The sequence below is a fragment of the Dermacentor albipictus genome, chromosome 4, assembly GCF_038994185.2.
Source record: "Dermacentor albipictus isolate Rhodes 1998 colony chromosome 4, USDA_Dalb.pri_finalv2, whole genome shotgun sequence".
Classification (NCBI taxonomy): Eukaryota; Metazoa; Arthropoda; class Arachnida; order Ixodida; family Ixodidae; genus Dermacentor; species Dermacentor albipictus.
This window is the reverse complement of record NC_091824.1, coordinates 110,757,450-110,829,538: the sequence shown is the minus strand read 5'-3', so window position 1 is coordinate 110,829,538 and position 72,089 is coordinate 110,757,450.

The following is a 72,089-nucleotide window of genomic DNA, read 5'->3' as shown; positions in this document are numbered from 1 at the left end:
CTCAGTAAAAGCAGCAGCTATGAACGGCATGGATCACTGCTCTCAGTGAGAAAAAATGTCCAAGATAACAGGAGAAGCACAGCATGCGTCCGGAGCATGCTGTGTTTTTACGTTCATGTCGGACTACACATGTGGCGGGAAGTTGTAACTGAAACATCATCCTTACCGCCAACTCTTTACGTGCGGAATGACTGAATCTCAGTGTGCTCCGAATAAGTTGTTGCATTCGTATACTATACTTGCAGTCATGGGTGCGAAATTGAAGCTCAATCAAGTCGCTTTTCCAAATGTGTCACTCTAGCGTAAAGAGCGTCGAAGAGAGGGCGCCATACCTGTTAAAAAAAAGTTCTTACGCTAGGTTTGTTCGTAAGAAAAAATACCAGCCGATCGGGACGTTTGTCATCTTTTTATCGAAGGCAACTGGCCAATACCAAACAGCACTTACGAACGAAAGGCTTGGTGAAAGCGGCCCGAGCTTTCCTGCGCACGGCGATACAAACATCCTTGAGCACGGATGGGCCGGTCGTCGTCCCCGATGACGCGTACCCAAGAACGCAGTTTGTTTTTCTACCCCTACATTCAAATATATAATTATAATTATAAGAAGAAGAAGAAGTGATTCTATTGCTGAGTGCTTGTTCTCCGTCACCAGTAATTTGTGGTAATTCTCGCTTTCTTCCGGGCATCACTGTTCCCTGCCCGACGGGAATGGAAGTGGAGCCACCCGCACTCCCACCTGATGTAGCGGCGCCCGCGTCGGCAGCCTCAAGGAAGCGGAACAGCCTCTCGAGCGACAGCGAGGCTACCCTGATAGACTCGACCGAGAGCGACGACAGCTCCGACGACGACTACGTGACTGTCCTGAGCCAGAAAGCAAAGCGGCGGATGCTTAGGGCCTCTGTGGACACATCTACTATGAGGACTCCGCAGAGTTCGCCGAAGTACACCATCCTTTTCTTACCTGTGCTACCCTCCGACAACATGAGGTTCCTCAACAGGCAAGTTGCATCGGTTGAACTCGAGAGACTGTTGCCGAATAGCATTGAGGACGTACGAGTCAACCCTCGGAAGAATATTGTCGCGGTAGACGTCGCCCAAGCGTCGGCGTTAGATTCTCTGCGAGCCGTCACTGTTCTCGGTGGCATGAACGTCCGTACCATCATCCCGATGGGAAAAGAGACTACTACAGGCGTCATATATGACATTGATGCGGCCATCTCAGGCGAGGATTTACCCCTTTTGATAAAGCCTGCCAATCATGGGATCCAGATACTACAGGTGGCCCGTCTCGGAACTTCCAGATGCGTGAAAATTGTCTTTAAAGGTGACTGCCTTCCATCGCATGTGAAGGTAGGTCATTTTCGACATGCTGTCCGGCCCTTTGTTCCGAAGCCGCTTCAGTGTAGAAACTGTCAGAAATTCGGTCATGTGAGCGCCGTATGTGGAAAGTCTGCTGTATGTTCCCGCTGTGCAGCGCAACACTCTGCAGGCAACTGCCAGGCAAAAACTTTTAAGTGTCCGAACTGTCAAGGGCCCCACGATGCCTCATCAAAGGAATGTCCTAGAGTTAAGCGAGAACTCTCCATCTTGAAGAAAATGGTGAGGGACCGGTCGACTCATCGTGAAGCAGCTGCTGACGTCAGGCGACGTCGTTCTCGTCGCAGACGCTCATCAAGGAATTCTGCTCTCCGCACACAGAATACGCGTGCCGCACAGCCTCTTGCTGTTAAATCTGCTCCAACCTCAGTGCAGAATGTTTCCAAACCATGTATAGATAACGGAGCATCTCAAAAGAATGCCGTGGATGAGGAATGGCCACCACTGCCAAGGATAAGCCCTGTGGAAAAACCCCAACAAGGAAAGGCACCACAATGCTCCACCCCTCACCCAGATGAGCTGACAGAGCATGACCGCCGAATTGTTACAATGCTCAAGTCTTTGATACATGCGATTCGCACGCTTGTGGGCAACTCGAATACGCCAACAGCTCGAAGCGCAGTGCAAGTGTTGGATGCCCTGAGCCCAGTGCTTGCAAATCTTGCATAAGCACAATGGCTCTTCCACTGCCTTCATTCCGTGATGAAGTGCGTAGCGCGACGATTTTCCAGTGGAATGCCAGAGGACTTAAATCACGGATTTCATGTTTCCGCCAATACGTTTTCACGCACCAATTTCCTGTAGTGGTAATATGTGAACCGAACGTGTCCAAAGCGCTAAGACTCTCTGGATACGAAGCCTTTATGGCGTCGACGTGCGGGCAATCCAGCAAAGTAATTGTTTACATCCGTACAGAACTGACTTACATTCCCCACTCCGTGCAGCCTCATGATGGAAACCAATACGTGTGTCTCCGCATTACAAAGAATAAAGTGGCCTTCACCCTTATCGGCGCCTACATATCCCCATATAGTCGGTTCGACGGCGACCGATTGCGAGACATCCTGACGGCGACTACTGGACCCTGCATTATCACGGGAGACTTCAATGCTCATCACTTGGCTTGGGGAAGCTCCAGAATAGATTCGAGGGGCCGGAAACTTGTGGAATTTGCTTCCGACCATGAACTTAGCATTATGAACGATGGCAGTCCGACGTACTTGCGTGGTTCGAACTACAGCGGTTGCTTAGACTTGACCTTGGTGTCACGGCAACTTGATCAAAATGTTCGATGGTTCTCTGACATCGAGACTCATGGTAGTGACCATATTCCCACCTACTTAAGTATCACTGGATTCGGAAGCTTCTCCTCTTGTACTTCCCGACAAGTATATATAAGGTGGTCAACGTATAAGACAAAGGTGGAAGAGGCATGCAAAGAAGGATTTACCGGCACCATTGAGAATCTTATTACAAGTGTACTGGAATCGTCTAAGTACACATTTACATCCGCTAAAAAACGTACGTATTTTGACATGGAGCTTGAGCGACTTCGAACCATTCGCAGAAGAGCCGAGAGGCGATACAGGCGCACGAAGTCAATTCATGACCTTAGAGTCGCTCGACGTATACAGAAGAAAATCCAACGTCGTATGGACAGGCTGGAGGAACAACGGTGGAAGACGTTCTGCGAATCACTTGACCCCCGCAAGCCACTGTCTATCATATGGAGGACGGTGCGCGGCCTTGGCTCGTCTCCACAGCAACGACACCCATTCTCATCCCTAGCCCTCTATCAAGGCCGCTCACAGGTCGATATAGCCGAAGACTTCTGTGTGAAGACTGCGGGCAGTGTGGTCACCATCAGTGACGAAATTCTGGGTGAGGTTCCTGCGACACGCTTCCCGGAATTGAATGTGTCCTTCTCACTTGAGGAATTGGACGCTGCTCTGGCCTCATGCAGGCGCTCATCGTCGCCAGGACCAGACGGCATCACCTACGCTGCTTTATGCCACCTAGGTGAAGATGGCCGAAGCAGACTTCTGGAATGTTATAACCAGTCATGGACTGATGGCGTCGTTCCTGAGCGGTGGAAGTCCAGCCGCTTGATACCACTCCTGAAGCCTGGAAAGTCGCCACTTGACCTAGCGTCCTACCGACCCATTGCGCTGTCCAGCTGTGTTGGGAAGGTCATGGAAAGAATGATTCTCACCCGCCTAGAATGGTATCTTGAGCGCCACAACGTATACCCCGATGCCATGGCTGGTTTTAGAAGAGGCCGTTCGTCTATTGACAACGTCATCGATCTAGTCACGTCTGTACAACAAGAAAAACACCACAAGCGTATACCGGTTGCACTATTCCTCGACGTGAAAAGCGCCTACGACAATGTAACGCATGAAGCCATCCTTGATGCCCTGGAAAATAATGGAATTGGTGGACGCATGTTTCGGTGGATTCGGAGCTATCTATTCAAAAGATCCTTCTTTGTGCACAGTGCAGATGGCCGAACTACTGACCATTACACTTATCGTGGCGTCCCTCAGGGTGGGGTTCTTAGCCCCACTTTGTTCAACCTTGCAATCCTTGGCCTTGCCGACGTTCTACCGCATACAGTAAACCTCTCAATGTATGCTGACGACGTATGCATATGGGCCTCGGCAGTTACACGTCTCCAGGTGCGTGCACGGCTCCAAAAAGCAGTGACTCTAACATCATCGTACCTGCGTGCGCAAGGCCTAAGCATTTCGACCGAGAAGTGCGCCTTAGTCGCCTTTACCCACAAGCCCATGACCTGGTACCCCATTTCTATTGACCACCAACCAATTTCGTACGCAAAAACTCACCGATTCCTAGGCGTTATTATAGACAGAGACCTTTCATGGAGCCCCCACATCTCATACTTGAAGAAGAGGCTTACTTCTATCTCCCATATACTAAGGTTTCTTGCCGGTAAAACGTGGGGCACATCCGTGGCATCTATGCTTCAACTATACAGGACGCTCTTCCTAGGATACTTGCGATACAGCACACCAGTGCTGTCCAATGCTAACAAAACTAGCATCCATGTCCTACAGAGCATTCAAGGCCAAGCCCTTCGAACATGTCTGGGGCTACCTCGAAATGCTTCAACCGTTGCAACAATTGCCCTCGCGAGAGACAACCTAATAAGGACCTATATAGATATCGACACACTACGGGCGCATGTTCGCCATATATCCAGAGTCCCTGACCACCATCTCGCTCACTTGCCTGAGAAAAGACCCAAGGCAGCGTTCTCCAGATCGATTGCGGCTAACCGGCACTCTTTGTCTTTGAGGCACTCACCCGCAACAAGAACGCCATCCCCTATGTGGTGCTTGAAGAAGCCTCCTGTGTACCTTGCTGTTCCAGGAATAGTGAAGAAAGCTAGCCTGCCCACCGCGGCTCTCAAGCAGACCACATTGGAACTTCTACATTTTTCATATGCTAACCGAATTCATGTTTACACGGATGGTTCCGTGTCCGAAAATTCTACGGGCGCCGTTGTTCTACCATCTCAATCGGTCGTCATCAAGTTCAAAACTTCTCACGTAACGACATCTACAGGTTCTGAACTGGCCGCTCTTCGCGCTGCTGTCGAATACATTGAAAAAGAACCGCCCAACAAATGGGCAATATTTTGTGACTCGAAAGCAGCCCTCCAGAGCTTGCGAAGCTTACGACGTGGCAATTATGAACAGCTGGTGTCACAAATCAACGAAACCTGCCATTGCGCATCTGAACGAGGACATGACATCATATTTCAGTGGCTGCCGGGACACTGTGGCATCGTTGGTAATCACCTCGCCGATGACGCTGCCCGACGTGCCCAGGCTGGCTCACCGACAGTCCTTATACCTTTATCCAGAGTCGATGCTGCAAGAGAGCTTCGCAGTCTTGCTCGTGCAGTCACGTTAGGTTGCTGGCATACACCACAGAACTCTAAGTGTCGTTTACACAGTCTCGACCCATCACTAAAACTTACATTACCAGCGAACCTTCCACGACGTGACGCAACACTGCTGTGTCGGCTGTGGGTAGGAGTAGCATTCACCAACTCCTACAGCTACCGCATTGGAATGGCGGATTCACCAATGTGCGCTAAGTGCAAGTGTGAAGAGACCATCAGCCACCTTCTGTGCCACTGTTCTCGCTTCGATAATCAACGTGAGACTCTCCAGTGTGCATTAAATAGACTGGATGACAGGCCATTCACGGAAGCGAAGATCTTGGGAGCCTGGCCTCACAGCTCATTGGCCCAAAAAGCAGTTAGAGCGCTTTTTCGCTACCTGAAGGCGACGGACTTGAGTGCGCGACTATAGACAACCTACACTTAAGTTCTCTCTCTTTCTCTTTCACTCCCCATTCCCCTCCCCACGCGTAGGGTAGAAACTGGACTCAGTCTAGTTAACCTCCCTGCCTTTCCGTCTTCCCTTCTCTCTCTCTCTCTCTATAATGAGTAGAACAAAGAACGTTAAGCAAGCACCACTATGACAGCTCCCAAGGCATTTAGTTGGTCATCGGATGTAAACGTACTCGCCGAATGCTTTCGGCAACTGGACTCGCCCGGAAGGGCGCGACGTGAAGCGCGAACCCGTCCATTCCCATTCCGCTGCGCCAGGGTTTAAAGCCCCCTCTGTTTGGCGGGCCGCGCTAATGAGGCTGCCGACACGTCTCAGAGACCTTTCCTCCCGGCGGGGAATCCCCACGCATCGACGCTAATGACTTGGCACCCACCGTTGCAAATTGCCGCCCACGCGCGACCGGGCTTGAGCGTCGGACGCCGCGCGTTTCTGCGTGACTTCCCCTGCCGTCGCCGCCGCGGCCTCCGGCGCTGATGTGAGGATTGACGCGAAAGCCGAGTTTGAGACCTGTGCTTTCAGAAGGCTTCTTGCCTGCAGGGCACTCCTCGTCTAAACCTCGCACTCGGGAGGATTCTGCTTAACGAAGAGACCGGATAAGTCGGCCCCGTTATCCGCGATCATCGAGCGACGCAGGACATAATAGAAAAAAGAGACAAAGCGGATATGTCAACCAATAAAGTTGTCAGAGAGCACTTGTAGGTATACGCGAAAAAGCATGAAGCGGGCAAGAAAACAACCTGTATGTACAATGACGTTCGCGTTCGAAGGGAACACTTTAAGGTGTGACTCAAGCTTCGCTGGCGCTCGAGCTGCAAGTCTCGACTGAAGTTATGTCATGCATTGCACAGTTTGGTAGAAAGGTGCCAGCGCCGCCTTACCAGAGCAACAAAAAAGATAGCATGTGCTGTACGCTTCCCTGCTTCCTTTAACAGTAGACCGCACTGCTTGCATGGTGCACGTACTTAGACAGTGTATGTATGTATGTATGTATGTATGTATGTATGTATGTATGTATGTATGTATGTATGTATGTATGTATGTATGTATGTATGTATGTATGTATGTATGTATGTATGTATGTATGTATGTATGTATGTATGTATGTATGTATGTATGTATGTATGTATGTATGTATGTATGTATGTATGTATGTATGTATGTATGTATGTATGTATGTATGTATGTATGTATGTATGTATGTATGTATGTATGTATGTATGTATGTATGTATGTATGTATGTATGTATGTATGTATGTATGTATGTATGTATGTATGTATGTATGTATGTATGTATGTATGTATGTATGTATGTATGTATGTATGTATGTATGTATGTATGTATGTATGTATGTGAACATAATAGCGTGCGTGCTTGTTTGCACATCTGTCTCAGCTTGCTGAATCATGATATTTTACCAAATTATAGATCCTGTTATCCACTTTCTGGCGTATTATGCAGATACCTTGTTTAAATATTTTTCGCAAGTATCAGTAATTGTCCTTAATTATTTTTGACCTCTACGAGGACCTTTGCGCTCGCAGACGAGCTAGCCCATGAAGCTGATTCATAGCACCGCGCGCTAAAGTTACACGGCAAGAGAAAATGAACGAGTGAATTTGAATGCCGTATTTGAACAGCTTGGCTTCTGGAGGATCGGAGAAAAAATGCGGCATCCGCATCTGGTCGAAATGGTCCCCGGTGTAAACGCTGCTTCGCGACCACCTTTTCTTTTCTTTGTTTTTAAGGAAGCCGCACTTGGTAACCTTGAACGAAAAGAAACCCTATAACGTAAAAGCATTACGATTTGCTTTTATTCCTATCTCCAGACGTCAAACTGTACGTAACCGCCGACGCAAGCATCGGGCGGTAACCTGCAGTGTTTTCTGAACAACCCAATCAAAAACTTTCCATGTTTATAAGAGGTTACTTTTGTTTGTTTTCGAAACAAATAATATTGCCTGCATTGAGCGTTTTCTTTTTATCTAATTGGCTCGCAAAAGGCGAGGAGCACGATCAAGGGGAGAGGGTGTCGATGGGGCCGAGCTAGCGCAATGAAAATAAATAACCGTATGAGAAGGGTGGTGCTGGCGACTGCGATTGGTCCCCTTCCCTTCCTTTAGCTTGCGGTGGCTGGTCGCAAATCATGGCGGTCAGAAACCGAAGGTTCAGAATGCCGCTAAAACGAATCCTCAGTGAACAAGTGTTGTCAGAATGATGTCGCATTCGTGCCGAAAGGGCTCGATAACGCTGTACTGCCATGAAAAAAAAAGTTATTATGTGCAAATAAATCCAAGCTGTCCGGCAGGTGCAAATAGCCTGTGCCTGAGTGATCGGCGGGCATTCAACTTTTATTCATTTCGGAATGGGACAGTAGAAAAAAAATTCGCTTTTGTTTGGCTTATTAATGCATTTTTAACGCGTACACGTCAGTTTGACGCGGTGAATTCTCGCGGTTTTCTGACGTCGCGTGACAGGCAGGCGAAGTGGGTGCAGCACGAAAACTTTTCACCAATAGCAGAGGGCTAATGGAGAAAAGGTGCCAAATCAGAAATAATGATTTTCTTTTATGCAGCCTGTTCATGCATAATCAGTGCGCACGCGTCATATCAAGTGGGGAGCTATCGCGGTTTTCGCGACTTCGCGGGACAGACAGGCGAAACGGGGGTGGCCCGAAAATTTTTTGTTCAGTCGTGGAGCGCTGATTGCTGAATTGGCATAGAAAACCTTGGAATAGATTTACGTTATAGCGCACCAGGGCATAGAGACAAATGCCAAAATAACGACAATTTCGAGCCGAGGTAGCTGACACGCAATTAGCTGTCCACACTCTTGCTGAGTGCTTCTTCATGCTAAGCGTAAGATCCGAATCAGTGTGCAACACCGAGGACGGTGGACTTAGCACATTCTCAAGAACAAGAGTGGAAAAAAAAGTGAAAGAAAATAGAATATAAAATATTAGCACTTTCTCAACAAAAAGAGTAGAAAAAGACAACCCGAAAAAGAAATAGAATATAAAATAAAGGAAAAAGAAACCTAATGCTGACCATATTTTTCTGAGCTTTCCTCTTCTTAAACAGCCCTGCTATCTAGAATTTATCCTTTGTTTCCACAGCCTTTTATCTGATGAAACTACTCGACTGTGTCTCGTAGTCGAATAACGGGATAAAGAGCCCAATGCTGGGAGCTGGAGACCGACATATATAATGTCATACTCCCCAGTGTGCCACGAACAAATACTGAATAGAAAAGACAACAAAGAAACAAAAAAGGAAGGAAAGAGAACGAGGATATCTCTCTGCAGAACGTGACCGATCTGGCTGATGACGGGTTCGCACACGCGTACGTAAGTACCCGAGGCGAAGCAGCGGGTGAGGAAGATGGTGTCCCGAGTGAACAGGGGGGAGGAGGTCAACATTACTGCGTGGCAGAGGGAGAACAGAGAAGTTTCTACGTTTTACTGAAGTCTTGCGCAGCCTATACGTGTCTTCTTATATACGCTACGTTTCTCTGCCCCTTTCCAAAGTGACGTTGAGCCGGAGGATGATTGCTGGGATGCTGGAAGCGGGAGCGGGACACGAGCTTCCAGAGATGTTCGCTCCGGCGTCGGCGGTAATCGTTTCGCGGTGCCAAGGGAATCGCTTGCCACTTAGGCGGAGAGAAATGTAAAAGAAAACTGCTGGCGGTCATGAGGAGGAAAGAGGGTGCGGACTGCGGGATTCAGTATTGGAAGTGGCAAACGCGTGCCTAAAGCTGTTACGAAAGGGAGCACAATTAGATGTCGGGCTTGTGGAAGCTCTCTCTTTTTTTAGTTATTTGTAATTCTTGTTGAGCCCCAAGATAAGTTCGATGAAGTTACCACCGAGTGTTGTATGCGTTACGCGAACAGAGGAGGCCATTTATGATGGGCGCTCAGAGAACTTGGAATAGGAGAAATGAAGGAGTGCCGAGGGGGGACGAAAACGAATTACTTCGACGTGTTATCCGCGTCTGTTCGCAATGGGCCGCGGAAACTGCTCAGCTTAAAAAAAACTCAAATTTGGCTTTCAAGGTTACTTCAGGAATCTGCTTACGCGAAACATAGAAACAACGCAATAAAGAATGAGTCCATAGGATCAAGAGAATAGCAGAGTTGCCTCAACGATGCTGATGCATGGGATAAAAAAACTATGTCGCTGTTATATTTGCTACCACGTCTTCTTGCAATCTTCGAAGAAGGTTAGGGCCATGAGTTAAATATAAGACACGCTACAATGCAGTGCTCAGGACATTTGAATACGGTGGGGGCCGAATCCACAAAGCTCTTCGTTTAGTTGTGCGTTATACAATTACCCGCCCGTCTTAGCTATTAATATGGTCAACATTAGGAATGGCTGGCATCCGTTCTTACGAACAGATTAAAGCAGATAAAAAAAATAAATGTTATGACTATGAGGTGCGCCGTAGTGGAGGACTCCGGATTAATTTTGACCCCCTGGCGTTCTATAACGTGGCACAATGCACGGTACAACAGCATTTCTGCATTCCGCCCCCACCCGACTGCCTTCATGCCGCGGCCGCAGAAGAACCCGGGAAATCGAACTCACGAGCACCACCCCACGTGCCAGAGGTATACGGTGGGCTACGAGCAGCAGAATTTTTCTGTGAATGGGGGCCCAGGTCTCGATCGCTGCTCTCAAGAAAAAAAAAAATGACGCAACTCTTCGATTTGCTGACGCTAACTGAAAACACGGGCGAAGACGGATATCCTTTTAAGATGCGATTACCTTCACTTGTGCCTTCACAAGTCGCACATCTTACTGGTGACGCTCGCACGCCCACTGCTAGGCTGTCCTCTTTCCCGGCGCTCCATAGTCGCGAGCACGGTGGGGAACCAAGTACGCAGAACCGGGCGTCAGCAAGATGACAATGTAAATAAAATACGAAGTCTCCTCGACAGCGCACGGACACAAGACCACTGCGATGCGTGCAATACCGAAACAACCGGAGAGGGACGACCGAAGCGGGAACGAATTGCGACAGAAAATTGCTCCCACCGAGGCGGCAGATTACCCGAATGGCTGAACCAGGCTCGCTTTTTTGTTTATCGAACCAACGACGCGGTAACGAAGTTAGCAGCTCCGGAGAGACCGATCCTCAGGTCCGGAGAGCGCGCAGGATGCTTCCTCCGGCAGAGCGAGCTCGAGTCAAGCATGTAAGCGGTACCGCTAGCGAGACGACAAAGGAAACGTTTTTTGCTATTTCTTTTCCCGCATCTCTTTCGTTTCTTTGTGCGTAAGTTGTAGTGCAGAAGAAAAAAAGAAAAGCAACCCGACAAGAAGTAAATCAGCAGCGTCGTTCAAAAAAACTCCAGTCTCCTCTCCTTCCCCATTTCAAGTTCGCGTCAGTCACATTCACGAGCGTCCACACGTACGGCTTCCCACAACCTGCGTTGTGCAACAGAACAAAGTGCGTTTGCATAGTGGGTAGACGACTAAGGCATGAGCAGTTGGCAAGATACCCCCGGTTCTTTTCATTAAATAACAAATGTGTTCGCCAATAACAAAGTCAAATAAAAAAAAGGCCGCTGCATGTCGTTCGCAGATGAAGTTCTGATAATGAAATGAAGAACCTCACTAAAAAACAGTGGAGTGCTGACAAAATTCGCAGACCATTATCGAATATTCGCTATCGAAACTGACAGCTTATTCCTTAAAATGCAACTCCTTCTACAGAAATGTAGAATTACAATGCTAACTTTATGCCCAGTCCCGAACTTAGACAAGCGTGCGCAAAGCTTTCTGGCCCAATCTCACAAAGGTTCCTTTCGTAATAAGTGCTTAATTCTTGCGATTGTCCAGTATCAGTAATATGTCCAGTGTCATCAGTAGGTGGAATTTCCTCTTGCGAACAATTCCATAGTAAAAACGTTTTGTGAATACGGGCGCCTGTCTTTGCACCCCTTTCGCGCTGTACTTTGCTGGTGTTTTATCATCAAACAACTACGACCCTGTGCTAGACGCAAACAATGCGACATGTGCGAATGCAGTGAAGTCTAAAATAAGAGCCTCATTAAGATGCCTAGTTTTGATCTTCAACTCAGCTAATGGCGGAGTACATAGGCACAAGAAAATGATAAAATGTAAGGAACATAGATGGCCCACACGGGTTTGAACCTGGGAGCCCGTGCTCGGTCCTCAGTCTCAGGAATCTCCACGCTCTGGCGGCACGCTCAGCGTAGGAAACAGTAGCTCTTTCTAGGCCTTGTAACAGAAACTGGAGCTTTTGACTTAAGGATTCTAACGTGGGCAAAGGTCCAGATTTAACAACAATAACAGATCGCATCTTTATGACAAGACGAGATTATTAATAATGAAGGCAGAAGTGGAGAAATATATGGTACCAAATACGTTAGACGAAGACGCTCACTCAGATGTAGCCACTGCGGTAAGCGCTCGTCCTTGTCTTGCCCTATTCTTCGTCCCTGTGTGTTTGCGCACAAAAAGTTCTAAGATGAATCTGTTCCAACTAGGCTGACTCGCAGTTATGCACTGTGGTAGATACCACTTCTGCCCTTTGGCACAATAAATGGAAACTAAAGAAGGTTGTTGGCTTACACTGTATTAGTAGATTGCTCTTCCGAAAGAGCAAAATGGACATTGTTACTGCGAGATAAGGCTTGTTAAGCCAGAAAAGGACCCCGAAACGAAATACGGTTGGCGAAACCACTTTGATGTGGCGAAACCACTCATTTGCTTGCCATGACCTCATGTTTTTCGACAGTACCTGCTCGGCTGCTGTTAACTGTCTATGAGTAAAAAATGACTACATCGCCTTCCAAAGGAAGCTGAAGCTATACCTACCAAGTTTCGAGAACTTATACTTCGACAAAACGGCAGGACTAGGAGAAAATACCTTGAAATCAGAATCGTCACATATGTGTGGCGTAAGTCTCATATGTAATCGTCCAAATGTGTGACGTAAGCCTTTGCGACATGAAAACGAAGAAGTTCAACATTCTCGTTCCAAATTAAAAATTATATTCTGGTGCTTTGCATGCCAATACTACGATCTGATTATCAGGCACGCCGTAGTGGGAGACTGTGGAATGATTTTGACCATATGGGGTTCTCTAAAGTGCACTCCACGTACGGTACACGGGCGTTTTTCCGATTCACCCATCGAAATGCGGCTGCCGCGGCAGGGATGTGATCCCGCGACCTCGTGCTTAACAGCGCAATGCCATAGCCACTAAGCAACCACTGTGGATTATCTCTAGCAAGGATCAAACATGTTTCGCCAAATAACAGAAAATAAAGTTCTGATAGGATACTTCTCCGGTTTAGACTGATTTAGAATTGTCGCACTTACATAGGGGTGCAGCAAGGAAGCCAATACTAAGCTCGATTTCTTTCTGCCTGCATGGTCACAAGCAACAGATACCCGATAATTACTACGTTGTCGCTCAGAAAAGAAAAAAAAAGCGAAACGTACTGTCATGACTCGAGCGGAGCACGCCCACTCTTATTTGGCGAGATCTCATGCAATTTCCTCGAACACTTAAGTTGTAAATCAGCGCTCGTGGCTTTCCACCTTTCCGCCATGCCGTGTCTGTTGCACTATTTAATATTTGTAGCGTATTTCATCGGCCAGCCTGCACTTCTACCCTTCTTTGCTGCGCGGTCCGCGAAAGCTTAAGATCACGTACGTTTCAAGTATATTGAAGCGGTCGTGTACAGGAAGGTGAGACGTGCGTTAAAGTCAACGCTACTGTAAACTGCAGATAAAGGGTCACCGGTATACTTCCTGAGTGCGTTATCACTTTCTAGGATCAGTGGAACTTATTCAGCTCTTAGTCGATGCAACCATCTTTTTCTTCTCCTGCGTATCATTAAGCATGGAATGATTTTAGCTCCCATTGTCGGCGACCTTCAAATGACCTTCAGCCAAAAGCCAGAGCCGCAATGCGAGCACACATCTCCGAACATTCGGGCAAGTTGCTGGAACAAAACGAGACCATCCGAGCAACCAGTCATAACATTTTAAAAAATGTGGTCTCTGGCCCCCAACAATCTGTACCGAACCACATTACATACGCCTGTTACTGCCCAAAGAAATTACAAAAAATATTGCTTCCGAGTTCTTGCAAATGCTTGTTCACACTATCCCTCAAGCTGCAGCTTATAGTACGCTGAAGTTTTATTTCTCATTCCTAATAGCGATGTTAAAAAGTCGCATACAGGGCAACCACACACTTGATTGCCATCTTATGGCGCTGAAAGAGAGAGAGTTGCCTGTGCTCTTTTGAACGCCAACGGTCCGTGAATTCTGCGGCGCGGGTTGGGCGTCGCCTCCTTCAGGCATTTTCATGCTCTAGTTTGGCAGTGTGCTATGACTTCCTGGCGTGTTTTACTACCTGTCGTGCCGCCTTCAGCCGGTTTTGTTCTTCTAGCTGGGCAGCGTCCATATGGAACATTGCACAGAATGGTGTGGTGTGGTTCGGTGTGGTATGGTGTGGTGTGATGTCCTCTGGTATGCCGTTGCGAACACGCACTATACCTATTTTAAAATTGTGGCTAGTATCATCTCCACCCAATCTGCTTTGACGGTTGCCATTTCATGCTTATCTACTGTCGATTAAGGGAGAGCCGGCCATTTTTTAAAATAATGTCATAATCCTAATTATCGTTACCATCATCAGCGCATAGTTTCTTCTGATAAGTGAAATGAAATAGTGCAATCATGCTGCTTTCAACTCCACCAGTTACGTCCCATGTAGAAAAATTACACCTTCGAAGGTAATCCACCTTCGTGTGTTGACGCACACTTTTATTTGGCTCCTTACTTGCTTTAAAAATTACGAAAACGGGTGCATTTGTCAGGATAGCATCCTCAGTGCACCCTTTCATCGATTTTAATGCGCGAAAGGGGTGTTTTCTGCGAAACATACACCATGCAGAATGCTGAGGTTGCTAGGGCACTTCAACATTTCAAGCAAGTAAAACGTCATAAATGTCAGTTTCCTAGCAATTTGCAGCAAATCATTGATCTAGTACGTCATATGCATAGAGTTTATTACAATATATCTGAGGGAACTCTGACGCTGCAATCGTTGAGCTACCATGGGAATGATGGGAAGTACATGAATTTGTCTAATCTTCGTGCTTGTGGATTCAGGCGTTCTTGTGGATTCGTTCATTACGCTTTGTACGCCTTCATTGCCGTTAAATCGCAGACCAATCTATACTTTTATAAGTGCAGAAAATGCCGCGAACAAGCACAATCGCAACTCATTGCAACGGTTCAGCTTGTCGAAGTGGCCAAATCGAAACGTGCCAAGGTTCTCAAGGAACTGGCTTGCCCACGATAAATTCATAAGGGCGGTATTTGTCGCTTGTCGATGCATGCGTCTGTGGCGTAATGGTTTCAATATTGCACGCCTGTGCGTCGGACAATCTTAATAATGTTTATTTAATTATTTATTGCCCAGTACATTGTTGAAATGACTAGTTTACAATGTCACGAAGTCGTTTGAAGCCAGAAGGACGAAGTTTAGACAAATCCATGTACTTCCTATAATTCTCATGCTAGCTCAACCCGCTTCCATTGCATTTTTTGTAGGCACTAGCGCCAGAGTTCGCTCTAGTTATTATATGAAAGTCTATGGTCACAGTCGGCTATAGGTGTCAACCTGCCACTTGAGGTACATTGCGTGCCCGGTGATGAAGTGGAAACATATAGCCTTCTCTTTTATTTCCTACCCCGCCTTTTGTCATTTACTACTGGCTTCGTTTAAGCTGTTTCAGCATAGGGTTGTTTCAAAGATAGCGCCAATCATAGTTCTTCACACGCATGTTCGTTTCTGGTGTAGCGTCGGGGCCGGCGCAATGTCATGCGCACTGAGTTTTGAGCTGTTTCATGCAATATCAATTCACACAAACATTCGCAGGTACATGCGGAGCAATCTGCTATAACGATAAAAAAGACAGCATGTATTGTGGAGATAGGGCGCTCCGGTGCTGAAGTGGAAAGACACAACTACTTCGTCCTCTTCTCTCCTCCCTACATTTTATATCTTATTGCTAGATTCACTTCAGTTGTTTAACCTTAGAAGCTCTCGGATTTTTACGTGGCAAAACCGTGATCTGCATATGCAGCACGCCATTGCAGCATATGCAGCGTGCAGCATTGTGGGGGACTACGGAATAATTTGACCAACGGGGATTCCTTAACGTACACCTAAATCTAAGAACACGTGTGCTTCCGAATTTGGCCCGCATAGAAATGCGGCCGCCGTGGCCGGGATTCGATTCCGCGATCTCGTGCTTAGCAGCCCAGCACCATGACCACTAAGCAACCACGGCGGGTTATTTCACCGCGGAGCTGATTTATGGATGAACTAAAGCGCTGAATAGCGTTGAGTCAGCCTAAAAGAGCAGCTCGAGGTGCTACAGTGCTCTCTTAAAGTGCAGTAATATTCCCTGTTGTTGCGCAGGTGTAGTGTACGCTGCTATGATTATTTCGGCCTCTATGTAAATACCCTGCACAAGTACGTATTAGGTTCGTAATAAATACGATGGAAAAAAAGTGGAAGGGTCGAGTGGTATCACTTCTGGAAATCTGTAGACTCGCTGTTCTAATGCAAGCTGCACCGCTTCTTTTTTTTTTTCTTCCGTATATTTTTTGTAAACTTCTAGGAAAACACTTTCAAATTATTTCGGCAGACGTCCGAAAGGCTAGGGTTGTGGCAGAATAGAAGCTATCACTGTAAAAATCAAACGTTGTGTGCATTTCGGCAAAACACACACTGTGGGCAAGGATTCAATTTCAAAATAATCACCCTTTAAAATGGGTGAAATAGTTGGCCTAAACACACTTTTGCATGGGTGAAAGGCACGGAGTTATAGACACTTTTAAGGGCGCAATTTTCCTTAATGTGCAACTTACACAGGAGCTTTCCTTTTTTTTTGTCGCTGCGCTTGAACTGGAAACAAGAATGCTCGATACGTAATTCATGACGCCAGTCAGTCAGTACCAGTCTCTGAGGAACACGGGAACAACTGTAACACGAAAGGACGTTAGAAAACAGGCGAGCAGGTATATCGATTTGTAGATCGATGATATAAGAAGACGGAAATAAGACAAGAAGGGTCGCTAAAAGGCGCGTTCTCGTGGAAATCATCCGATAAGTAAAGAGAGCACGTCGCACGTGCTTCTGCTTGCGCGGAAACAAAGAAAAAGATTAGGAAAATCAGCAGACGAAAAACGCGGGAGGCGATAATACCCAAATTCACGCGTACTTATTTCTTCGCGGAAGCACAGGGAGCTTAGACGACGTTCTCGAAATTGATCTAACGCGGCCGGTCGTCAAATTTATCCCATTATATAGCAACGCCAGCCCGCAGAGCGATATGCATGAATGTGCAAACGGAGGTGGCCACGGTGTTTGTTCAAGTGCGAAGTGGAATGTGAACTATCGATTTGCAGGATGAACACCGGGAGATGGGAAAATGGAATTCTATTTACCAAAGGCTCTTCCCTGCGATGGTGACCAAATTTGGATGAGACCACTATGGCTCCTATGGAATCTGAAGTATCCGTCCTCTTCTACAAAATGAACAAAATGAAAGGAGAAAAAGAAGAACATGTAATGAAAAGAAACAAAGCGATCTGGGCTTTTGTCAGCGGAGGTGGGAGTTGAAAATGAGGAGGCGGTACACCCGGAAATTTTACACTGCACAGAACTTCAGCCACAACGAGAACCTCGCAATGCTCGCATAACGAAGAGCAAATTACGACATTCCAGTATATTATGCTTATCTATGATGTTAGGAGTTTTATTTTAGAGAAACGTCAGAACAGATATTGAGGAGGCTAAAACCGAGGTGGAGAAAGAAGCAAGAAAATGCACGGAGGTTAAGCAGACGCATTCCCGGTTTGCTATCCTGTACTGGGGGAAGCCGATGAATATCCGAAAAGAAAGAAAGAAAGAAAGAAAGAAAGAAAGAAAGAAAGGAAGAAAGAAAGAAAGAAAGAAAGAAAGAAAGAAAGAAAGAAAGAAAGAAAGAAAGAAAGAAAGACAGAAAGAAAGACAGAAAGAAAGAAAGAAGCACTATCTGAGCGCACCAAGTCCATATAAACGTCTACAGAGACCTATCGACTTCAGGTACAGCAGCAACACCCTCGTTGCTTTCTGCGTCATAACGTGGACATGGCCATACTCCGAGAAGTAACCTTGTTATTTAATGAATACAACTGAGTAAAACGAATAACTCCGACAGGGCACTCCAGACAAGGAAGACAGACGTGTCCTGTTGTGGTTATGAACTGTATTAAATTGTACTCAGTCTACACAATATCAACGTACTCCAAATATAAGCCAGATTTCTCGCTTTACTCATGGTCCAAAGATGACTGAAATGACTTCGATTTAGGCCAGTTTAATGCCGTTCGGAGAGGATGGCGCTGGGCGTCATACAAGGGACAGAGGCAAAGGCGTTGTTCATTAGTTTCTTTCGCGCCGTAAGGGTCGCACATGCATACGTGTGTCGCACCTATTCCGCTGCGGAACGGGTAAGCTTTTGTAAATTCCATATCGATCCACAGGCGGCATAACAATGTTACATTGGAGGGGAAAAATATTGTGATGGTCGTTCTAGCTTTACAGAAGGATGTAGTTTGCGTAGGCGACACTTCGAAGAACTATAGGAGGTGACCAATAGGTGTGCGTGACAGTTGGATTCACGAAATAACGTTCCGATCATTGCAATGTCGGTTTTTAATAGGAGGATGGGTAGCACTCTTCTATGATGGACGAAAGAATGCGATCTAAGAATGAACATGTCCATCAACTACACATGCTCTGTTATAGCTAACATGGTCACAACAAAGCGCCCAATTGAGAGCCTTGCTGTTCACACTTGCATTGCAGTAGCCTAGGCGGGTCCAAAGATGTCTTCATGATGCTATACGCTAAATTGTAAAGTTGTTAACCTCCCTGCCTTTCCTCTTCATTCTCTCTCTTGGTTCATCTGGCCATTGTGTGCCTAATTTGTTGCACACAACACACAAAGTCTCTGGCGTTCTGAGATTATGGCGCAGTTCGATGAACATTAGATGGCGAAATTAATAAGAGAGTCTAGATGCAGGCTGTCTAAGGTGCCACGCCGTATTTCTTATCATAAGTGTAGTAAGTTATTTTAGCCATATCATTGTGCCACAGATAATTTCTTCATCAAAGTACTTTGCCTAAAGCAGCACCGCAAACTTTGAAAATTTAGCATAAAAGTTTCAGTGGAAGGAGGAGCTTCCGTATATCAACTTTAATCAAATGGTAATCTTTACAGTTAACAGCGGGGAAACAGCAAATGAATCTGCACGTTATAACGTGCAGATTAGAAGCGTTGCTGTAGTTCATCTTTTTAACTGTAACAATGATGCGTTGTCAGAGACTTCATGTAGCTTTTAATATAACGCAGCCATAAACCAAATACACATTGAATAAAAGGCGTTGTAGTCCGTCTACATATGGCTGCCCCATGCAAGAACTTTCTCTTCAAATTATGCTCGCTTCATTTCGATATCTTTTCGGGACCGCGACAGACAGCGCGGTTAAGTTCGCTTTCAGCTAGTGCGGCTGGCATTACATACCGTCATCATCTCTCTGGGAAGATGGCGTCAGGTGTTTGGTCCCCGGGCCGGCTAACAATGTGCGTTTGTTTTGGTCACGGTGATCTCAGAACCGGACGTTGAGGTTGTTGTGGAACTGCACTCATCGCATTAGCTTAGCAAAGAGGTTGAATCGTGGGTGTACTTATTAGGGACATCTCTTAAGCAGGCAGCGAGGAAGCTATAACGCGGTGAGGTAGAGGGAACCTCTTGGCGCACATCTCTGGAAACGATGCTAAGGATGACCGGCACAGCTGGCTCGGCGCCGTCCCAGAACCACAGGCTACGAAGATGACTAGCGCAGTTGGCGCGAGGATCAACCAGCTGCGTTTCGTGTAAGAGGTAAAACACGCTGGAATACACACTGACAGACGCTCTTTTCGTACTCAATAAACGGCTCCCAATTCGGGTTTTTCTGCTTAGAATCCTGACCAACAGATGCCGAGAAAAGAGGCAATCGTCGGAGGAAAGTGATGGACATCGGAAGAGTCATTAGGTTACAGGAAGTGCAGAGATTGGCATCGCGACACATGGCGCTGATAGCCGTAAGGTTGTAAGTGCGTATGGCTGACCTAAAAGCATAAGGGACGACTGTGGTATTGGAAACACTGTTACCATCGATGATAAGTACATTGCTGTCCCGCATGCCTCGTGTCTCATACGATTGCGATGCAATTTGCGCCTCAGCAATTCTAGCAATGGCCGACCGTTTGGCACACCAACCATAATAATCTAGCCTCACATCACATGTCTTTTCGCGCCAGTTCACCGAAATAAACATTATATATGGACGAATTAGGACTCAGCTTCCTTCCGAAGTGAAAAAAAAATAGGTATGACCAAAAAAAAACAATGACGTGCACTCATACCATATTTACGAGGACGAGGCGCTACTAGCTGGTCTATGAAGAAGTGCCCTCTGGTACAGATTACTCTTTGTCAAATCTAAAGATGGTCTTTTTTTATATTGGTTACAAAAGCTTGTTGTTACTATTGCCACTTCTGCGAGCACTAGACGCATACCATGTTAAGAAAGTGTAGCAAGAAATAAAACACACGCAAAAGGCCTATCGAAAGCGTAACCCAGGAGCAACAAACACCGAATATGGCATCTACCCCTGCCACATTGCTCGGCCACAAAACTCAAGCTGTGTGAGGTGTGCGCATTGCTCTCGTTGGCGCAACGCAGTCAAGCACCGCGTCAGATGTCTGCCTAGGCGCGCAGAAACAGGACCAATGTTGTGTCTGCTACGGCTAACCAGACAAGACGAAGTCCCGAAGGTCTTCTCTCTTGTATCTGTGTCTAGGCACGTGTTTCGGCGTGTGGATATGTAAACTGAACCGCTGCCGTTGCTAGCGCAAGCCCCTTCGTAAGCAGCCGACGTTGTCACAGAACGCGGGGCATATGATTAAGTTCACAGCCAACTGTTTCAGAGCAGATGCAGAACCGAATACCACATTTCAAAAGCCAAAGCAGATGGAAGCATCTGGCCCTTGGTTTCGAAAACCGCCGCTAGTTCGAAAGTAAATGTTACACCCGTTACAGTGACACTTAGGCTTCACTTAAAATGGCAACGAACAACAACACGAAATCAGTTATGACTAATAAAGTATTCTTGCAAAAATGCTTAGTCAATTTCAAGGTTATTGGCTGATTACTTGTGTGTAAAATGAAAGCCAAAGTTCTATTTAAATTTCGCGCCCGTACGTGATTGCGGCATCACAATTATCTTTTTATTTTTTCATTTTCTCTGTCTCTCTCTCTCTCTTACTATACGTGCTGCTGCGGCTCACTGAAGATTCTGGAGGCTTGCCAGTTTTAAGAGTCGTCTATATTGGGCCGCAATGTAGTCCAAACTTACCAGATTTGTAGCTAACAAACGAGGTGTAAAGAATTCATGGTAATCAATTACAGTTTTCCGCCGTCTCTCGGTTGATCTATTACTTTTTTTTACTCAGCAATGCTCACTGTTTTTCAGTTACTTTATTTAGCAACAAATTACAAGCAACCGGTTACCTTATTATGACGAGGCAAGCTGTCACAGGCGATCCAGCTTTGAGCACTTGAATTAGGTGGAAACTACAGATGAAGGAGCGCGGGCGTGTCACGCGCCAGCCTCACGGATTCGAGCGTTGAGACAGGCAAACCAGGGCGCCTAGTATTTGTTTTCTCACGTTAATCCTTCACCAGATGTCGGCCGACGAATTGAGCTGGCGCTGATATCGATGACCACTTCGCAAATTGATACTAGGAAATAACTTATGAACAATTTTTTAGGTTACTAAATTACAAATTTCTTTGAGTTCGATCATTGTAACCGGTCCCCCCCACCCCCCCTTTTCTTTTGCAGCACATACATTGCTGCAATTCTGATGCTTATGGACAGAGAAAATTAACTAGGCCCTATCAGAATTGATGACGTCATGGTAAGCTACTGCAGAAACTTCAAAGTAATTTACCACCTGTCATTAGTTTTTGCGCCTTCCTCGTTCACCCCGCCTCCTCATACGGTGACTGTGGCTTTTCTGGTAGGTGTTGTAGAAGTGTAGTTTCCCAATACAGCCCAACTCTTTTTTTTTCTCTGCGGAGTCCCTTTAAACGTAAACATAGCGAGTTAATGAAGAGTGTGACAACCAAGGCATTAGTTCACCAACATTTGACAAAGGTGAAAGCTGGAAAGTTCGACACTTCCTCTATATAGAACGCTTATCGTATAGCGAGCCGAGGGGACGTCACCGAGAGGGAGGCCAAATGCCGTCGCACTTCCACGGGTGACGCCTCGCCCGGGCCACGCTAGATGACGAGCGACGACCGCTCTTGGGCGGTCAACCGCAAAGATTGCTGGAGCATTCGGCTTGACAGATAAGGGAGTTCGCCGACTGAGTCCGAGCTCCGAAGGCTTCCGCGCCGGGAGGCTCGGCGTATATAGTTGTGTCCCGACGCGACGACACCACGTGACCTCCGCGCGCAGTTGTAGCCTGGCGCGTATCGTTTGCTCGTTTCTTCATTTCTTTCTTTTTTTTCTTTTAGTGGCAGTGCGCGTTAGCGCCGTGTACAGAAGCAGTTAACGACGTCGCTTTTCCCCGAGATGATGGTTTACCGACCCACCCGAAACGGATACGGAGACCCAAGAGGAAACATTAGCCGCCTGCTTAACTTACCTGCGTCTGTCGCGCCTTGCGACTGATGCACTGTAGCGTGTCGAGCGCGTGAGCGCTGAAATGCCTCGACTGCTGTTCTGTACTCTGTAGCTGCGTCCAGGACACAGCACAGTTTATTTTCAACAGCACCGAAAGGACGCCAAACCACGCATAACAGCGCGGCGTGATCAGCCCTATTCCATCATGCTAATGCCGGAATGCTCGCTATAACGCTATGCGGACGGCGAAAACGAATGTCTCTGATCCACTAGGTTTCTCCTTCACACGAAGCGGTTCCTGCAAAGGCATCCCGCATTCAGAAGCAAGGTGTCTTGTCTACTCCTCGAGTACCTAAGTGATGTGAACTTCGCTTGCGAGAGCAGATTAATTTTAGGCGCTGTTGGAGGCGAGTGAACCGACGCGGCATCACGTGCTAGTTGACTTGTAAGCTGCAGCTGTGTCGCATTCTGATTCGTTACGCGTGCTGCTTTCTACCCCTACGTCACGGTGGTAATATATGACGCTATAAATGCCGCGCCTGTAGATTTTATATTTCTACAACACCCATCTTGAAACGGCGCTTGGACGGAGCCATTGGGAGAGAAATCTCTATCCACCTGCAGCAAATGACATGCCCGTCATTTTCCAGCTTCTATGCGAACAGCCTTCAAGGCTTACCAGTACATCCATGGAATGTATCGCTTACAATGGATTCGCCCTTGTGCGGCTGGGTTGGCAGATGCACGGAAAACATCATCTGAAAATTCTGAAGCAGCATAAAGACGGATTTTAATTATACGCCATTAGGGATTTTTTGAAGAGTTTGCATATAGCACCTTAGGTGTTGCAACAACTTAGATCTTTGATCAGGTACATAAGCGTGCTATACATACGCATGTGTCCCACATGCACACTTCTGAGGTTGACTCAGACCTCTCTGACTTGCACTCGTTCTATACTTTCAAGTCAGGCTGCCAGAGTTTCGGTCTATCGATAGGTTTCTCAATGAAGCGACACCCACCCGTACGTAAAGTCCAGCGAAATTTCCTCAACCGCTTGTTATTAGCGTACAGTATGTGTATAACCTCTTACATGTTGTTTACTTAAGCGCAGCCCGACTTCAACTTCAGAGTGGCCGTGTAGGTGTCGTCAACATCTATGGCTCTCTGTCGAGAAGCTCATATGCAGCGGGCCGAGTTGACACTTGATCACAACCATCTATGCATGCTGAACTCAAGAGGAGGAAGGTCCTCCAACTTTGCTTTGACGGTGTACACCGCGCACTACAAGGGCGACTAGTTATAATACGTAGCAGGCACGAGATATCAGCAGAGGCTGCTGTTGATTCGAACAAGTTCTTCTGTAGGTTAGTACTATAGCTAAATCGTTCAAGTATATTTCTGAGTCATTTAGGAAGACTCAAAATTAAGTAAGATGGTGCAATTTGAGCATGATCTCACTGTATTTCGATGAACATGATCGGAGCACGATCTTAATGGTTAGTGTGTGGTTTGCTGCATGCACAGAGTCCAACTTAAAATCTGAGAACTGCTAGAAGACAAAAACTTGCCTCTGCCTTACTGCCAGCCACAACGATGGCAGAGCTGTTCGTGTCGGCTGTACAAAGAACAGCACCGTGTATGACCCGCACGATTTCATTTTGGGTTATCAGGAGGTTATTCAAGTGTGATCTCCGTTAACAGAGACCTCAGGAAATCCGGTCTACATAAGCAAGCGCCCAAGCGTGTCAGATGCGGACCTTGCGAAACCTTCGTCTTCCTTCATCGCTTCGTCGGCGTCATTCAGCGACGGCTTCACGCGATTTCGACAGAACGTCACGACAGGTAAGAGGAAATGACGGAGGAACAAGCGGGAGGGAAACACAGTTGAACGCGTCGGTGTAATGCTGCTCATTTGTATGTGGTTAAGGTTGAGACAGCTGTGCTAGCGCGAATTAGGTAACCCAAATTTCCCTTACAAATTCGACATCCGAATATGGAGTGTGGTTTGCTCGTCTTGTCAAGCGAAAGCTCGGTCATGCTGTTGACTCATGTGACGCTGAGGATGCAGTAGTCTTAACCTTTGCAATGGTCAAAATTCAGTTTCTTAATGCTGATATTCTCGGTGAACGATTATTACAACACCTATAGCACTTCCTGAAGCCTCTTAAGCCTCCAAGTAAGCCTCTTATTAAGAAACGCTTCGTGTCCATAGCCTTTGACGTGCAGGTTTCACTACACTTGATGCGATGAGCATTCTTAGCCAAGCCCGGCAGTGCTGCTACCTAACCGTTATCACATGACTCTCAGTAAAAAAAAAGAAAGAAAAAGCATTTGCGATGGCTGGTTTCGAGTCCAGTTACCTGTGTACAGCACATATCTACCCATGAGAACATGAATACTTTCCTTTCTTTATTACCGGTTTGTTAGCGCGTTACAAATATCAGTAACATGCACTTGTCCTAAAATACAAACAGAAAACAGAGTGAATGCAGCTGACAGGCTATGCAGCTCCCTGCACAGCTCGTCAGGAACAAACTCTTGGGTTCATGGTCTAATGCACTGGAGTAATCAAAACATTACACCATGGACACACACCTAGAAATTCCACATTATATCCTAATCAGCTTCAATCGTGCGAGACAGCGATTTGAAACACTTGACACGCGAATTGCGTCGCGTGGAAACATTTTAATGATAAAGTGAGAAAAGGGCACTCTTCTACCTAAAAGTGAAAATTTAAGCATTAAGCCCCAAAAAGAAGCCCTTGCAGTCGCGTTGCTGTCAATTCGAAGTAAGATATGCTGAACCCCACTTTTAAATTTAAGTTCTCCAGTGCTACGTGCCAAAACCACGATATGATTATGAGGCACACCGCTCTGTCGAACTCCGGATAAATTTTGGCCACCTGACGTTCTTAAACGTGCACTCAATGCGCGGTACATGGGCGCTTTTGCTTTTCGCCCCAATCGAGATGCGGTCGTCGAGGCCGGGATTTGATCCCGCGACCTTGTAGTTCGCAAGGCAACGCCAAAGCCACTACGCCCCACCCCGGCGGTTGTTGACTCTCACCATACACGCTCACGCTCGCGTGAGCGTGTATGTAAGAGGGTATATATATATAACCACTTACAGCGCCTCCCTTTAAGTACTGGCATGGCCGCACCCGAAAAGAAAAAAGTCTATGCAATATCGCCGCAGTTTATTCGAAGTCACTTATGCTGAATCTTCGCAAGCGGGGAACGACCAGTGCCTCCCTTTTATTACTGGCATGGGCCTCACCTAGGAAAGCCTCAACCTCCCTACAGGTAGAAGAGGGTAAGAGAGAGAGAGAGAGAATGAAGAGGAAAGCCAGGGAGGGTAACCAGATATGAGTCTCCGGTTTGCTACCCTGCACTGGGGATGGGGGATAGGGGTTAGGAAGATGGCAGAGGAAAACGCTAAAAAAAAGGGAAAAGAAAAGACACGCACACATGGAGGCGCACACACAAAAGGCGTTCCAGTTAAAGTCGTTCAATAACGCGTAGTGCTGAGGCACCTCGCCATCGATACGCTGCTCAAAAGAGTGACGCGAGGGAGAGGCGACCATACCAAATGCGGCACGCTGAGCGTCGACGCGCCACTGCAAGTCGCGACGCCGTCCTCCAACACAAGATGGAGGCAGGTAGGGCGTCAATGCGTCGAAGGCAAAGTGTGAAGTCCTACTGCTACTGAAGCGTCAAGACCAGAATGAACGATTGGCTCGCAAGCCGCGAGACCCAAACGGCTGACAGTGGTGATTGAGTACCTCAAGAAGCACTTATTCGACGACGAGTTTCGCCTGGATCGCAGTTTCCAAAAGAAGCGTTTGGCGTGGAACAAAAGGTTCACGGACTACGCACCAGTAATCGATAACAGATGGAGTACCTGACCTCATCATCGTCGCGAGGCTCAACGACTTTCAGAGCGCTCAAATACGTGTTGTACTTCCAGATCAACAGTCCCCTACTATGCGCAATAGGAGGCACCAGTGAATCAATCCAGAGGGAATCGGCAAGTCAATAAAGTTGTCAGGGTGTTTTCACAAAAGTGTGTCTTCATGATTGCCTAGTGGGTACCAACATTGCTTGATTGCTGATCGCATTAATCTCGGCAGTGACCATTAGATTGGTTCTGCGGCAATCTTTATAATTGTCCCATGACAGCTGGCTGCTAGTCTGCAGACGTCTCGTCACTATATTTTTAGTGCGAGATGAGTCTTGCGGAATCAAAATAAAATGGCATGGAAGTATATGACAAGGCAGAGACAATTTTTTAAAAGCAAGTATAGTTCTGACCTTGATGGGCAGGAGCCCATTGATATGAGTCCATTGAATAATGACCTGCCGTTACTGTGGCTTACACGAAGCAAACACGGCAGGCCAACATCATTTACGAGAACACCTAATTGTTGAAGATAGACAACAGTAGAAAAAATTTTCTGCTGAAGCTACACAATCATTCAATAATTGTTACATCCCTTTTTGATTACAGCACATTGTTTCGATATCATCAAGCACTGGTCCTATCTGCTAAAGCAATGGCAATTGAAGTATTCATGCCTTGCATGGATTCTTGCCAAAGCACAATCGGCGTATCATCAAACCTGCCTGCGATCTGCACAGCGAGAGTACAGTTTCAGTCGGAACATTTCAGAGGAGAAATATAACGTAATCAGAAAACTAGTGCATAGTTCAGACTCAAATATGGTTGCGTGGTACCTCGGCTCTCAAGGGCTGGCGAATGGCGTGCATCTTTCTCCGCAAGTTCCGCATTTACTTTATCATTGTGCTTACTCGGCGTAATCTATAGCTGTTTTGTGCGCAACTATACTCGTGTTAATTTTATAGCATGCTCGTTTTAGATGGTCCAGCAGGACTGAACTGCCGAGCAATAATATAATTCATCATTATTTATCTTCCCATTACGGCCATTATTATAGTCACGTACGCCGTGGTTGTTCCTGTTAAATTACTAAGACACTGGTCGGGAGCTAGAGTGTTTGTGCTATATATATATATATATATATATATATATATATATATATATATATATATATATATATATATATATAAAAATGCGAATGACGGTGGTCTGCTGCTGACCCCCGTTAGCGTCAGTTGCCCTTTACTCCTCGCAGAGGCGGGGCGTGTGTCGAGTGAGCTCCTGCATCTGAACAATGCTCCACAATGTGGTGGACACGGTTCGATCCGAGACCTCGAAGAGATGATAAATACCGCTAATTTCTCTCGCATTTACCGCTACATGGCCATTAAATATCTATAGAAATACTTATATTTCTTTATTTTATTTTTTCCCTTTTAGATGTCGTGTTGCTACACGATCAGTGAGCATGGAGCAGCCGGTCTTAACTGGCATAATTACCAACTTTTTTTCCCAGTTAAGAAATGGTCGCGTTATCAAAACCTTAGCTGAGATATAGTTATGGCATAGAAGCAACACTTAGCGGCCGCTAACGGTACAGCTTTCTGTGGAGGACATTAGGGCACTATTATTGCTATCGCCTGAGGGCGGCGGGTGATTCTAACCCAAACCCGTTGTCGCGTTTAACCCAACCTGCAGCCTTATGAAGGCACACAATCTCCTAATGAAGCTTGCCAGCGAGCGTATATACCAGAAACTCCGAAAGCGAGAATAACGCTTCCTGTAGGTCAAAGGCAGAGCCGCAATCACAAAATTAGTCGCGAGCTCGCGAATTGCGTTCGCCGTCGCCATTCGACTCACGCCCTGTAATTGCAGTAGAGCGGCCCACGCATCGGCACCAGGCGGCAGCTGGCACACTATGGCCGGCGTCATTCACTGGCTTGCTCGAGATGCGGTAACGGCATATCTACCGGCGGCCGCAAGAAACCCGTTGCCGAAAGCATTGTAGAGGAGCAACGGAAAGGCGCGTTAGGTCAGGGCGGTTTGTTCGTGAACGATCGCATACGTGCAGACATGCAATCACTTCGCACGTTCGTGCGTGCGACAAGGTTAGCAGCGCGGCAAGGCCACTTGGGTCACTTGTCACAGCTATTGAGCACAGGGCTCGAAGAACTGAGGTAATTGGAGAAGGCGAACAAATCTTGCATCCCTTGCCCCGTCACCCCGCACCCCTTTTCTTCAACGCATCTTTCCGTGGTGCAGTGGCATAGCAACACTACAACACACTGGGATTGTGAATCACGCCCGTCTGATAAAACACGCCACACAATAAAGCAATGGGAGCCGCAGCTAATCAACTCAGGCCTGGCGGCACAACAGTCCTTCACTAAACAGGTGAAGCGGGTGGCCGAGGTCAGTGGGGCCCTGGAATAAAGGGGCTCGGACCGTTGCACGAAAATCCTTTTAAACAAACAAAAAAAAGCTTCCCTCTCTCTCAACCTAGTTAGGTCAGGTATATCGAGCATTTATATATAGAAGGTTTGTCAGGTTGTAGGTAAATGAGGTGTTTGGCACAGTTGGTGTGTGGCATGAACTGTGCGGAGTGAACGGCGCGGCAGTCTGGGGGGGGGACACACAATGAAAAGAACGAAAGCTAGTGCAGTGCCCCGTCTGCTGCACAGTTCGCATTGAATTCGTACTAACTCCATCATTTGTAAACGCTGGAATCTGAATCGCTATTGTAGAAAAGGTCATCCGGGTCCCGCACGCTGTAGGAATCGGTTTGGTGAAGTTGTGTTTGGTATTTGTGAGGAACTCTGAGCTTCTTTAGCTTCCGCGGTTGCAAGTATATGTCATGTGCACGACTAAGTTGGGCGCGTTTTAACCAAAAATTGCCTCACTCAACGTAAACTTGAAGAGTTCCAACACCGGAGACCCATCATGCAACAAAGATTCCAACAATCGCAAAGTTCGGGGAATAGATAAGAAAAGGTTCTATCTGAAGGAAAGGCAGCGACTTCAGAAAGCGCTCATTAGCGTAAACAATTTCTATGATAAACACTGATGGATGCTCGCATTATACGTTCATTTGTGTGTCGAGCTAGGCTCGAAACGCGCAGTACAACGTGAGGTCTCCTCCATTTACTCTCATTGCCAACGCACGGCAATTCAGCCCTTTAGTCAAGCTTTATCCAGCACAACTATAGCGCGCGCGCTGAGTGAATCGGTGAGAGAATGATATTTCTAGTGGGGTATGTTTGAAAAGATGATGGTATCATTGCTGGACCGGCTGTTTCCTTCGTGGAGCCCGTGCGACTGACCGTCCAGTAAAAAAGAAGGAGAATCTATATGTAAAGCTGCAACAACACTCATCACGTGGTCCTCGCCGTTAGTCTTCCCTACATGTGTTGTAACAGACTCCTTTGTGTGTGCATTTTTCTTTATCTTTCTGCCTCACCTTACCCCTTCCCTAGTGCAGCGTAACAAACAGGATATCTATCTTCCGGTTAACCTACCTACCTTTCGCATCCCCTTTATCTCTCTCTCTCTCTCCTTCTCTCTCTCTCCAGGCTCTTCAATTGATAAGTGGCAGTCGGGCAGACCAGAAAGAGAGAGAGAGAGAAGGGAAGAAGGAAAGGCAGGGAGGTTAACCAGACTGGGTCTAGTTTGCTACCCTACACGTGTGGAGGGGTATGTGGAGTGAAAAGATAGAGAGAACTTAGGTGTAGGATGTCTATAGTCGGGCACTCAAGCCTGTGGCCCTCAGGTAGTGATTTTTAAAAGCGCTCGAACTGCTTTCTGGGCTAATGAACTGTGAGGCCAGGCTCCCAAGATTTTCGCTTCCGTAAATGGCCTGTCATTCAGTCTATTTAAGGCACACTGGAGAGTCTCACGTTGATTATTGAAGCGAGAACAGTGGCACAGAAGGTGACTGATGGTGTCTTTACACTTGCATTTAGCGCACATTGGTGAATCCGCAATTCCAATACGATAGCTGTAGGAGTTGGTGAGGGCTACTGCTACCCAGAGCCGACACAGCAGTGTTGCGTCACGTCGTGGAAGGTTCGCTGGTAATTTAGGTTTCAGTGATGGGTCGAGGCTGTATACACGACACTTAAATGCAAGATGTACAAACTAGTGGAATATTCTGGGCTGACATTGCTGTGTTTGTGATTGTCGCACGGTACTTAGCAATGACATTCGACGTTTCATAGCTAAAGTATACGGTGATGGCAACCTTAAGCACGGAGGAAACCTGCCTGAATTAGTTATGTGGTGTATGCCAGTAACCTAACGTGAGGGTACGAGCGAAACTGCGAAGCTCTCTTGCAGCGTCAACTCTCGATAAAGGTATAAGGAGTGTCGGTGAGCCAGCCTGGGCACGTCGGGCAGCGTCATTGGCGAGGTGATTACCTACGATGCCACAATGTCTCGGCAGCCACTGAAATATGATATCATGTCCTCGTTCAGAAGCGCAATGGCAGACCAATTGCCGGCAAGTCTTGCAGGGCTAGATCTGCCTGCAGCAAGCAACAGTCCTCTTCCTTCTCTTCCTCCTGTGGTTCTTTCTCCCCGCGGCTAGGAACCAGACAACATCATAATGACATTGTAACAAACGCATTTACGCAGGATAACGTGTCCCATATGCGCATAGTTGGCGCAGTTATTCGCAGCTCGTTCACTACGCTTCTCTTCTGCTCATTGGCAAACAAACGCTGCAGCCAGCGTGTACAACACTGCCAGCAATGAAGTAGCGCTACGGAGCGCTGGCTGCGCGCAACAATTAGTCGTAATTGGCGTCGCGCTGCAGCGGCCTTATGAGCTGCAGCTTCTCCGCATATAACCACTTCGCACATGCTTTCTCCCTTTTCTCACTCGTGCCCTCCGCTCGAGCAAGAGCCCAAATGGTTGTCAGAATAAGAGAGAGAGAGAGAAAAAAAAACAAGAAAAGCAAAGTGGGTGAGGCGAGATGTGGAGAGCGGGTCGGCGTTAATTACCAGTCTGCCGTCCTCTGCCCTCTTACGCATTCACGCCACGGACAACGACCGAGGCGGAGGCGACGACGTGCTGCGAACTGCCGCTTCACGACGAGGCCGCGTGCGCTGCGGGATGTGCATGTTTTTTCTTGAAGTGTAGGACTCCGTGTCGTCCGTGTGCTCCTTGACATAACGGCGAGGATGCTCCGCCCAGAACAAGTGGAGCGAGAGCAGGGTGCAGGCGCGCTGGACGGCGACGCAGCTTCGCCCCTCCAGCCGCCGACGGGGACGACGAGCCGGCGAAGGTCGCCGTGACAAATGGTTTTCCGAGGCCGCGCACTGCAGTGAAGGAACGTTGGTTCGTTGGCAGCAAAGCGCGCGCCAGGGACAAATATGGGAACCCGGTGTCACGTGGTTGCAGTGCGGGGCACTGCAGGCCCCGTCAAGCGTGTTGCGAAACGGTCGAGCCTGCCAATGGTACGACCCGAAAGCCCGCTGGTAACAGTGCTTAGTAGTACAAGAAACCAGTATCGGACAACGTGTTCCTTCCATTTTGCTTGCCTTGCTAATGACTTATGCATTCCACGAGTTCACTCTTGCGCGGAGATGCAGAAAAAGAGAAGAATAAAACAGGCATCGTTTAACAGAAACACGCTTATCCTGCATGCCCACACTTCTTTGTAGGATAGCGTCAATAGTATCAAGGAAGGCTGAAGTGAGTTCATCAGAGTGTCGTAAAACCTGTTGAATTCCTCTGTAAATGCAAGATGTACAAACTAGTGGAATATTCTGGGCTGACATTGCTGTGTTTGTGATTGTCGCACGGTACTTAGCAATGACATTCGACGTTTCATAGCTAAAGTATACGGTGATGGCAACCTTAAGCACGGAGGAAACCTGCCTGAATTAGGTGCGGCAATAAAAGCCTTTATTTCTGCTTAGAAAACAGCCGCTCTTGCCTATACACATTTTCTTTTGTCATGAGGCTTTAAACCGTTTGTAGCAGCGTTGTCCGAGCGCTTCGTAAGTCTACCCATTTGCGCAGCTGTGATATCACACTGTCACTGATGTACGCAGTGACAGCTCTAGTTACCGAGCACTCGCAACGCTCTCTTTAATGAATTATTCGAGGGCGAGTTTCAATTTTCCAGACAACTGGCGATGCCTGTGCTACGCGGAACTATATTTCATAATTTTCCTGGCACCAAAGGAACGATAAGACATTCTGATTCGCAAACAAACAATTTCCGCGGGACTTAAAGGTTGAGTCGCTTTATAAACAGCTGAAAAATGGGCAGCGACGATTCAGATATGGTGCACGCAATATCTCTCCTTAATATTCGCCCTATTGTTAGCGTTCCCAAGACGATGTTCTCAGGCAGCGTGCGTGTAGTTTAATATTGAAAAATCTCCCGCGCGTTGCCCTTCGTTGCGTCGGCGTCAGCGCGTCGCGCATATATCCCGCTCGGCGACAGCGCCTTGTCCGCTCGCCGTGCGGTTCCGGCTCGCTGGAGCAGCACCGACGCGAATGAAACAGGCTCGCTCCGTCTCAGTGCCCGGAAGTTGCGCTAGAGAGGTCGCGGCCTTTGAGCCGCGCTTCCAAGCTCGATGGGAAGCACGCTTCGGAGCAGCTGTCACTGAATTTCTTTCCATAACAGCCGGAAAATCAGTTGAAACGGACCGTATTGCACAGGGCATGACAGCTAAGTTCTTCATCAAAACAGCGAGCAAGAAGCTACAGATGAGCAAAGATCTTAAAAAGAAGAAAGCAAGGAAACAAACCAACAAACCAACAAGCCAAATAGCTAGCTATTTGATGAACTAACTATACTGACCCCGGTGGCGCACTGGCTATGGCGTTCCGCTGTTGAACGCGAGGCAATGGGTTCGATTCCCGAACGCATCAGTCGCACTACGACCGGTGTGAAACGTGAAAACGCTCGCACATTTATATTCTTAAAGGACCCCAAGTGGTGAGAATTATTCCGAAGCTCTCCACTACACCGAGTCTTTCATAGCGACTCATCGTGGGCACAGTGGGCACGTTGGCTGGACACCTGGCAGCGTCATGTCAAAGCTGCTCCTTCTTTTTTTTTTATGCCGGTTAATTACCAAACTTGCAGTACTAAATCTAGCAACCTCTGTTTTATCCAGCTAGCACGCCCACCAAACACTGTTATAATTTGTTGTGTTGTGCGCAATTTCCTATTTCTTTACTGAAGCTTTGTGGGGCTATAGAATCCAACCCAGGACCCACCACTGACGAAGTTCTGTGTCAAATACTGGAGGGTCAGAAGAACATACAGAAAAGGCTGGACGATATTGAGACAGAACTTAAAAATGGTTGAAGCTATACCTCAACAGCTATAACGGAAGTTAGTACCAGGCTGTGCGACATTGAAAGTGGTGTCCGAAATTTCGAACGCAAGCTCACTGACTTGGAAGACCGTTCGTTCTTGTTTATGGCATTTTCAAAGAAGCCGATGAAACACCCGACCAGCTTACCTAAAAAGTAATGTCTGGGGTGTTTAAAAACAAACTGGGAATAACTGTGTTCTCAACCGAAAGAATACACCGTATAGGCCGCGAACATTCACAGCGACCACGGCCTGTAATTTTAAAACTGTTCGACCATCGCGAAAAGATAAGCATACTGTAGAATTGTTCTAAACTGAAAGCTACGGTTACTTGGACTTCAGAAGACCTTTCAGTACCAACTAGGCCGAAGAGAAATAAACTGTGGGATAGCACGTCCGAAATTATGTAATCAGGAGGGAAAGGTAAATTAGCCTACGATAAAATTAAAGTCAATAATGATCTTTTTGAAACATAGTTCCAGCGCACATTTGAACAAGGACGAGGCGAGAAAGACAACACGAACGCCGGACTTCAACTGAGTTTTATTAATTGGAAACAGGGCTTTACGTACACAGGGGGAGGGGGTGGGGGACTGCTACTGCGCAGGACCACTCAAAAATATTTCCTTGGTCTAGGCAAAGGTCATCACAGGTGTCAAAACAAAAATAAAAAGAGAAACGAACACGCGTGTTGCGCAAATATAGCGACCAGAAACACCGGGAAATATATGAAGCGTGTTGTATCTTCATGCAAACGAGAACTGTGTCAGTGCTCCTTCTGTTGCACTCGGGACAAAAGAAATTGATTATCTCAGGGCAAACGGGTATGTCGAATCAGCTAGGCAGGGCGGGAGATGAACAAGATTGTACTGAGTGACGTAAATAGAAGAGAAGGGAAAAAAAGAGGGAAAAGTTTCTCTTTTTATTTTTGTTTTGACACCTGTGGTGACCTTTGCCTAGACCAAGGAAATATTTTTGAGTGGTCCTGCGCAGTAGCAGTCCCCCACCCCCTCCCCCTGTGTACATAAAGCCCTGTTTCCAATGAATAAAACTCAGTTGAAGTCCGGCGTTCGTGTTGTCTTTCTCGCCTCGTCCTTGTTCAAATGTGCGCTGGAACTATGTTTCACAATGCTAATCATAACCAACTAGCCCAGCTGTCCATACTTAGCGATATACTTTCTAGTACATTGGGCCCTTTCCCCCCTCCTCCTTTATGTGCAAACCCTTCCTCGACCCTTGTCAACCTATTAGCAGTGACCACATGCCGTGCAAGAGAGCTCACGTTTGCTCTGGACCACTGTCTTGTCCTACCTGGTGTTCATGCCCTGTTTGCGCCGTGCTTCCCGTCTGCCCGACATTCAAGAAGGATAATGAAGATTATGCGCTCCGAGCTGTGGCGACAGATCAGACACCTGCAGAACTGCCTGCGCACCTACTCCGCTTCGTTAGTGCCTGGACAGAATAGTGACCCACTTTTCCGAACGCTGAACAGTGAGGCTACAAGGACTTCCGAGTTTTTGTGGACAATGTGTCTTAGAAATCTGTGTGCGTTGAAGAAAGTGCAAGTGCGACAGCATGTTGCTCCAAAGCAAGTTACCTGCATCGGTGAGTGTGACTTGCCTGAAAGGGTTGCAGGAGTGCTAAGCCATGATCCCAAGTTTTGTATCGAGCCTAAAGAAGAACCTGTACGAATGCTGTCTATAGTCAGAAATGTGGCCGCGGCAGCCAGTTCAGATGAACAGGAGCGATGTATAGCTGAAGGCGTAGAGTCACTGCAACATAGAGGTGCGCCTTTTGCTCCAAAATTGCCTGTCACATTCACTGTTAACTACCTGAAGAGCAAAGATCTTAACCTATTAGTTGGAGACAAAGAGGGCGGCTTTGTTGTGATGCCAAAAGGCCTGTTTCTACAGAAGGCAAATGAGGCTATTGCAAAAAACTTTGTCCCAGTGAATGTGTCGTTAGCAAAAGTGAAGAAAAAGGCTATTGCTTTATGTGAAGAGCTCAACCTAGAAAAATTAAGAAAGAGCATCAACGCTGCTGACATTTTGTCTTTGAGTGTTTTCTTCACTGTGAAGACCCGCAAGGAATCTGTTCCATTCAGGGCTATTGTCACTGAGAAGGGCTCTTGGCAGGGCATCTTGTCAAGGTACCTGCAGAAGCACCTTAGTACCATTCCGTTAGAAGACCCTTTCCTGGTAAAAAATTCTACAGAGGTTATCGAATATTTTTCTGGCTGTGAAACCTCGTGTCAAAAGAGGTTTGCATTTTCTATCGATGTAGAAGATTTGTTTTACTCATTGCCTCATCCTGAGCTTTTCAGCGCGGTTAGAAGCCACGTTGAAGACATGGCACCAGTGGCCTTCCAAAACATGACTGGGTTATCAACCGACAATTTTTTAGAACTAATTTCCTTTTATCTCTCATCCACCATTATCACTTTTAATGACAGCTGTTTTATCCAAAAAGAAGGAGTGTGCATTGGCTCTTGCCTAGCCCCACTTTTAAGCGATATTTTTTTTAGCAAGTATTGACAAGCGCATTCAAGCGTCCCTTTACAACGCAGGCGTGCAGAAAGTTTTTAGATATGTCGACGATTACCTCGTGGTAATGAATACAACTGATGCTCAGGATAAAGGCAATAGTATAAACAACATTCTCGATATTTTTGCTAGTAACGCCTTTGGAATGAAGTTCACGCACGAACTGCCGCAAGATGGTCGCATCCAGTACCTCGACTTGTGTCTGATTTTTCATGGAGCGCGCGTGTGCTGGCAGTACAAGCCACGGTCGAAAAAACAAATTCTGAATTATCAATCGGCCCACTCTAAGCTCGTAAAAAGAGCTATAGCAAAAAACTGCATCCGCTCTGCTCTAGACAAGTCATGCGAACATCAAGTTCGTGACAGCGTCGACGCCCAGCTAAGGCGTCTGGAGAAGGCTGGGTTCCACGGAGAAATCGTGGCCTCGGTGGTAGAGAGCCAGATTCGCGAGGCAAAGGCTGGTGGGAGGCGCAGGCAGAAAAAAGACGCACGCCCGCAAAAGCGCCCTGTCGTAGTGCCCTATTGGCACCAGGTGTCTCACCGCCTCAAGAAGGTTGGCGACAGGTGCGGGGTGCGTGTTGTGTTTTCAGCACCGGAAAAGCTGGGACGAATGTGTCGCCTTGTAAACCAATCCCAGAAGAAACCAGCCTGCAAAATTAAGCACACCAAAGCCCTCGTTGAATGTGACGTCGGCGTTGTGTACAGTATTCCCCTCGCCTGTGGGAAATGCTATATTGGCCAAACCGGGCGCTGTCTGAATGAACGCTTGCTAGAGCATCGCAGGAATGCTACATCACTAAGTGGCGCTGGTCATTTAGCCGACCACATACGCCGTTGCTCGCACAAGGCAGCATGCGAGGCTTTTTTCGAACGAACACGCGTGTTGCGCAAATATAGCGACCAGAAACACCGGGAAATATATGAAGCGTGTTGTATCTCCATTGCAAGCGAGAACTGTGTCAGTGCTCCTTCTGTTGCACTCGGGACAAAAGAAATTGATTATCTCAGGGCAAACGGGTGTGTCGAATCAGCTAGGCAGGGCGGGAGATGAACAAGATTGTACTGAGTGACGTAAATAGAAGAGAAAGGAAAAAAAGAGGGAAAAGTTTCTCTTTTTATTTTTGTTTTGACACCTGTGATGACCTTTGCCTAGACCAAGGAAATATTTTTCAGTGGTCCTGCGCAGTAGCAGTCCCCCACCCCCTCCCCCTGTGTACATAAAGCCCTGTTTCCAATGAATAAAACTCAGTTGAAGTCCAGCGTTCGTGTTGTCTTTCTCGCCTCGTCCTTGTTCAAATGTGCGCTGGAACTATGTTTCACAATGCTAATCATAATCAACTAGCCCAGCTGTCCATACTTAATGATCTTTTTGAGTGACACGACGCTGGAAATAAGAGGATTCCCGCAGGTAGATGCCCTCAGCGCAGCAAACAAGCACCGAAACAATCAACTCATACTGGTGCTCAAGAACCTTTTTCAATGCTTAAACCTGAACGCACGGAACACAGTAAATAAATTGGAGGATATAGAAAGTATAACAAAGCACAAACCTCATGCATTAATTATAAGCGAAGCTTGATAATATCCGAAATCGGCAATCTTGAAGTAACACCACCAGGCTACCGAATCCGCCGAAAGGATAGAAGATCTTGAGGTGGCGGAGTTGCCATACCATTAAGAGAAACATTTCAAGCCATTAGGTTGCCTGACATATCTGGTATTGAGTCTATCGTTATTAAAATCTGCTTGGATGAGCTAAATCTAACTGTAGGAGCATTTTAGATGCCTCCTAATGCAGGCAATACATTTTTTCATAAACTGCACTACTATCTATGTGAGTGTAATATATATTCATGCAACCTACTATTAGGGGGTGATTTTAATATTTCATCGATCGAGTGGACTAAAGATTTCCCTGAAGCATTGTCAAATTTTGAAGAGCCTTTTGTTGACATCATTCTTTTCCATGACTTAACTCAACTAGTCGGGCAACCTACACACTTTCAAGATGGCACCGCCTCTATCAAACTTACTTTTCGTATCTGGGGAACGGCTACGTTGTGAGAGAGAGGTACAGGTCATAGAAATCACAAGATGGTATGCTTAAACTTAAGTATCAACGCCGTTTCCAAGTGTAAGAAAAAGCGCGTACTTCCGAACTTCACACGTGCCGATGACATCGGGATTTTGGATGAGCTGGATGGCTCCCATTCCAATTTTACTTCCCGTTATGAGTGCCACGCATGCTCTGTCGACCATCTGCGGTTATTCTTCAAGAATCTTGTTCTAAAATGTGTAAACGAATATGTGCCAAGTAATTGCTAAGTTGTGCACAACACGAATCTCTGAATCACCAAAGAAATTGAGCGCCTAAAACGGAACACGAAAAAATGAAAAGAAAACAGGTGCAGCAACGCCCCTCTGTGGCTAATGTTCTGAAGCTTACTAGCATGTATCAACAGCTTAAGGCATGTGTACAAAGCACAAAACATAATTACCGCAATATAACGATGAAAGACTCATTCTTTCATCACCTGCTAACTTCTGGCGACGTTTTTCATCTAGAAAGGACCCCTTCGCCACTATGTGCATTAGGGATGTGAGTGTGACTGACAAATCTCAAATAAATTCTTTCAATCAGTTTTTCTGCTCCGTATGTATAGATGACAATGGTAAACCACACTTTACAGTCGATAACACCAACCCACCTATTAATAACATCTCTATATCAGAAGAAGGTGTTCTATCGCTAATGCTTGACAATGACACTAAAAAAACGCAAGGAATTGATTATATACCAAGTACCTTCCTGTTCAGGTAGGCAGAATGGTGCTCTAAGTATCCCACCAGTACTTTTAGAAAATTTTCTTCAGAAGCAGCACTTACAAAAGACTGGAAACACGTGACAATCACACCAATACCAGAAGCAGAAAACAAAACACTTCTTATGTTTACCGACCACTTTCTCTCTTGTGCACCAGTGGGAAAATTATGGAACATATCGTCTTTAAACACATGTCTACTTTCCTCGAAAAGCACAATTTAATAGATTATCGGCAACACTGTTTCCACAAGGGTTTATCTACGGTCACGCATCTACTTGAGGTAGTACATAACTTTGCCGCAGCTATAGACAAAGAGAGTAAAATAGATGTTATAATTTTAGGTTTCGAAAAAGCATTCGACTGTGCTTCCCACAAGAAATTATTATTAAAATTGCAACCAATACTTAGAGAGAGAGACAGAAGGGGAAAAAAGATAGGCAGGTTAGTCAGTGTAAGTACCGGCTGGCTACCCTGTAATGGCGAAAGGGATAAAGGGAATAAAAGGAGAAAGAAGGCGTCATTGGGTGGCAATTGAAGGTGCATATTCAGCTCCCGGTTGGCATCGTAGGGCGTTACGCAGGGTTCTGATATTAGTACGCTTTTCTCTTTAATATTCATCAATGGTATTGTGACCGAAGTGCCCATGAAAATAAATATCTTTGCAGATGACTGCATAATTTATCAAGAAATTTGACATCCAAACGATAACTTTCTACTAAATTCATCGCTAGCTAAACTAGAAAATTGGGGAACTACTAGACATTGTTTGGGATATGTCAGATTAGAAGAACTGGTGAGGCTTACAGACTGCTGAATAACGGACATGTCCTCTGCTAAAGAAGTCTCCTGGATAAGAAACAGTATGGGGTAGGATTCTTAATCCATAAGGACAAAGCGGGCAACATTGACGAATTCTACACCATTAATGAGAGGGTAGCTGTAGTCGTAATAAAACTTGATAAGAGGTACAGATTAAAGCTAGTACAAGCCTACGCTCCAACATCCAGTCACGATGATGAGGAAGTAGATCAGTTTTATGAAGAAGTTGAATCAGCGATGAGAAAAGTGCAAACTCCGTATACTGTATTAATTGGCGACTTCAGTGTAAAAGTGGGGGAAACGCAGTCTGGTGAACGAGCAATTGGCAACTATGGCATCGATTCTATGAACGCTAGAGGAGAGATGGGGGTAGAATTCGCAGAAAGGAATAAGCTTCGAACAATGAACACCTTTTTCAGGAAGCGTAGCAAGAGAAAGCGGCCCTGGAAAAGCCCTAATGGTGAAACAAGAAATGAAATAACATGGCGCCGAAGGTGCGCAACGCTTTCAGAGCTGCTGGCTGCAAACCGCCAACACAACCCGCCGGCTTATACAGACGCGTTTCAAATGGATCACGTTGACCCAAACCGACACGTTGTTCGCTCTATCTGACCGACAGAGTTTACATGAGCACAGAAGGTTAAATCTCAGTATGACAAGCTGACTGGACGCATTTCATCGGCAAGCTGCGTGATTAGAGCCCACTCCGCCCAGACGGGCGAATCGTGACACTATACGTGTAATCTGTCCCGACTAAAAGGGAAAAAAAAAATTCAAACTAACTCGAAAGTTCGAGCTGTTCGCTTAGTTTGTACTGTAGCCACTGAAGCTGGCAGTTCCATAGGTACATGTGTACACTCCTGCTTAGCGAGAAAGAGGGTGGCAGGACACTGGTCTCACTCAACTGTGCAGTCGATTGAGTAGAGCGATACGATATACCCTCCTGATTACTTTGTTGGGTTGCAGAAAAGCCAAATATGCACCACTCGTGTCTGTGGGAGACACGCTCCGATGGCTTTATCGTAGATGTGAAATCAGCACACTACATATACGATAAGAAAATAGCAGTATTTTCGGGCTCGTGGACACGTCCTGAATGTCCGATGGCTGTCTTATAAAATCTCCATAGTCGATCTGTTTTACCGTGTGCCTTCACTTCAAACATTGGTACGACTAGCTACTGAACAATTACAGGTCATACACAGAGTACACATCACAGAAAACTCCTAATCTTCCCTCTTTAGAAACAAGCTGCAAATTAAAAACCAGTAATCAGAGTTTTCCACTTAGTTTATTGTGTGCAGCCGCAGAAAACTCCAGTTCCTTCAGTGTATGTGTCCACATAATTCCACACAAAGCTTTGACACTGTTCATCTTGTTCTAGTTTCAAGTGGTGATATAATATAACCACTGCAGTGGATAAAACGGCTTAACGATCTCAACCTGATTTCTTCGATTCCCAAGCGTCAACTCCTGACAAATTTATACGTGAGTGCAGCAGAGCCAATTTTACAGTAATAAACGCTGAACTTGAGATTCCCTATCCCCACTTTTCCCGATCTGCGTATTCCAGGTCTGTAGATAAAAACTAGTTACTGTACAAGCAGAACTTTGTTGCTCTCATGTACCACTAATTCGCATAAACGGTGATGTCCGCAAGCCCTGGTTCTCTAACGACATCAGAAGATTATCGAAAAAAAAAGAAGCACTATTTTGAGTCGCTAAACGAGTAAAATTCAGTGATAAATGAGAGAAAAAGTTTGAATGCTTGTACTAGTATAAAATTGGAATAAAGTGCCTACTGAGTCTACTGAACGTACTTCGCAGTAACCCGAAAAAATTCTGTGACATACTTCCGCAGAAAAACGATGCAATCAACTCACTAACATTCCTCTAACTAATCCTTATGGATCCCCTGTTCCTCCTAAACACCAGTTCGATGCTATTACACTGCTACTTTAGTTCAGTTTTCACTCGGGAATCTCACTGCCTCCCTACGTATTACAGTTTAGTCCAAACGAATCCTGTATTTATTACTCCTGAATAAATTATGAAACTTATCAATGAGCTCAAAGTATCCAGCACCCGCAGTCCCGACTACATTCCATCAAGGGTACTAAAGAGCACTAAACTGGTTTCTAGCAAAACACTAGAATTTGTTTTTCACAATAAATTTCTGATTGTTCAAGTCCTAAGGACTGGAAAATCAGCAAAGTTGTTTCTCGTTCCAAATCTGTCAACCGGTTTGACCTGCAAAATTATCGCTCAATAACACCTACATTCATCGCTTTCAAACTCTTAGGCCATGTTATATATTCGAATGTTGCACCCCACCTCAACAAAATCTCATTTTTCTCTTGCAAACAACGTGGTTTCCGGCAAGGTCTGTACTGTGAAATACAGTTGTCTGAATTTACATCAAGCCTATACTTCAACCTGAGTTCTTCATTTCAGGCAGACGGGATACAGTTTTATTTTGCTAAAGCTTTCGACCGCGTCCCCTATATTCGTTTAATGACAAAACTTTCCTGACGTCCCCTTGGCCCTCTGTTATCATGGATAGAGTGCCTCTTGACTAATCACTCACTGTTCACTGCTATTCATAATTTCAAGTCCGAAAATAGCATCATAATTTCATGCGCTCCTCTAAGTTCGATTCTTAGTCCCTTCCTGCTTTAATATTTCTAAATGACCTCCCAACTGGTATCTCCTCTTCTGCGCGTCTTTCTGACGGCGACTACCTCTTTTAAAGAAGAATTGCTTCCGGCAGTGATCAGCCTAAATCTCAAGATTCGTATAAAACTGCCAATTGGTGCACTTTATAGCAGATGTCTTTAAACGTCTCTAAATGTTAAATGATGAAGGTTTCCCGTAAAAAACATAACTTTCCCTGATCATTCTCTAAACTCAGTATCGCGCCAGTTGCTTCATATCAGGATCTTGGAGTAACAGTTACCAGCAACTTATTCTAGTCAGATCGTGTAGTCGAACTCGCTGCCAATACTTCCAAGTGCATGGGCCTCATCAGAAGATCGCTTGCTGTCTCTTCCCTTTCCATTCGCCTACAAGCCCACGAAACCTTTATTCGCACAAGACTGGAGTATGCATCCCCTATCTCGACCACGCATCAAGGCTATTTGACCAATGTGTTAGAAGCAATTCAGAATCGCGGTTCACGGTTTTCACTTCCAAATATGATAAAATTATTATTATTATTACCAACATGAAATCATCTTTTGTTCTTGCACCTCTGTCAGTGCCCCGCAGGATCAAACGTTTTTCATTTTCCTACAACCTAGACTAGAATTTCCCGTATATCCATGGTGCTCTCTTGCTTCCTCATAATTCAATATTTCCAGCCATCTTTTCGATTCCTGCAGTTTACAGTGACTTCCATGGGTCTACTAAATCCTTTAACCAGCCGTTTCTATCAAACAATATTGAAGAACGGAACCAGCTTCCTGAGTTTGTTGTTAGTAAGCGAAACCCCGCAACAAGCAAAGATAGTATTACAACGTATTGCATTATCTGACTGTTGTGTATAAGCCATCTCTTTGTTGTGCGTCTTGTTTTTTTTTCTCCACTGATACGTTTTCTCTGTGTGTGTTCTGTGATATGATACAAAAAGTCTTTCATTTCGGGCTTGCTTTTGTATATAATTTTTGCTGCTGTGGACCCCTGACTATGTTCTATCTTTGCAGTGCTTCTTATTGTCCTTACACGCTTGTCATTCTGGTTATGGCACCAATAGAATGTTTCATTCTCTCCCTTACGTTATGCCTCATTGGGCTTTTAAGAGAATGTAAGTGATCTTGATAAATAATAATTTGCTAGCTGCAGTCGCCTTTCACGACTGGATCGATTCCGGTGTGCAGTCTTCCCAAGATTACAGCATGGCAGTTGCCGTGTTTCTCGATCAAGATGTGAAGAAACGCTATAATTTTGATCACCACTTGTTCGTGTGGGTCCAAGCCACAGAGCTGATGAAAAAGGCTGCAGCGCTGCCTTCGAGCCGCAGCACATGAACAATTTCTTAGGTTGTTCTTGTCTGGTGGGAGAAAGTGTAGTGGGTGCGCTGCAAGTTCCGCCGACAAAGATGTCGTTGGGTGGCACGTCTTGAAACTGACGGTTGGCTCGCACTTTTAAGACGATGACTTCCATCGAGCCTTTGATAGTGTCTAAGAAATTAGTGCAAACATCCACGTGGTCAATGTAACTCCGGTACAATCGGCTAAAATTTCGGCGGTATGACAGCTGATAGCAGAAAGACGCCTAATGGCAGCGACATTGCGCGGAAACTAGAAATATACGTCCGTGTACACTCTCATCAAATTAAAGGGGCAGATAATGGAAGCAGCACCGCTGGATTCAACTTTTTCGGGTCGGCACGAACAAAGGGAAGAAATATCCAGGCGACCCACTGCATAAACACGGGAAAACCTCGCGCGGCGTTAGTCAATTTTTCGCGAAGCGCTCAGCACTATTTGGCATGCGCGCGCCAGCACCGAGGCATCGAGGTAAACACGGGCCGCTGACCTTTCTTTCCACCAGCGCGCCGCGGTCGCGACAAGAGAGAGAGAGAGAGAGAGAGAGAGAGAGAGAGACGCCTCTATAAGCGTCGAGATCATGCAGCACAAAGCAAAGAACAGCCCCAGTGCGGCAGAGGCCACGTCTGGTATAGCTCATTGCTATGGCCGGCGCATTTTCGCGCGCAAGGAGCAGACGCGGGGCGCCGAAAGGCACACAGGCAGACAGGCCCACGTGCTCTCGCCCACAAACGCTTGTAGACGGAGGCAGCGGCGGTTCGCTTTGCATGCGGCAGCGTCGCGTGCCGCTGGTGTTTATGCTTTCGTCTCACGCTCACTATCCGTCCGTGCCACTGATCATGGAGCTCCTCCCCCCTCCTCAGGCGAACGTGCCTTCCCTGCCCAAACAGCCATTTGCCCTTCGTTCATTTGCCTATGTGCCAGCGTCTGGCTGCTCCGACTCTAACCTCTTCGTCAACAGCGGCGCTCTTGCACCGTTATCTGCGTCCTCCTCACTGGGCGTCCAGAAGGGGCAAGCAAATGCCCCTATCGTCGCCGAAATAGGACGTCGGCGACATGTCGACGGCCCTAAGCCCTCCCATTAGGGAAACCTTTTCATTCCTGCTGCTGGCCTAGAGAGATCTGTGCGTAGCATTCCTCTCTCGCTCTCTCGCTCCCCCCCTCTCGATGAACGGCCTCTCTTGTTGGGCGGGCTGTCAGAAGCTTTGCCAACAGCAAACACCGCTGTAGTAAGTAAGCACGTAACTGCAAAGCAAAGGCCCGGTAACCCTCGAGCTCCGTTGAGACGCGCCATGGATAATGTATGTGCGAGTGTGCCTGTGTGGATAGCGGGAGGCGCTCGTCATGGGGAAAAGAGATGCCGCTTTCGCAGCAATTTCCATGCCCCGCCTTGAGCGATGCGGATTATAGTGACCTACTTGAAAGGAAGAGCTTAACGAGATCACGGGCTCGCTCCGTGCAACTAGGCGGCGAGGGCACACAGTACGCCGAGCAGTGCTCCATTACAGTGCAAAAGGGAAGAAATCCCCCGGTCGTGTTATAGTCTTGTAAGGTAAGCCACAAAAAACGTTCACCAGTGAAGTGTTAGAGTGGCTGTTACAGTGTCTTGTCAACTGCTTTTAGGGGCTAGCGAGTCGGTATGTCGATAAACATAGCGTGCGATTTTTCATGATCGGATTTCTTAAGTAACAAATAATCGTGTCATCACTTAGCCTCGTCAATATAACCTTCTTCTACCTTCTGAAAAGACGCAATTACGCTCGTTAAGTAATAAATTAGTCCATAATAAGAATTTACGAAAGATTGCCCGGGATCTCTTATTTTAGTGAATGCGATCAAGTAAACAGGGTTAAATCAGGGACGATGGTATTTGTAATTCGCTAGGAATATACGAACATGAAAAAAAGGCTGTTTTCACTACAGTATTGAACATCTAATATTTTATCGCTGAATTTCAAAAAAGACCATTCATTTAAGAAACAAATACAAACAAAACTGCTCCTAACAGTCGGTAGAACAAAATTTTCTACTTTAAGTGCAACCAAATAAATTTAGAGTGGCTCAACAAAGTCCGCATTGGAGCTTCTGTATTCTTTTCAAATGTATTTATATATATTTTTTATTTTTTGCATAATTTCTTTCTCTTCGACCGACTGCAGTTCTTCCAGCTACAGAAGTATTCCTTTCATTTTCGAAATCTTCAGATGCATTTTTGGTTGAGCTACTAAAAATAAATAAATAAATAAATAAATAAATAAATAAATAAATAAATAAATAATGAATGAATGAATGAAGGAAGGAAGAAAGGAAGGAAGGAAGGAAGGAAGGAAGGGAGGAAGGGAGGGAGGGAGGGAGGAAACAAGAATAAACAAACAAATGAAACAAACATGACATAGATCTATTATACAACTGAACCACGTCGTAGTTTGAGTTACCGTGTAGCAACTTTTGCCACGTTCTGTTACATGCCGCTGTATATCCTGCCGTTAGACGTAAGCTGCCCTATCGGTTTTCGATAGCGATGGGGAACTGAATTGAAGCGTGGTCTTAGGACATGAGTCACCGTGAACGGACTTGGAACCCACCACGTCGAGTCTGCGTGGCGAAAGAGGAAAGTGTGGATGACCAACCTGTGACTATATTTTTGCGTACGAAGGAGGGAGCACAGAAGGGGCGTGTACATAACTGCCGAGGTGCTCACCAGTATGAACCAGTGCCTTCATTAGGGAGGGAGAGATGTTATATGTGAGGGGACAAAGAGATTTATTTGTCTAGGACCTAATAAACCTATAATAGTTGAGGTTAGCTCGACATTACTGCTGTCGTTCATATGCAGCTGCGCATTGAGGCATCCTCGTGCAGGGTTCGTCCCCGGTACCCGAGCGCAGGATTTATGCAATTGTACCGGGCACCATGGAACATAATTTGTACGTTACATGACTTTATAGGCTCGACTTCCGCGTCGGACAGCCTGTTCCGAATCGGAATGACATGCACAACTGCGACGGTGGGCACTAACTGAAGTTCGAACGCAGTTTGCCTTTCATCACGTGTGCGCACAAAGTTCGTGCAGCGCAAGCACGACGCGATACGAGGCAAAATAAAGACTGCAGAAAATGAGAGCGTTATGCGTTATATAAGCGCACATGGGCCGAAATATACAAAGCGAGACAAAACCTACTTATGGCGATAGATATACCCTGCTTGAAAACTCAGGCTTGTACATTAGTAGTTGCCAACTTTATTGGCACTTGTGTAGCTGATGTTGTCGTTCTGCGAACTATATTATATGAAAACAGCTCCTACGATTATTTGCTTTTCACCCCCACCACATGAAGCTGCAGATAGCGCCAGAAGCACTGTTTCACAGAAACGAACAAGTTGCGGAGAAAGCGGTATGTCACTCACTCGCAGCATCGAGATATCAATCAATACACGGGAACGCGTTAAGGCTTCTGGCCGCAACAAAGGAACATTGAAGGGGAACGCCGGACAGGATGAGTATTGATAACAGAAGCTACTGAAGAAAAGCGAAAAATCGGAGTAGGAGGCTGGAGAAGAACCAACGTTGTGGAACTAGAGCCTTCAGCTAACGCTCCTGCGAGGCGTCTGTACGCGGGAACGGACAAGCGAGGGTGGCCTTCGCCGCCAAGCAAGTAGGACGGCTTTCCCTCGAGGCACCCGAGCCCGGAACGAAATGCGGGCCGCCTTTCGAGACCGAGCACCGCTGGGCGCGAAGCACAGCGTAACACTGCAGCTGCTGCAGGAACTTCCGCAGGCGTTCCGGACGGCGAAGATGCGTGGCTTAGTAAAAGGCGCCCGGATCCACGGCGAACGGGAGAGAGAGATAGAGAGAGAGAGTGAAAGACGACGAACACGGTCAACGTGACGTGCCTTCCGATTCGGGGCTCTCCACGAAGCTCTCCGTTCGCGAAACGCGTGGCCGTGCTCCTCGCGGAACCGCGCTTGTCCGGTCGACGGTGGCTCTCTTCGGTGCCTCGGGGAAATACGACCAGGAAACGAGAACTTTCTTCGCGCTGTCGACTCTAGGAGCAGGGAGATATGATATAACGCACAAGAGGAACGCGTGAAACAGGCACGTACCCAGGGGGGGGGGCCCGGGGGGGCCCGGACCCCCCCCCCCCCGAAATCAAGTGGCATACCCCCCTCCCCGCCCACGCCACCACTCCTCACACATTCCTAAAGCGCCGCCAGATCAATGTTGAGACTTGGCAGCTGTTCATCGGTCAGCATTATGCTGCCTTTTTCACTCCTTTTAGATGGCGGTAGTTATCGGCAGCTCTTGTAATGTGAAGGACAGTTTTCTCATAGATTCCGCACCCGCGCGATTAACTCGAGATGCGTTCAGTTCTCACCATCTATTCAACCATCACGCGCATAGCTGTTGCTTTTGTTAGTTCAACCTTCTTTGTTTAGGCTGATCCTGGGACCAGGAGAGGGATGCGGCTGTTACTCAGCTGGTCTGTACTCTCATGGAACGAGTTGCGGCCGGAGAAAACGCCAATTGCGTTTAACTTTTCCCTTTGCTTCATTATTTCCTTGAGTTACGGCTCGCCGCGACTGGCCGATGCCCGGAACCATATACACGTGATATGGGTTAGATAAGGTGGGAAATAAAATGATGTGAAAGAGCGTCCATCATGAAACCCTGCAATAACCCTTAAACCCATAAGCAAGATGACTGTCGCCAGTTACCTCGTCTGTTTTTCCTTAATTGTATCGCACTTTTCGTGCAAAATTGGAAACCGGAAACAAAAATCGCAAGGAGTTGAGATATTAAGCGATCTACTAAGGGAGAGAGCCAACGCGCAACAACCAAACTGCAAGCAAAAGTGAATAATAAAAATGTTAACCGTTGTTTATAAGAATATTTATGGATCAACATCTTTTTATTTAAAAAGGAAGTACAGAAAACGCCGCCGGAAGTGGAGAATAATTACTTGCTTTGAATGACGCTTCTACAGTTATCGGTCGAACCGCCTCACGTAGCCACTTCTCTGCTGTGCTTATGTGGGTGTTTTTCTAACCTTTCTCGGTGAGCGCAGTACGTCTAGAATCGCAGAGTCCTGCGCTCTACGCGTTTGTATGGGACTGGCGGCCGCAGAGCGTTACGCAATTCGCGGAACTGTCAAACTGATCCACAAGGCGAAAATAACTGATATTCGAAACTATAACATGTGAAAGACTGAAGAAGCCGTAAAAAAATGAACGCGGCCTGACATCAGTAAAAAAGAAACCTGGCATAGGACAAAGCATGATGTATGCACTAAAAGATAATAGGGATAATATCATAAGGAATCTCGAAGATACAGTAAAAGCAGCGGAAAAATTCTAAGCTGACCTGTATACAGTACCCAGAGGAGTCCCGATACCTCACTTAGAAACAGTAATGAACAGGATACGGAAACTCTCCTATAACTAGCGATGAAGTCAGAAGGGCCCTGCAAGACATGGAACGATGAAGAGCGGGAGGAGAAGGTGGAATAACAGTCCATTTAATCAAACATGGAGGAGACATATTGCTTAGAAAACTGGCGGCTCTTTATACGAAGTGTATATCGGATGCAGGGGTCCCAGAAAACTGGAAGAATGCAGACATTATACTAATCCACAAAAAAGGAGACGTTAAAGAATTGAAAAATTATAGGACCATTAGCTTGCTCCCAGTATTATATAAGATATTTACCAAAATAATGTCCAATAGAATAAGGGCAACACTGGATTTTGTCAACCAAGGGAACAGGCTGGCTTCAGGAAGAGATACCTTACAATGAATCACATCCGTGTCATCAATTAGGTTATCGCGAAATCTGCAGAGTACAATAAGCCTCTCTATGTGGCTTATATAGATTACGAAAATGCATATGATTCAGTAGAGATACCAGCAGTCTAGAGGCACTACGTAATCAAGGATTACAGAACGCTTACGTAAAAAGCTTGAAAAATATTGCTACATGCGTTTGGTATTTGTTTGTTTGAACGAGGTGCGTGGGCGCCATCACTCCAGAAAATAGGAGGAAGAACGAACTGGGCTCGCGCTGTGAATCTAACCGGTCAGCGCTGCAACCGTTGTTGTAAATATAATCTGTAAATAGTTTCTCGTCTTACTGGCTTGTCCTTCGCGTAAGAATATATACAGAGGTTCTACAACCACCTTAATTCTACACAAGAAAAGCAGGGAGATACCTATAGGGAAATGGGTCAGACAGGGAGACACAATTTCTCCAAAGCTATTCACTGCGTGCTTAGAAGAAGTCAAGCTATTCAACTGGGAAGGCTTAGGAGTAAAGATCGACGGCAAATATCTCAGCAACCTTCGGTTTGCCGATGACATTGTTTTATTCAACAACAATGCAGACGAGTTACAACAAATGATTGGAGACCTTAACAGAGAGAGTGTAAGAGTGGGGTTGAATATTAATATGCAGAAGATGACGATAATGATAAATAGCCGGGCAAAGGAACAAGAGATCAGGATCGCCAGTCGTCCACTAGAGACTGTGAAGGAGTACGTTTACCTAGGTCAATTAATCACAGGGAACCCTGATCATGAGAAGGAAATTCACAAAAGAATAAAAATAGGTTGGATCGCATACTTCAGACATTGCCAGCTCCTGACTGGAAGCTTACCATTATTATTGAAAAGTAAGGTGTGCAATCAGTGCATTTTGCCAGTGCTGACATATGGGGCAGAGACTTGAGAATGAGTTAAGGACCGCGCAAAGAGCGATCGAACGAAGATTGCTAGGCATAACGTTAAGAGAGAGAAAGAGAGCGGTTTGGATCAGAGAGCGAACGGGTATAGACGATATTCTAATTGACATCAAGAGGACAAAATGTAGCTGGGCAGGTCATGAAGTGCGCCGGTTAGATAACCGTTGGACCATTAGGGTTAGAGAATACCAAGAGAAGGAAAACGCAATCGAGGACGACAAAACACTAAGTGGAGCGATGAAATTAGGAAATTCGCGGGCGCTAGTTGGAATCGGTTGGCGCAGGACAGGGGTAAATGGAGATAGCAGGGAGAGGCCTTCGTCCTGCAGTGGACATAAAACAGGATTATGATGATGATTATGAATGTGATGATGATGATGGAGGTGGTGGCCCCCCCCCCCCGAAAAAAAATCCTGGGTACGTGCCTGGCGTGAAATATTGCAGTATGGTATATACCACTGCCTATCGTGCCGCCAAGTTACATTTCTCGAGTCATGGATGAACAATAAGCAATGCTGGCCAGACGACAGGATAAGTGGACAAGCTCGAAGCGGACCAACGGGTGGGAGAACGTTCATGCGAAACCCACGACACGCCATAGGTCAACAAGCATACTGCCACTGTTTCTGGAGGAGGACATGTTTCGTTCGTCGGTGCTTGCTCACGGACATAACACAGCGCAATGACACATGCACGACACGGGTCACACAGACACATAGATGAAATACACGTAGCGTCTGCGACGTTGTGTCTTTATTAGTGGCTTCCATAATTTTTAAAGCGAACAGCGTTCCACGGATATTTCGCTCGCTATTCTGTTAAGCGGTTGCCCTCTCACCGTCGATACAAAGGCGCCAATGCAAATGGCGCGTGCTCTTGCGAAGCAGAGTGGCGGGGATCGTTTGTCACCTAACTCTGGAAATAATATTAATATCAGATTATAGAACATTTGATGCGAACATAATTCTTAAGAGCTCGTGAGTTCCAGATAGGGTCTTCACAACGATGAAGAAAATATTTTGTCAAATTTCGTTAAACATGTGCTGTTGCGGATGTTGTGAAAATATGAAATGAGCAACAATGCGAAGGCATCACTCGGCTTCGTTGTGGAATTATTTGCCAATAAATCTTGCAGATACAAGAACAAACAAGAGAACAATTATGTGCTCAAGGCACAGAAGTCTACGCCACAGTCAAAGCGATGAACCATGATTCGGCGCCTGCACCAGATGAAATCCTAACCGGTTTTTACCTAAACTTTTTATGCCTTCGGGCCACAATTAATGGGAATGTTCACTGAACTTATCGTACCCAAGAAGAAACCACTTTCCTTTGCAGGCGGGCCAATAATTTTCATCCTTACACATAACACCAACCCAAGAGAGATCAACGCGTGATAACCCATCACGCTACTGAACTCCGATTATAAGATTATAGTCAGAACGCTATCACACAGGATGAGAATAACATTGTCACAAATTATCGGAGTATCAGGCAGCTGCTGTTTCCGAAATTTTCGGTTTTGCATTGCTGTTCCTTACAAGAGACACAGTCGCATAAAACAAGGAGAAATGGCTTGATGGGTCTTTGTAACAGTGGAACAAGAAAAAGCCTTCAATCGCGGCAGCCACAGACAAGCGGAAAACGTTTGGTGCTTTCCACTAGCCGGAAAAGATCAAGTAAAAGTATTTGCCTTTCTCTTTTTACGCGCAACAAAGGAAGCTAAAAAAATTTGTTAGAAATATTTATTGAGCATGCAAGACTGTGCGGAGCAAAAATTAGCCATGGAAAAAGTAAAGTGCTAACATTTGGCACATCTGAAGAAAACGTTTCTGAGGAGGTGCAATTTGTAATGGCTGTGAAAGTATTAGACGCTTGGTTTGAGGAAGGGGATGTAGCCATGAAGAGTTGAAACGAAAAATTAAAAAGGTGGCCAATATAGTTGTTGTTTTCTTACACCAGGGCGAAGGCTTGTTAGAAAAGGTGGAAATGATGAAAACAGAAATGTGCGCGCCAGCATTTCACATGGCCATTATAACTTCAATGTCAAGTAAGGTAGCGAATAAATCGACCTCTCCCACAGGGCTGCACCAGTTGCCAAGATCATAAACCAATTACCACCAAGCAGGGAGAAGCTCGGGATCCCGAATGTAGTCCTGATAGCAATGACACTTGTAGCCAGGATAACACAGAGACTAATAAAAATGGTAATTTACGTAGGACAGACAACCCTTAAGCATTGGTTGAGCACACGGGACAGATTTACGATTACGGAAAAATGGCAAGGAACAACAGTTGAACAACGTTTAAGCATTCACAAGGAAGCGACAAATGCGAAACGCGCATTTTAAGAGTTATGCCCGCACACCCTGATCCAGGAAATCTCATCAATGGAAACCAACGGGTCACTAGTGATTATAGAGGTTCCAGTGGAAGAGCAGAGAAAAATAAAACACCACAGGAAGGTGCAGAATGTGGCGCAACACGCAGTTACCAGGGCAACTAGGAGAGTTTGATTGTAAGAGAAGTTGGGGCGGTTCTTCCAGCAAGAAATAAATTGGCACATTGGGGTGTTACGATTAGAGAGCGACTACTGCCAAGAGGAATAAACACAAACGCGTGCACTAAAAAAAAATGCACACCGGCAAAAATAGTCTGTAACTTCAGTTCCGAACTTGAGCAACCAGAAAGAAGAATCAACCTCTGCGAAAGAGATGCTAACGTTTTGTTTCTGGAAGAGAAGGCGTTTAGCTGAAGTCAAAACGATGCCCCAAAGGGCAGTTTATCCAGTATTAAAGAGAACAAGCCCCCTAACGTGGTGCCCCACCTTTATATATATAAACATATAAAGGGGGTAAGAAAAGGTACTAAGGCATGTCACCCTTATTGTCTTTTAAAGACGAAAGCTTCATGTGCGGCCTTATCAGACAGCTGTCTATTCCATATATATATATATATATATATATATGGAATAGAAGTTTTCGTTTTTAAAAGACAATAAGGGTGACATGCCTTAGTACCTCTATAACAAGTGTACATTGCATATAATGTACAAATAAAACGTATGCACCATGCTTGAAAACAAGTCTTGCAGAACCAGTGTATCTAGTTTCTTAGTGTAGAACGTATGTGTATAAATGTGTGTATTTGCGTGTGTAGGTATATGTACGTGCATGTTTACAAGAAATAAAATTCATCCGAGTATTGTTGGTGGGTTAACTGAAGACGATAGCCACAGCTGAACAGGAGCCAAGTATCAGACCAAGTCCGCGAATTCGATTGGCTACGCAGCGGCTGGCTCGATCGACCGGTGTCCTGATCGCGACAAGAGTGAGACTACGCAGGCCATACCCTTTCCGCATGCACAGTCACTGAGGGAGTGTGGAATATGGTGAGGCATTTTTCCACGTGAGGCCTGACGCTCAGCGGTTAAACGATCGTGATCTTTTTCGCCAAGTTAGCAATCACCATCATGCTCTTTGAGTTGTGGCAAAGTCGTTGTTTGGCGGAGGCGCGCCACCAACCTCAACGCACCGCTTTTCCGGCAATGCAGAAGATCTGGGCGATAACAAGCAGACATCGAGCCGAGCAGCTCGAGACATATGGTGAAGATATGCCTTCCTACGCCACTCGCATACGCAGTTTTTTTCAAGTCCGGAACGGTACAAAAGTTCTCCCGGCTCTTAGCTACTGATTCGCTTTTTTATTTTTATTTTATTTGCTGGTGTTCCGCGAGTTACAGCGTCAGAAACGCTACACGACGTTTTAGGTTTCACATTTTACGCGTTTACATCAGGCAGTTACGCTGGTTCTGATGTTTGTATAAGTAACACCGACGCAGCTGAAAAAAATATAGTAAGGGTCGTGCATAAGCACCTGCAGAGCTTAGGATTTCATACCGTGTATTTGTTAAAAAAACTTCCCTTTAACTCAAACTTTTCATGTTGGCCTTGCACCAATGTATGGTAAAGGTGGTAATCAAGGCCGATTGTAATCAAGTCATCTTATGCAGGCAATGCTCGCTATATTAACATCTATTGCAAAATGTTAGGCGGTAAACATAACGCTGAAATATGTTTCTGGCGCACTTTTGTTTATTTCACTTTGTCATCATTTTTTAGGAAGCCAAAGGAAAATATTTGAAGAGAAGGCTCGATGTGTGCGATGCCCAATTTAAGGCAATATTAGACGTCATTGATACCTGCAAATGACATTGTTTCGAACTGAGATGTGTTCTGAAGCGGCCAACTTGAACGTCCAGCAGTAGAGAATGGGGCCTGTTGTATGTAAGAAGGAAAGGAGACGACTGTGTTTCTTATCAGAATGGGACACGGGCACGCAGAGATGCATGGAAACTTCGCAATATGTGTGGTGTAGCAAACGCAAATTTCAAATTTCTTTTTGCAATGCCGGGATAGACTGTGCTTACTGTCGTTGTCATCATCGCCATCATCATCATCATCATCATCATCATCATCGTCGTCATGATCATCATCAGCCTATTTATATGTCCACTGCAGGGCGGAGGTACCTCCAAGCAATCTTCAGTTAGCACTGCCTTGTGCCTGCTGACACGACCTTATGGCTGCAAATTTCCTAATTTCATCACACTACCAATTCTACGTCGTCCTCTGACTGCGCCTCCCTAACCTTTGCACCTATTCTGTAACTTCCATAGACCACCCATTATTCACCCTGAGCATTACATGTCCTGCCCAACTTCGTCAATTTCTCCTGCTGTGAACTAGAATATCCGCTACCTTCGTTTCATCTCTCATCCACACCACTCTCTTCCTGTCTCTTGATGTTGCACCTATCGTTTTTCATTCCATCACTCGTTGTGTGGTCCTTAACTTCTCCTCAAGCTTCCATAGAGTATTTTTTTTTTGCCTCACGCTAGCATTCTTTCGTCTGTGGGATGGGACACTCCAGGAATCACAACAAGGCATTCCCCTTATTCTCTCTCTTCTTTTTTTTGCTCTCACAGAATTTCTTTCATGAAATAGTGTAAAGAAAATGTAATTTCCGGTAGATATAATTTCTTGTTACAGAGAGCTTTTTTTGAGTACAAGCATCTTGAGTATAAGTATAAAATGTAACACAAACCGCCGCGAATGGCAACAGCAGCTCCAACTTTGTGACTTTAACGGCTCCTGTACTCCCCGTGCACAGCGCCTGGAAACCCTGGCGAGCGGAACGAGAAGCCAGCGCGGCAGATGTGGACGTGCTCTGAATTAAGAACACAGACTAGCACAGAGTGCTCGCCACACCACTAAAAAATACAGGATTCGCGCGCGTCGTCTGAAATGGCCCGAAAATGTTAGCAGCGAACTTATGTAGAATGCAGAAGCAAGCGCAGCCCGCACATTGGACAGTGACGACAACCTACGTGGAGGAGCTCTGAGGCGTCGCGTAAACAGACGCTGAATACCACCTTCGCTTATAGGTATACAAAAAAGTTATTTTCTTTTTGGAATAAGGCGGCCGACTCCTAATGCGCTATATGCTCCTGTCGTGAAACTGGTGGACTCCACAGGAATGCTGACTTCTCTTTATGTAGCTTTTGATATCCTTGCCCTGCGTAGGCATAACAAACCAGACGTGCTTCCAGGGGACTTGCTTGACCCCTCCGTTTGCTTTATGTCTCTGTTTATCTAAGAGAACTCCTGTTTTGGGGCTCTGACGAGACACTACCTTACATGTGATATTAAAGTGCACGTTCCCAAAACAGTAACATTGCAAACAACCGAGACACATTAAACAGCGTTTTTTTTACTAACTAAGGTAAAAAAAAACAACGAAATATTACATCCCCGCTATACTTAACCATTTGGAGGAAGATATGCTCAATTTTTCAACGAGACGAAGTGTGGTGAAAAATATAAGAAATTGGCGTTAAGGAACGATGGAAAACGTATCCGCTTGGAATATTTGTAACTGTTCACTTTACTTTTTCTATTTCCTTGCTGGAAATGATTTTGTGGCAATATTGGTTTCTTGATCTTATTTACTACATATAAAAAAGGAGTACTGCGTATTTATGTCGAGTTTTTCAGTACTGTACATGTCGAGAACATGTGTTTGTAAACTGTTTTGGGCTTTCACTATAAGCGATGCTTTGTCACCTGCTGGGTCAGCAAAAAAGCACTTTGTGCTTACGCTTAGCAGATAATTTACTTGTAGGAACATATGAAGACGACAGGCAAGACTGAACAAGCGTCTCTAAAATAAAACCGAGCCAAGGCGGATATTCAAGAGTCATTATGCTATCGTAAGCGTCCACATAAATGGAAGGCCCGGACACATGCATAAAGGACGATCGTTTGCACAATCTATGTGCAACCTCAAAGCATAGTGTTTAGATTGCATTTTTGTCTCAACTGTATCGGCAGCAAGCTAGTGCCAAAGTGCATTACGTGCGTATTCCCTTTTATACCGGAATGTAGAACTGGAATTTACTTCGGAATTAAAGCTGCGGAATGGAGCGTTAACATCTAACTCACAACACTCAACTCGAAGCCACGATAGGCGAGTAGTTTTCCAGCAGGATTTCATTGACAAAAGATTATGAGACTATGGCTACGCTCTTCGATGATGGGGGGGGGGGGAGGGGGGGGGAAGGGCATGCATCACCTTGAAACGAGCCTTGTTGCGTATAAACAGAATGTTGGGTTTAACAACCCAAAGCTGTACGGCGGGCCACGAGGGACGCCGGTTGTGGGGAGCTCCGGATTAATTTTTACCACTTCTGGTCATTATACGCGGCAGCAAAATGACGTTCATTGCATTCATTCCACTGGCGACCGTATCGGTACGTTCGAAAAGACAGTGTTGAGTGAGTGCGCACCACGTGTTCCACATGCAAAATCAAACCAGAAGTAGCAAAAATTAAGCGCGCGAACAAATATATTATTTTGTGCGTGCTCTCTGACGCATTAACATTCATTTTGATCCCAGATATGAAGCAGAAACGTTCAAGATGTGCTAGAAATAGCGATTACAATTACCGCTATAGCCGTAGAAAGCCGCTTCATTGAAAGCCACCATTTTGAACTCCCTGCCAGTGACAAAGCTATTGTATCAGAAGAACTTCAGTTTGGCCTAGTTGGTGCTTACTGCCTATGACATTGACCTCTAATGAAGACGAGGACAGGAGGCATATCATATAAGAAATGCTAAGACTGTGTTAGTGATTTTTCCATTAGGCTGTTTCAATCAGAGATAGATTTTTCGATAAGTGGTTGCCCCGCTAGGCTGATGAGAGGTCTTGTTGCGTTCTGCGCATGTTATATTTGTCTATATATTCTCACGTGTTGCCGTGAATAAATCAGTTGATAATTACCGTCCTTGTCGTCGTTTTGTGTTGTCTTCCCCGGTTCTCGTCTTCATTAGCGGTCAATATGATATGCAGAAAGCTAATGCAGCTTGGACAACAATTCATACGCACTGCAAACATACGAGTACGTCCAAAATAGTGGAAGACTGGCTTCTGCGGTTTAAAATAAACGGATGCCTCAGTAGTGGCGGAGTTAAAGATGTCCAATATATAGAACCAATGCCTCCATAGCTGGAACTCAGGAGGCTAAACGGGACTGAACCTGGTTGGCTATACCGTGCACCGGGGAAACTGAAAAACTACCTGCGGCACAGTGCTGAGAATTCCAGTGCACACCTACCATTGCGCTCATCTGGGATTCTCGAAGCACTTTAGGGGGCGCTTTTACATTCGTTGGCTATCAGAAAACGGCGTCCGTCTCGCCACCTCCTCTGGAATATGGTATTGACGGTGCTGGGAAGTAGTATCCGGCTGTGCGCAGCACTAGTTCTCACGCTTAACTGATGCTCGCTCACCAGCGCCTCGACATGGGGGCTGATCGAAGAAACAGGCGGCGGTTTCCTAGAACGCGGTGTTGTCCGGACCAAGACACGTTTCGAGCAACGCATAAAACGCCCGCCAACCTGGCACGAAAAGTGCGCTACCGCGGTGCTGCCAGTACCGCAGTGGCGCTGACAAACCGCTGCGACAGATCGATACCAAAGCGACAGTACGTGCTCTTTATCATGTGTTCATAGTTGCACCGTTCTCTGTTGGGCGCTGTATGCTGTACGTCGCAAATGGACCTTGAAGATGCATGCTTCAATGCCGACAGCCTTCGCGACGCATGCTCGACAGTTCGTACCGAGGAGCACTTACTGCACACTTTTGGCCGATGTTCGATCGAGTCAAGTTCGGCATAGTAGCAGCATTGTGTGAATAGAAAGGTTGGATTTCGAGGGGAAGAAGATTGCACATATTTTTGTTTATACTTTATGCTAGTGAGTATGCTTCTGAGCTTTATTTTTTATCAGGTTTTCTTTCCAATCTATCGCTTCAATGCGACACCCGGTCATCCTCCATCTGGCATTTTTAAATTATTTTTTTTTTAAAGTTTAGAGGTGGGCTGACATAGCGCATAGTAAAAATAACACCTACAAAGATGAATGCAACTCCGCATTGTGTAGAAAGCCTAGTAAGGCTCTGTTATGACCGTCATTTCGACTGCCCGTCAATTTACGTTTAACTAGTAACCGTACATTTGTTTGCTTTCTCTAGTTCACGTTACATCGGTTTAGTTTTGACTCTCATGCTTAAACGAGAGTTCATGCTACGTTTATCGACCAGGTGCGCATCGGCGTGACATCACACGTTCGAGTAATACAAACTTCGTCCCACGCACACTTCGTTAAGGGGCGTTTCCGCCGCTTATTGGGTGCTCTACTTAAACATTGCTCTGTCGCATTTGATTCCGTGAGTATAGTACAGTGATACTTCTAGAAACCGCGGGCAGGCTTGACCCGTGAGTACAGATTTAACTGAGTACACGGCGGCCGCATTTCTATGGGGGCCAAATGCGAGTACGCCCGTTGTTAGATATGGCGCCATTTCCTGAGGCTACTTCGAGTTCCCCAAACCACTTCGAGTCGCAGCACAGCTAATTGAGGAATGCAGAAGCAGGAAAGCGCATTCCAGAGGAGACACGAGCAAACATGTTTAAGGCAACAAGTTCACGTGCCAACAAGTTCGTGCGCCGCCGGGATTAGCAGGTGGGCCTCCGACAATGGAGCATGAGCAGCCCTCCCCTTCTCCTCGTTAGAAGTGCATTGCCAGTCTGCGAGGCAAGACCGCAGAGAGCCTCCAGGTGTGACACCGCGACACGGGCGCCTACCATTGGCTGAAAGTGGCGTCATCGAAGCGGACTCTCCTATTGGTCGAACATGACGTGACTTCGAGTGCTCGAAGGGTTTATAAGAAGCCTTCCAGAGAGACCTGAGCATTCTGGGACATTCCCTGATTCCCTGATTCACCTCTCTCGAACTTCTTGCCGCGGGCCGCAGCGTCCGAGTTGCTGCCGGCCCGTAATGACTGTACGAATGTTACCTGTCGCTCACCTCCTTGTACATAATGTAGAATAAATCCTCCCAAGTTTTGGGTTTTCATCCCGGAGTCCCGTCCCCCAACCCCTACACCGTGTACTTAGTAGATCCAGGAGCAGGTTAAAGAACGTCAGGTGGTTCAAATTCTTCCGGAGTCTCTCACTACGGCGTGCCTCATAATCTGATCGTGGTTTTTATATATATTAGATTTAATTGAGCAATCTAAATTTTGATTATCGGGTTTTCGCGTGCAAAACCACAATCTGATTATGAGGCACGTCGTAGCGAGACACTCCGGATTGATTTTGAACAGCCGGCGTTCTTTAACATGCACCTGAAATCTGCGTGGGCGAGCATTTTTATGCATTTAGCGAGTTCAGATTTGACCATCGTTGGAGTGGGCAAGTTGTCCCAACAAAGATTTACATTCTTAGCTGGCACTTTAGGCAGGGTTTCTTTCTTCACCGTCGACAAACACGACGACAGCAATCTTACAGGAACGGCAACGTCGCGAAGGGGGCCTCAACAATGAGCTTGTGCTCTGGTGTCCAGGTTGCCGAAGAGTGGAGGTTGTTCGAACTGCTACTTGGACATAGCGGTACTTGTCTAACAAAACTGCTCTCGAGGTATGTCTGCCGATTGTCAAAAGAGACGAGAGAAGAATACTATAATGAGAGCTGGAGATGGTAGCCTAGCGAAGGGTCGTACATTGTATTTCAGAAAACCGGTGACGCAGCGATGTCGTGCTATGCACTAGCCCCACAACTCAAAAACACTCGTAGAAACCACCACTACAGCTGTGCTTGCTTTCAGAAGTCCGGAATGAAAGGCTTCGAAGCATTGCGCTCAGGGTATTTGGAGCTCTTTGTGTTTCTCTTTCCGTCCATTCCTTTCAAACACCGAAAAGAGCTGCAGCTACCAGCACTTATTTGTTTTTTTTTTCATCAAGAATACAAAAGAAACCGACGTCCACACAACGAGGAGAGCACGTCCACGCAAGATTAGTTACGTACACTGCGCGTAGAGTGTTCTCGCTTCATTTAGTATTGCCCGCTCAAAGTGCCCACTTACATGTACTGCAAGAATCGTCAAGAGGTCTACAAAAGTTATAACCAGTTTGAGATATATATCAAACAGTTACGCTATAGCATGTATTTTGCTCTCCTTCTGGCTTCGTATGACGAAAGATAGTGGGTTGAAATGAAAAATAAAATTTTACAATCACGCTTCCGAGCCTTAGCATGTGAACACAAAAGCCGTGCCGGAGGGTCATCCTTCGGCCGTCCCTTAGTAACTCAAGTGGGCAGTGACTGATATCCGTTGGAGACCAGAACAATGTCCTGCGATGCGATACTCCTTCGACTCCCTTTTTTTTTCTTTTATAGCCGACTTGTCTATACAGGGATATGAAAAGCATAACTCTTGCTCACAACCAAACCTATATCAGGCATGTCCATGTACGGGGACAATGTGGACTGTGAGAGGATGAAATGACAGTTTGGGCATAAAACTCCGACACAAAAGTGCACGAGCACGGACTATTGCGTTGCCTGGAAGGTTCCACAATGCAGCATTCAAAAGGAGATTCCAGTGTGCTTATTTTGACATTTCCGCATGGCTGTGGGCTGCTGTGCACGCGGTACGGCGGTATTATGTTACTGAACAAAGCGCCCTTAAGCAACAATGACCGGGCAAAATTCGCGTGTGCCTGCGGGATCTGAACCTACAACGATAACCCCGAGTCATGGCAGAAGATTAAATGAACAAAGTCATCTAGAACATATATAGACTGCAGCAAACATTATTTTGCTGCAGGCTATATAATATATATATATATATATATATATATATATATATATATATATATATATATATATATATATATATATATATATATATATATCCCGCAGATGGCGAGGTGAAGACAAATATACAGTTTAGTGACAAATGCATCATCGAGAAAGAAAGAAAACGCACAGCAGTGCTTGTCAGTAGCACAACGTCCTCTCAACTTTGGCGCATGAAATATTCACGTCTCTTCGATGCCATTTCATTTTAGAGCGCAGCTCCTATAGGCGCCCGTTTTTGGATTGAGCGTCACCATCGCTTAGCGTTGTTGTTGTTGCAGCCTGTCGCATATACGGCTCCTACCCACGATGGGGGATCGGCCAGCAAATGGGTGGATTATTCCGGATTAATTTGCAGCATGAATTTCCTAATATTTATTGAATTAGCATGGGATGGCGTAGAATTACCTGCTAAAATAAAATCAGAAAGGTCATATGGAATGAGTAATAATAAATTTAAAAGTAAAGAAAGAGAATTTAGCAGGGCATTCGTTTAGATTCTGTAAGGAATGAATGGACAGCGAAGCAAGCATCCCTGTGGCTGAATCCCAAAGTGGTCGCCCCGAACGAAAGAATAGCAGCTTCTGTCAAGTCCAGGCCAATTCTTCGAAAAGGTATTTCTAACAATCTTTTTCTTGCCGCAGTAAAGTGGCGACAAAGTAAAAGAAAGTGCTGTATCGTCTCCTCTTCATTACAAAATGAACACAGGGTGGAGGGAACCAAACCCGATTTGCGTAAGTAGAAATTCAGCGAGGGAATGCGGCAACGTAATTTGGTGAGAGAGACCTCAAGCATCTTTGTGTAACAGGATTCGCTACACCAGGGAAATACTAGGTGCTGATAGTCTGGAGACGCAGTCAGATCTGGGTTTGATAAGGCTGATCTATTTGATCACATACGAAACCTAACCGCCGTGATCTGTGCTGTCACTGGTAGAATAGGAAGAACAGGGTCGGAAAGTGATATCTTATCTAGTGAATCAGCAGTTTCATTCAAAAACAAACCTTTAAGACCAGGCACAAAAATCAGATGAACACATTGCACATGAGCAAGAACTTGCAAATGGAAGAGTTTTAGCATGGGCGACTCATTAGTAGCGGTAAGGCAAGAGCATACAGAAAGGCAGTCAGTAAGAATAGCAGTTGTTGTAATCATTTGATCTAATTTACGTAAAGCTAGAATTACTGCTAAAAACTCGGCCAGAAAACTCGGCCAGAAAAATAGGCACAAAATCAGGCAATCTTAAAGAAAAAGACCAGTCGAGTGCAGGACAACATATTCCAATGCCAATTTTTTTCTTGCACTGTGAGGCATCTGTGGCAATTATAATCTTTGCTTCTAGGGTGCTTAGCTGGTCTTGCAACGTGGTGTTTAAGATGCCGCAAGGGAGAAGTTTCGCGCGGTATGGGAAAATGTCATCGAACCTGATCTTCAGGCAATTTGAATGCGTATTGTTACGAAGCACATCGCGAATTTGCACATTTAGTGGTTCAAGTAATGTTTGCACAAATATATTCTGTGGGGTATGAAAGTTGGGCCATTGAACAGGAAAAAATAATTCTTGATCAGAGATGAAAATTATTTGAGTACGGTTTAAGGGTGATTCATATAGGCGTAAGAAAGTCTGGACGGTCAGAACGTGAAATCGGCATAAAATGGGTGGGATTCCTGCTTCCAGGTATAATACGGCATTTGCAACGTAATTTGGTAGGCCTAAGCACAGCCGTAGCGCCTCTGATCACATCCAAATTCTAACACCGGACGAACTTACATTTTATATACCACCAAGAGGAATTTTCTTCGCATACCTGTTCTTCGATTGCTCAGCTTGCGCAAAACGCCCATTGTACGAGCTCGTTTTGTCGCAATATATTCAATATGTGGCCGCCAGTTAAGATTTCTGTTGTAAATAACTCCAAAGTAATTGATTGACTCTACTTGTGGGATATCTTCAAGATACTAGTTAAGTGATATGCGTACTGAGTCTTGGACGGGAAAAACAAGGATAGCACTCTTAATAGCATTTAGGTTTATGTGTAAGCTATCCAGCCAGCCTTCCAGTTCCCTTAGATACGACTGCAAAATTTCGTAAACAGAGTATATGTCACTAGCCATACCAAAAAAGGCAATGTCATCAGCATAAACGTATGTATTGACACCTGGGTGAACAGGGATTCTGCTCAGTAAAATATTAAATTATGCTGGTGAAAGTACCGATCCCTGAGGCACACCTCTTGTTTGCTTATGTTTACTAGAAGAACCGCGCGAATGCGCCCGTCCTACTGCTCGCGCCTACGTCGTCGTCGTCATCCACAGCTGGCACCGATGCCGCTCATCATGCTAGCGTTCCCATACTGCCCCTCCCTCTGCGAAGCTGCTGACGGCACTGGCCCACGGCCAGCCGGTGCGGTGATTTCGATCTCAAATTATTTGCCTCAATATATCGCGAAATTAAAACATGCATCGGACTGTGCTCAAATTTTGCATTAGGGAGCATCGGAATGGTCGGACACTTTTTTATATGCAGAGCGTTTTTGTTCATAGCTGCATCAAATTTTTAGAAAATTGCCTGTGGAAGAAGCGCAATTTCAACCGTTAACCTAAATTACTCGATACCCGCCGTGGTTGTTTAGGGATAGCTGTTCGGCTGCTAAACACGAAGTCGCGGGATCGAATCCCGGACACGGCGGCCGCATTTCGATGGCGGCGAAATGCGAAGACACCCGTTACTTAGATTTAGGTGTACGTTATAGAACCCAACTGCGGCGTGACTCATAAACAGATCGTGGTTCTTGAAGGTAAAACCCAATAATTAAAAAAAAATGACTCGATAATTGGCCATTACTTCCCCGAGAAATAAAAATGCTTACTTGAATAATTATAAAAGTAGGCTGAGAAACTTTGTCAGTACTTTACGGCACATATTTGAATATACGAATTTAGCTAGTGAGTGTACAAGGCATCGACTTAGAAAGAATTATCAGGACTACGCCAGTTTCGAGATATTAATCTTCAAATTGTCCGACGAAATACATTGTTGTTTCAGTTACTTTTCTTGCTCCAATGCATAAAGCAGCATATTGTGACGTAGCAGTTAACACAACCTTTGACGCGCCGCGAAGACGTGGCTGACCGACCACGCTACAGGCACAGATCAATGTCAAGATAAGTCCCAATGAGGCATCCACTGCTTCTGCTTCCCGCAGAAGCAGTGGACGCCTCATAGAGTAATTTAGACCAAGGGGTGTAATCTGACCTAGGCAATTTTTTAAAATTTGGTGCATCTTCAAAAACGCAAGAAAAAGGAGCACCCTGTAGAGGTGCTAGCGAGTTTGACGTCTTGATTGTCATTCAATATTCGTGATCACGCTGCGCCTTACATCCGCGTTATTTCAGCTCGCAACGCAGATACAGCAAGGCGGCACCCGTGAACCAGTTCGCCTTATCTTTTCCATTATTCAGCGGAAAAGCGCTTCGCTAGCAGTGTCTGTCCTCTTGCAAGACACATCAAAGGGCGCGCCCGGAGGGAGCACTCCGAGCCAATTGAATAACTCAGAGCGGCTACGTAAAATGCAGCGGCAAAGCCAAACACGGAAGGACAGAATGGAAGACCTATAATAAGCTCTCGCGCGAGAGCTTCGTTAAGCGTTTCGTTCGTCGAACCTAAGAACCAACTTGCGCAGTACGTGATGCATTAAGGGAAAGCACCACCACCCGTCCATATATATATATATATATATATATATATATATATATATATATATATATATATATATATATATATATAGCGGTGGAGCTATGTCTCTCATGTATAAGGGCACTCGCTTCGCCCGTAAGGCCCATAGACAGCAAATGGACCGGCAGAAAGGATGACTTCTCCACCCTTCTTTCCATACAGGATCGTCCATTCTTCATCTACGGATGAGAGAGAGAGAGCGAGAAAGAAAAAGAAAGTAGCAGTAAGGATTGCTACCCAAGCTGACATACAGGCAAAGTAACGTCATTTCACTTCCACTTCCGCATGTGTGTATGTACCTCTCCGTCGCCGGCGGTGCAAGGCGCCGGCCCCCGTTCCACACACCCGAAACATCAAAAGTCTATAAATTACGGCGTGGCGAAAGAGGCGACAAAAGGGCGGAGAGAAGCAATGCACAATTCAAAAGGTCCTCGGCCACTCAGAAGAGGAGATAAGCGGCCCAGCGCAGCGGCTGCCGTCAGCGGCTCAAATGCCAACTCATGAATCATTACCGAGAGAGATCGCCCCCCGCGTTCGCGGGTGAATCAATTTCCGCGCGCGGGGAAGCTCGCCGAGCCTGCGTCCGCCCCATACCCGCGGAAGCAGCTACGTGCGACGCCCTGCTGCCGTCGTCGACGCGATGGCAAAGTGTATGCCAGAGGCGCCAGCAGCAGCAGCAGCAATTCGTGCGGATCGCCAGTCCCGGAGCAGACGCCCGGGAGCGCGGCGTACTCGGAGGCGAGGCAACGACGCGTCTATAATAGCGATACTCGGTGACTCGGGATACATCGACGAAGTGCAGCGTCGACGGAGACTACGGAGGAAGCTGCTTGCCTTCTTTGCGCGCGTTTGCTGTAAGCTAGCGGCCGCGCGGCGCGCTTTCGGTGCCCCTTTCAGCAGGAAGACGGAGTAAAGACAGTGAGCTCTTTGCTACATACGAGTCGCTGTGCGAGCAGACGTTAAAGCGAGAGCTTTGCCGCAGGGCTGATATGATCCAGTCAGAAATTGTAAGCGAGATGAGAGCGAAAGGGGTGTGCGGATCCTCTTTATTCGCGAGCACGATAAAGGTATGAGGAATATCAAAGGAAGAGAGGATTGAGGTGAAGCGTTTATGAAATAGCAGGGGAAATGGAGAAGACGGTGAGCCGGTTCTCCGTGCAGGAAAGCAGAAATAGCGCGTATTTGCTTTATGCAGCCTCTTTCTTTCTCAAGGCTGCAGATGAGAGTGTCTTTGCTGCTTACACGTAACAAAAACGTACCTCAAAGTAAGCAGAAGCATGGCCGATGGCAGAAGTATACGGAATTGTGCGCTCGTCTATAGAGAGGGCGCACTGGGTTCAGATATGCGTTGACGCCGTCTGCCGACGTCGTTGATTGGAGTCATCTTCCTCTGACCACAGGTTCACATGGTTCGCCATCGGTGCTCGTGTCTATCGCTGCACAATTGACTTTATGGTTCGCGTTGATTGCAGGCCATATCCGAAAAGAGGTGAGCCTCAGCATAATAGCCGACGCATCTCAATTTTCACGCACCTAAATGGTTCACTTATGTCTTTCTTGATGTCTCAACTGTGTCTGATCCTATTATGATTCAAATACGTCATTCTTGACTGACTAGATGACTAATGTAATTGTATTTATATAATGGCCAATTTCTTTAAAGTTATTTTTAAACCTCTTGCTACACCGTGCTGCTCGAATTTTTATGGGCTTTTGGTGCCTGTCAAGCTGCCATGAGCAGCTTTTTTTCCACTTTCCCACCCCAACACTGCATTGTACTTGTTTTGGGGAAACTCATCATTCATTCAAACACTACTTCACAAGCTTCAAAGCCAATGCGTGTGTAACCACAGTGTTTCTCCGACTGCTCCCTCTAGTGGTTGCCAAAGCTGTACAGATGGCATAGGGAGATGACAACAGGGAGCAATATGGAACTCAAGGTTAAGGGGCGTACGCTACTGGCGCAAACATACATAAGAACGTAAATGATTTACAAAGGCATTTGGGTTTTCGTGTATCGGAAAGCCACTTGGGGACGCGGTTTCTGAAGCTTTCGAATTAAACCAGGGGTAGCCATTGGGTCAAGCGCCCCTCGCTCATAAGGAATTCGCATCGACCTGGCGAACTCCGTTAGATGATTCAAGCATTTTATGCCGCGCAACCATTATTGCGCTCTGCAGACTAATAAATAAAAAAAGAAAAGACCGCACGGAAGACCATGAACAAAAGCTTGCTTCGAAACACCCGAAGGCTAAAGAAGGTCCTGCTCCGCATGTTTATTTCGACGCGGAGGATAACAAGGTTCTGACTGCAGTGCGCCACGGTAACGCATGCGACAAGCGCCGGCCAGTAAGCCCGCCTGCCGCAGTTTAACAAAACCCCACCCAGTGAAGGATAAACAGCCGAAAGCATGAGCTCTCCAAGCCGCTTACGGATTAAGCGCTCACTCTGTGCTTGCTTGCTAGCGTAGCGCATAGGAAGGCTGCAACGCCAGAAGCTTCCAAACTAGGCTCTAGGCGTCAAGCGCTTGGACAAGAGCTCAGAAAAATCACGGGGACAGACAGTGACCGCGGTTTTGTGTCTCGTATCCGGATGTTCTTCGGGTGGTCGGCCTTGTCACTCTACTGGAGAGGCCTTCATCCTCTGCTCTCCTCTTATTCTGCTCACCCTTCCCCTGCTCAGTGCTGTTGAGGTGTCCTCACAGTGGCACACAGCGAGAGACAGCAAGATACTTTTCTCTTCAGTTTTCCTTCTTTAAAAGTCACATGCTACTATGTCTCGCACTTAGTTGCACAGAGTGAAGGCGCTATATTGAGTGAAGAACTCGACTTCGTAGGGAATGTGTCCGTTCCGACGCTTTACGGTAGGCAGTCCGGCCTCTCCGTTTCTCTGGTGCGGTCGTTACGTTTCGTTGAACACAATTGCGCAACGATTGACTTTGAATATCGCGTAAGTAGACGGTGGTAAAAATGCGACATTGTAATGAAGGTATGTTATTTGTCAACTACGCGACTTCCTACGACGGCGTGCCTTAATGTGCCTGTGTGACACTTCTGTGACAGCCTTGAATGCTGGAAAGGACTATGAGCCCTACCCTGAGTTCCAGTGCCTCGTGATCCTTCGTCGTCCTCGCAGCTTCAAGACAGCCGCAACACTGATTGCGAAAGTTACGATTTGTGGGATGGCTCATGAATTGCTACAAGAGAACCAAGGTATCCCACCTGTTCACCTAGTTTGGACACCAGGCCTAGCATCACTCCCTCGCAAGGAGCGCGTTCATGTTACAGCCCGAGGTCTCATCCTCCGCACGCCGGTGGAAGGCCAGTCCAAACCAGACAAGGTAGAAAAGATATCACTTTTATACACAAATACACTACAACACTACAGTCTTCTCCGTGGAGCGTTCCCTCCACCACACGTGAAACTAAAGTGTTCAGATGCAACCGCTTTGCGCCAGCTCCAAACTAGTACGTTCCCCAGCCTTACTCTCCACAACACTTTTTGCCGTGTGGAGGACGCCCAAACATCTATCATTCTACGTGGGAATGCTCCAAACCGCCCAGCCTTCCTAGAATACCCAACGCCTCCCCATGCCAGTAGGATGCCGCTCTTTCCAGCAGAGCCTTGGACGACCAGCTATTGACAGGCCAGCCGGATAGCAGCAGCAAACGGGGCCCTGTAATGAGGGCTCCACTTTCTAGGACTTCATTGCAAAACACCAAATAATGTTTACTGCTGCTGCTACTACTACTACTACTACTACTACTACTACTACTACTACTACTACTACTACTACTACTACTACTACTACTACTCCTCCTCCTCCTCCTCCTCCTCCTCCTCCTACTACTACTACTACTACTACTACTACTACTACTACTACTACTACTACTACTACTACTACTACTACTTCTGAGTATGTTGCAAGTGCAGAAGAGCACGTTTGCATAACCGTACCCAGAAAAAAAAATCAATATGTCGCATTTTAATGTGACAGGTAGAGTATCGAAAGTGTCGTATGAAGTGCACCGGAGACGAGGGATTGATTGACTCATTTGTTGATTGATGGACATTGCTTGATCGATTAGGTTCAGTGTCCCAAAGCAAAGCCGATTAATAGAGATGCCTTACTGAAGGGCTTTGGATTAATTTCGAACAGCTTAGGGGTCGTAACACGTATCTAAATCTACTTAACTAGATTTTCGCACTCTTCCTACGATAATGCGGCCACCACCAGTGGGGATCGAAGTCCTGTCATCGTGCTCAGTATATGCAAGTACTTCATAGACACTGAGCTATTTATTTATTTATTTATTTATTTATTTATTTTTGTACCCTCAGGGCTTTACAGCCTTGTAGGGAATTGTTGATCGAGCGCGTTTTCAGTGGCAAAAGAAGCGCAACACACGGAGTAAGTAAATAACTGCGTCAATGAGAGGTGTTTCAATGCACCTTTAGACTATTGAGGATTATGCTAGAGCTGTTAAATGTTGTACGCGCTTTAGTAATAGCGGCGGTCACGCTCTTGAGCAGCTAGTGAGTTGAAGAACTGGCCGTTATCCCGTCTGGACACACTGTGTGTAGACAGCTGTGATTAGCGGTGTATATGGCGGCCGTAACTTTTCTTTAGAACGCTCAACGTTTACCTAACATGTATTCATTCATGTATCACCAGTACATAGGTATAAGAACCGTGGCCATCACGCGAGAAGTGTTGTTTTGCTCTTAGGAAAGTAATATACGTCGATAATTATTACATTTGCGCTATTTATCCACGTAAATATTACACTTGCCCTGGCCCCTGTCTCGCCTCGCTACCGGCCGTGGTTGCTTAGTGGATATGGTGTTGGGCTGCTAAGCACGAGGTCGCGGGATCGAATCCCGGCCACGGCGGCCGCATTTCAATGGGGGCGAAGTGCGAAAACACCCGTGTACTTAGATTTAGGTGCAAGTTAAAGAACCGAAGGTGGTCCAAGTTTCCGGAGTCCCCTACAACGGTGTGCCTCATAATCAGATCGTAGTTTTGGCGCGTAAAACCCCATAATTTATTATCTCGCCTCACTGCCAGAAGACCAACCACGCGCCTCTTTTTCTCACACGATACTGCCTTATTTGTATACTTTCCGTCAGATTACACAGATGCAGCGAGAGCTGTTGTTTCCGCCTTAGTGCTTGGCTCAGCCAAGCCTGACAGCGCCAGTAATTCGAATGGAGGAACAACTCTCAATCAACTTTCGCTGCTCTTGCTCCTTTTCCCTTTCTCCTTTTCCTGCTCTTGTTCCTTATCCCTTTCGCTTCGCTCCATGCATTGGATGTAAAGCTGTTAGCCAACAAATCATCGATAAGAACGAAACTTGAATACGCATCTTCCATCTGGGATCCGCAACAAACATATGTCGCTAAAGCCATCGAGGCAGTTCAAAATCGCGTCACCAGGTATAATCATTCCGCATACTCCTACGACTCCAGTAGATCATAGTTGAAGAAAGAATCCTCCTTATCGCTTCTAACATTTCGTCGACGCATTGCCACCCTCTCCTTCTCCCACAGGTTCTGCTATTCAACGCTTAATCGCCCACCATACATTGTCTCTCTAACACACCGGTCACAGCGCATTGACCATCTCCGGCAGGTAGCACAACCACATTCACGCACGCATGTATTCTCAGCCTCGTTTTTCTACCGAACATCTAAAGAGTTGAATGTTCTTCCTTACCAAGTCGCTGCCGTTTCTGCTCTTCGCAATTTGTTCAAGATGCAACAACTTTTTATTTACAGAACTGAATACATTGTAACACTGGTTTGCATACTTTGTATCAACACCCTTTATGTAATGCCCCTACTACGGGGTCTTAAAGAAATGTAATGAAATGAAAACTTGTCTACTTTTAGCGACTCCAAGGTAGCTCTACATTGTTTGCTTTCTACCTTACGCCGTGGACGATACGAACAACTAGTTATAGGAATCTGAATGCTCCTTCACCGCGTCGTCGAGCAAGGACACGTCATACTTCGGTTGCTCCGTAGCAACTGTGGCATCATGGGCAACGAACATGCAGATGAAGCGGCTAGATCTGCTTATGAAGACAGCGTGCAGAAACCAATCCCGCTGTCAAGAACATATGCAGCAGCGAAACTTCAAGGGCTTGCAAATGATGCCGCTCTATGTTTGTGAAACACGCCTAGTTTCCAGCACGCACGTCGGTATCGACTGGACGACTGTCTTCGACTTCGTCCTCCACCGTGACTATCCCGATACCAGACAACGTGCCTTGCCGGCTGTGGTTTGGCGTCGCTTTTGCAAAATCCTTTGCTTTTCGCATGAAAAGGGAAGATAGCG